A 60,948-nucleotide genomic window follows, 5' to 3' on the forward strand; every position below is an offset into this window, starting at 1 on the left:
TCTGAAATGCATACACAATCATACCTTACTTGGAAACGTTCTCTTCATTCAGGCACTGATGGAAATAACAGACAAACTGGGATGCATTATGTTATTTGGACCATCATTCTGAGCTAGACAAGGGTGACTATATGACTCATTCTGCTAGGATAATGAAAATTCTTCTCTTGGATAAAGGCCAATTTGCTTCTGTAAACCATGAGACAATAGATTTGTGATTGTCTATATTGTCTGTAAGCATTTTACAACAAAATGACCTCTGTGTAACTTTGTTGAAGTTTTCAAAGAATCACCACAATATGAGAGTGAAGGGACTTGTCCATGGGCACGTAGCTCAGAGTATCACAAGTGACTTGTTAACGCAGTCCTTCCTGACTCCTAGTCATTTACCACCTCCTTCTATCATAACCATTGCTATTGCTATTAATCTCATGCTTTAAAATACTTTATACAAATGCTATGTTTTTATGCAAACAAAGTAATGTGTGAGATAGTTTCAGGGGTATTATTCTCATTTCATAGATGAGGAAAGCAAATATAAAGGCACTTAAGAGAACTGTCCAGAGATACAGCAAAAAAGGAGGATTAGGGGCAGAAACACAGCTTAACTTGACCAACATCTCCCTCCACAGAACTTTACACAAAGCCTCATATAAAATTTTAGAGTAGCAGAGCCAATAAAATGTTGAGGTAAGACATTTTTCTAGTCTAAGAAAATTTAAGAGGTCAGTAGGAGAAGTTTGTAACACTAGGCCAGAGGTCTGTCTAGTGGCAACACACACAGCACAGAAAAGAGCAGCTTCAGGAGCTGTCATCCCAGAGACAATGAAGCATCTGGGCAACAGGTCAAAGAGGCATTACAGGGGACTAGGGTGGGCTGGTGCTGATTGGCAACTCTATTGGCCATACATAGTTCTGGGTCACAATTCCAAGGCAAAAAGGAGTTATTTTAGTCTGTCAAATGGAAACAAGGGACCTAGTGACAGTTCCAAAATGAAGAGGGACTCTTGTGGTTCTAAGGGCCATGGGAGGCATTCTAGGTAAAGATAACATAATAGAGCAGGAGGACAGAGATCATACCTCTTCCAGGTTTGCATTCCTTTAGAAACAACAAAAAGTTGTCAACTCCAAGAATTACCTCTGTAAACTGTAGCATGAAAAATCCTGAAACTTGAGACAATTCCTTCCAACCCCCAAGTGAGCAAAGCTGAACTTTAACATGAAGTTCATGGTCAAGAAATAGACTAAAAAAAGGAAATACCAAAACAATAAACAAACAAAAAACATCTGAACATAAAAGCTACTACAGTGTCATGGAAGACCTAGACAAACTCAGAAGAAGACAAAAAAGGTGAAAAAATCTACAAAAATGTCAAAGAAAATCCTAAGTGCATGCAAGTCCAACAAGAATTCCTAGAAGAATCAAAGAAAGATGTAATAGTGATAAAGGAAAAAAAATGCAAAAGAAAATAAGTGAAGAAGGAAGTTAAGAAAAGAGAATAACAGCTTAATAACAGAGGCATAAAAATGCTAAAGAAAGCAACATAGTAAAAAATAGAATAGACAAAATGGTAAAAGAGACACAAAAAGAAAAGAATTCCTTAAAAGGAGAATTATTCAAAAAGGCAAAAAAGTAATAAAAATTCACTGAAGAAGGCAGAACCAAGATGCCAAAATGAAGGCAAGGACTCCCCTGAGCTCTCACCTAAACCCCTTCAAACAAATAAAAAAAGTGACTCTAAACAGGTTTTCATTGGGTGATGGTGGTGGAACCAAGATGGCAGAGGAGCAGCAGAGATCTGCTAGAGTTCTCCCCCAAAACCCCTCAAAAAACCTGTAAAAATGACTCTAAATAAATTCTAGAGCAGCAGAAGGCACAAGACAGACAGAAACAAATTTCCAACCCAAGACAATCTGGAAGATTAACATGAAAGGTCTATTACACCAGGCTAGGAGCAGAGCACAGTTCAGTGTGGACCACACCAGCATGAATGGAGTTGGAACAGACCATAGGGAACTGAATCATTGACAAATGCTGCAGGTTCCATACTTCTCAACACATAAACACCAACAAAAGCTTCAAGGATTGGTGGGAAGGGTATCTCATCTGACTGAGAGGGTGCTCCAGCCACAGTCACAGTCTCAGTTCCAGGGTGGTGGGAACCACTGCTGAAACTGAGGCTTCTTCTGGAGCCCTCCACTTAAGAAAGAGTTCAGAATTCAAGTAATAGATTGGAAAAATGAACAAATGGGGGGAGGGGAAAGAAGAAAGATTCTTACTTTCTTGGTGAAGGGGTATTTACTTACAACTTTGATGATGAAGAAGAACAAAACACACATCCAGAGGAAGACAACAAAGCCCAGACTCCTGCATCTAAAGGCTCAGAAACAATATGGATTGGTCTCAGGCCATGGAAAAAGTCGAAAGGGATTTTGAAAATCAAGCAGGAGAGGCAGAGGAAAAATTGGAATGAGAAATGGAAGTAATGCAAGAAAATCATGAAAAACAAGCCAACAACTTGCTAAAGGAAACCCCACAAAATACTGAAGAAATTAACTGCTTTAAAATTAGACAAACCCAAGTGGCAAAAGAGGTCCAAAAAGACAATGAGGCAAAGAATGCCTTAGAAAGCATAATGGAACAAATGGAAAATGAGGTCCAAAAGCTCACTAAAGAACAAAATCCCTTAAAAATTAGAATTGAACAAATAGACGGTAATGACTTTATGAGAAATCAACAAATTATAAAATAAAAACACAAGAATAAAAAATAGAAGAAAATGTGAAGTATCTCATTTGGAAAACAATTGACCTGGAAAATGGAACCAGAAGAGATAATTTTAAAATTATTGGACTACCTGAAAGGTATGATTTTCAAAAAAGCCTACACATCATCTTTTTAAGAGATTGTCAAGGAAAACTGTCCTGATAATCTAGAACCAGAAGGAAAAATAGAAATGGAGAGACTCCATTGATCTCCTCCTGAAAGAGATCCTAAAATGAAAACTCCTAGGAATATTACAGCCCAAATCCAGAGTTCCCAGGTCAAGAAGATAATATTACAAGCAGGAAGAAAAAAAAGCAATTCAAATATTGAGGAAACATAATCAGGATAACATAAGATATACCAACTTCTACACTAAGGGCTTGTGATATGAAATTCCACAGGCCAAAGGAGATAAGATTAAAACCAAAAATCACCTACCCAGCAAAACTATAGATAATGCTTCAGATGAAAAGAAAATGGAACATCAATGAAATAGAGGACTTCCAAGCATTCTTGTTGAAAAGACCAGAGTTGAATAGAAAAGTTGACTTTCAAATGCATGAATCAAGAGAAGCATGCAAGGGTAAACGGAACAGAAATGATAAGGGACTTATTAAAGTTGAACACTTTACATTCCTACATGGAGAGCAGATATTTGTAACTCATCAGACTATGTGTATACATACATACATACATATGCACACATACATATACACACATATATACAGATATATAGAAACATACATATATACCCATAAATATATATACACACATATATAATACATACACACATATGTACATACACAATGCATGTATTTATATATATGTACATGTATATATATGTGAAGAGAGAGAGGGAGGAAGGGAGGGGGGAGAGAGAGAAAGAGAGAGAGAGACACACACACACAGAGAGAGAGAGACAGAGAGACAGAGAGGGAGAGAGAGAGAGAGAGAGAAGATGGTGAGCTGAACATGAGGGCGTAATATCTAAAAAAGAAAATTATATGTCAAGAGGAATGTACTAGGAGAAAGAAAAAGGGAGAGAGGTAGAATGTACTAAACCATTTCACATAAAAGAGGCAAAAATGAGCTTTTGCAATGGAGGAGAAGGGGAAGATGAGAAAGAAAAGTGACTCTTCCTCTCATCATATTTGGTTTCAGGATGGAATAACATACACACTTAATTGGGTATGGAACTTTATCTTACCCTGCAAGAAAGCAGGGGTTAAGGGGATGAAAGTGGAGATAATAGAAGGGATAGCATATGAGGGGAAGTGATAGTCAGAAGCAAACACTTTGGTAGAGGGACAGGTCAAAGGAGAGAATAGAATAGATGGAGGGCAGGATAGGATAGAGGGAAATATATTTTCATAACATGGCTGTTATGGAGGTGTTTTGCATAACTACACTTGTATAACCTATATTGAATTGCTTACCTTCTCAATGAGGGTGGATGGGGAGAGGGAAAGGGAAAAATTCTGGATTTCACAGCTTTAAAAATGAATGTTAAAGATTGTTTTTACATGCAACTAGGAAATAAGTTACATAGGCAATGAGGTATAAAACTTTATCTTGCTCTATAGGAAAATAGCAGGGAAGGGGATGGGGGGGTGATAGAAGGGAGGGCAGATTGGAGAAAAGGATAATCACAATACATTATGTTCTGGGGTTGGGGGAGATGAGGAGAAAAATTGAAATTCAAAATTTTGTAGATGTGAATGTTGAAAACCGAAAATAAATATTTTTTTTTTAAATCACAGCATAATTTAAACAAAGTACAGTTATGGTGTAATGAGAATACTACATTTATTTACTTATTGGATTTAATCATCAACAGAATTGAATACTGTTTATAATACTGCTGCCTGTGATAGTAAGTAAATTACCCCATTCCTATAGGCTTCATTTCCTTTATCTGTAAAATGTTGGTGCTATATTAGATCAGTGATGTTAAATTCAAATAGAAAGTAAGTCACTAATCCCTATGTAATCATCTCTGAGTGATGACTTATAAATATAATATGTTTTATTGTATTTTTATTTATTTTACTACTTTGTTTAATATTTCCCAAATACATTTTAATCTTGTTTCAGTAGCACTCATATGATCTCTAATATCTCTTTCAGAAATAAATTCTATATATTTGTAAAAAAAAAATGACTAAACAAATTCTGGAGCAGAAAAAACCCACAAAAAGATAGAATGAAATGCCTTTCCAGCCCAAGACAGCTTAAGACATCAGAAGAAAAAGTCTGTTGCACCAGGGTGAGGAAGCAGTACAATCCAGGACAGTCCAACCCAGAGCGGACCAGGTCCCAGCAAATGAGGAACAGGTGACAGGATGATTGAATCATTGGCAGCAGTGATGTTTTTCAGATCTATCATCTCACAAATGCCAAACTCAACTCAGAAAGTCATCATGAAAGGTCTGTCACATCTGGGTGAGAGCAGAATATAGTCCAGCTCAGGACATACCAGGAAACTAGTAGCAGGCCTTGGAAGTGATTGAATCAACAGAGGCAATAGCTGCTTCCAAAGATCTCAGCCCAAAGGCAATAAGGGTGTTGAATAACTACTCATAAGGAGATTACAGGGGTCTCTTTGCTAGAACTGAGGCAGCACTCTGTTGGTTGGCCCATATTTGGATCCAGGTTGCAGCCCTGGGTAAAAGTTCCAGAGTGAGAAGGATCACTAGTAGAACAGAGCTTGCAGCCACAGTGGAATGGGATCCAGGGCAGAAAAGATTGCTTGTGTGTGCTCCCATACTAGTGGACAGGTCAGGAAAGAAGTAAACACACATCTCCTTATATCATACCTTCTTGGGAGAACTGAAAATTTACATGTCCTTAGAAGTATCTCTGAAAATAACTGCTCAAAACCCCTTCAATATGGGACTGGGTGCCCTCCAATCAGGAAACAAAGCCCTACTTCAACAAAGAGTTAAAAGTAAAAAAAAAAATGGCTGGAAAAATGAGAAAACAACAGGAAAAACTCTGAATATAGAAAATTACTATGGAAACAGGTAAAATCAAAACAAATTCAGGAAAAGACCACAAAATCAAGCTCCTGTATCCAACACCTCCAAGGCCATGGAGTAGCTCAAAAAGAGCTTCGAAAATCAAGTGAGAGAGGTAGAAGAAAAAACTGGAAGAGAAATGAGAGGGATGCAAGTAAATCATAAAAAATGAGTCAACAGTGTAGTAAAGGAGATACACAGAAAAATACTGAAAAAATAACATCTTTAAAAAAGGAAGTGTCCCAAATGACAAACAGGTACAAAAAGTCAGTGAGGAGAAAGATCTTAAAAAACAGAACTGGCGAAATGGAAAAGGAGGTTTAAAAGCTCACTGAAGAAAATAATTCCTTAAAAATTAGGATGGAGCAAGGATGTTCATTATCACCACTATTATTCAATATGGTACCAGAAATGTTAGCTGTAGCAATTAGACAAGATAAAGAAATTGAAGGAATAAGAATAGCCAAAGAAGAAACTAAGTTATCACTCTTTGCAGATGACATGATGATATACTTAGAGAATCCCAGAGACTCAAGTAAAAAAAACTACTTGAAATAATAAACAACTTTGGCAAAGTTGCAGGTTACAAAATAAACCCACACAAATCTTCTGCATTCTTATATATTAGCAACAAAGTCCAACAGCAAGAGATAGAAAGAGAAATCCCAGTTAAAGCTAGGGTAGACACTATAAAATACTTGGGAGTTTACCTGCCAAAACAAACCTAGGGACTATATGAACACAATTACAAGACACTTTTTGCACAAATAAAGTCAGATTTAAGTAAGTGGAAAAATATTTGTTACTCATGGGTAGGCTGAGCTAATATAACAAAAATGACAATTCTACCTAAATTAATTTACTTATTTAGTGCCATACCAATTAAAATATCAGATAATTATTTTCTAGAGCTGGATAAAATAATATCAAAATTCATCTGGGAGAACAAAAGGTCCAGAATATCAAAGGCACTAATGAAAAGAAATGCTAGGGAAGGTGGCCTACCACTACCAGATCTCAAATTGTACTATAAAGGAGCAATTAACAAAACCACTCGGTATTGGCTAAGAAACAGAAGGATAGACAAGTGGAATAGACTTGGCACTCAAGACACAGTAGGCAAAGAATATAGCAACCTCCTGTTTGATAAACCCAAGGACCCCAGCTTCTGGGATAAGAACTCACTGTTTGACAAAAATTGCTGGGAAAACTGGATAACAGTGTGGCAGAAACTAGGCATAGACCCATACCTGACACCAGACACAAGAATAAAGTCCAAATGGGTACATGATTTAGTATAAAGATTGATACCATGAATAAACTGGAGGAGCAAGGAATAGTGTATTTATCAGATTTATGGAGAAGGTAAGAATTTTTTACTAAAGAAGAGATAGAAAGAATTATGAAATGCAAGATTGATAATTTTGATTACATTAAACTGAAAAGTTTTTGCACAACCAAACTCAATGCAACCAAAATTCGGAGGGATATAGTAAATTGGGAAATAAGCTTGGGGATAAAGGCCTCATTTCTAGAATATATAGAGAATTGACTCAAATGTATAACGATACAAGTCATTCCCCAATTGATAAATGGTCAAAGGATATGAACAGGCAATTTTCAGAGGAAGAAATTAAAGATATCTATAATCATATGAAAAAATGCTCTAAATCACTATTGATTAGAGAGATGCAAATCAAAACAACTCTGAGGTACCACATCACACCTATAAGATTGGCAAACATGACAGAACAAGAAAATGATAAATGTTGGAGAGGATGTGGGAGAGTTGGAACACTAATTCATTGTTGGTGGAGCTGTGAGCTCATCCAATCCTTTTGGAGAGCAGTTTGGAATTATGCCCAAAGGGCAAATATGTGCATACCCTTTGACCCAGCAATATCGCTACTAGGACTGTATCCCCAAGAGATCATAAAAATGGGAAAGGGTTCCATATGTACAAAAATATTTATAGCAACACTCTCTGTAGTTGCCAAAAACTGGAAGTCAAGGGGATGCCCATCAATTGGGGAATGTCTAAATAAATTATGGTATATGAATGTAATGGAGCACTATTGCGTCATAAGAAATGATGAACAAGAAGACTTCAGAGATGCCTGGAAGGACTTATATGATCTGATGCTGAGTGAAAGGAGCAGAACCAGGAGAACTTTGTGCACAGCAACGACCATAGTCTGCGAGAGTTTTTCTAGTAGACTTGGAACTTCGTAATAACGCAAGAATTTATTAAAAAAAAAAAATCCCAGTGCTGGTTTTCTAAGGCAAAATGCCTTCCACACTCAGAGAAAGAAATATGGAAGTCATTCGCAGAATGTAGCAGATCATGTTTGTGTATGTGTGTGTGTTTGTGTATTATGTTTTGATTTGTTATATGATTTCTTCCATTTATTTTAGCTCGACTACATAGCATGACTATAGTAAAAACGTACTCAATAGGAAAGTATATGTAGAACCTATAGAAATTGTATGTTGTCATAGGGAGGGAGGGGGGTAGTGGGGGATAGGTGTGGGGGAGATAAAATCTTAATTTTATGGTAATGATTGCAGAACATTAAAATAATAATAATAAAATTAAATTAAATAAAAAACTTCACAAAAAATTAGGATGGAGCAAGTGGAATCTAATTACTTTATGAAAAATCAAGAAACAATAAAACAAACCCAAAAGAATGAAAAAAAAGTAGAACACTATGTCAAATATCCCAGTGGAAAAATAACTGGAAAATAGATCTAGGAGAGATAGTTTAAAATTTACTGGGACTACTTGAAAGCCATAATAAATAAAAAGAAGCTAGATATCATCTTTCAAGAAATTATCGAGGAAAACTGCTCTTATATTCTAGCAGCAGTGGGCAAAATAGAAATTGAAAGAATCTACCAACAACTCCTGAAAGAGATCCCAAAATGAAAACTCCCAGGAATATTTTATTCAATTTCCAGTGCTGCCAGATCAAGAAGAATATATCACAAACAGTCAGAAAGAAACAATTCAAGTACGGTGGAGCCACAGTCAAGATAACACAAGATTTAGCACCTTCCATGTTAAAGGATGTGAGAGCTTAAAATATGATATTCCAGAGGGCAAAGGAGCTAGAATTACAATTAAGAATCATCTGCCCAGAAAAACTGAGTATCATTCTTTGGGGAAGGGAATGGGCATTTCAGTGAGATGGAAGATTTTCAGGCATTCTTGATGAAAGGACCAGAGTTGAACAGAAAATTTGAAAATACAAGGCTCAAGAGAAGCATAAAGAGCACACAACAAAAGAAAGTCATAAGGGACTTAATATAGTTTTTTTTTTTACATATCTACATGGGAAGATATTTGTAACTCACAAAATTTTCTCATTATTAGGAGAGTTATAAGGAACATATATAGAAGGAGGGTACAAGTGTAAGTTGAATATGAAGGGATGATACCTAAAAATAAACTTAAGGGTTGAAAGAGGAATGTTCTGGGAGAAAGGGAAAGAGATAGAATGGGGTAAATTATCTCACATAAAAGACAAAAGAAAAAGTTTTTACAGTGGAAGGAAAGAGGGAGAGTGTGAGGGAGAATGAGTGAACCTTACTCTCATCAGAACTGGCTCAAAGTAAGAATAACATACACACTCAGTTGGGTATGGAAATCTATGTTACCCTACAGGAAAGTAGAAAGAGAAAGGAATAAGGAGAATGATAGAAGTGAGGGCAGATTGGGGCAGGGGGAAATCAGAAGCAGAACACTTTTGAGGAAGGACAAGGTGAAAGGAAGGAGAGAATAGAATAAAGGGGGGGAAAAGGATGGAGGATTGGAGTTAGAAATAGTAACTGTGGGGAAGAAATTTAAGCAAGCTTTGATAAAGGTCTCATTTCTCAAACGTAGAAAGAATTGAGTCAAATTTACATATATATATATATATAAACCAACAACATAAGAGCCATTCTCCAACTGATAAATGATCAAAAGATATGATCACCTTTCAGAAGAAGTAATCAAAACTATCTCCAACCACATTAAAAAAAATACACTAACTCACTATTGATTGGAGAAATGCAAATTAAACTATTCTGAGTTATTGCCTTGTACTTATTAGATTGGCTAATAGGACAGAAAAGGCAAGTGACAAATGTTGGAGGAGATATGGGGAAAATGATACATTGTTTGGTAGAGTTGTGAATTGATTCAATCATTCTGTAGATTTGGAACTGTGCCCAAAAGTTACAAAACTATGCATATCCTTTCATCCATCAATACCACTATAGGAACTATATGGACAAAATGTTTACTGCAGCTCTTTTCTGGGGACAATTTGAGGGGATGCCCATCAATTAGGGAATGACTGAATAAATTGTGCTATGTGATAATGATGGAATACTATTGTTCTATAAGAAATGATGAGCAGGATGCTGTCAGAAGGACCTGGAAAGACTTACATGAGCTGATACAAAGTGAAATGTACTGTGTACAAAGTAACAGCAAATGTAAAATAATCAATTGTGAATGACTTCTCTATTCTCAGTAATGCAATGATCCAAGACAATTCTGAAGGACTTATGATGAAAAATGCTATCCATCCCCAAAGAAAGAACTGATGGATTCTGAATACAGACTGAAGTATACTTACAAAAATATATTTGAGGGTTTTTTTTTTTTTTTAATATTTTCTTTCACAACATGAACTAATACAGGAATGCTTTGCATGACTACACATGTATAACCTATACTGAATTGCTTGCCTTCTCAATAGGGGATTGAATTATTGGACTACCTCAAAGCCATGATGAAGGAAGGAAGGAAGGAAGGAAGGAAGGAAGGAAGGAAGGAAGGAAGGAAGGAAGGAAGGAAGGAAGGAAGGAAGGAAGGAAGGAAGGAAGGAAGGAAGGAAGGAAGAAGGGAGGGAGGGAGAGAAAAGAGGAAGGAGGGAAGAAAACTTTGTCCTTATTAGCATAATTAAAGAGAGTTTACATAGAAAAAAGGCATGGGTGCTAATTATTTATCTTTGAATGATCTCCACAAAAATGAAGAGGTGAGAAAGAGAACTGCACTGGGAAAAGGGGGAAGAGAGGGAAATTTTTTCTCATATAAAACAGAAGTACAGGGGAGAGCTTTTACAATGATGGGGAATGGGGAGTGGGGAGAGTGGCAGGTCATGCTTGAACCTTACGCTCATTAGAACTGGCTTGAAGAAAACAGAAAATACATGCACACAAACACTCATTCACTCAACTGGGTATAGAAATGCAACTTACCCAGTAGGGAAATGTGTGTGTATTCATCCCTCATTGCCAAAGAAGACCATGCCATCCGAGAAATAATGATATGACTTGCACTTGACTTAGTTTGGAGTGACGGAGGGCTGTGCAGGTCACCAGCCTCACTTCTCCTCCAGAGCCATCTGAATCCAGTGACCAGATATTCATCAGGATGAATGGACATGACCCAGGAGGAGGCAATTGGGGTTAAGTGACTTGCCCAAGGTCACATAGCTAGTGAGTGTCAAGTGTCTGAGGTAAGATTTGAACTCAGGTCCTCCTGATTCCTGTACTGGTGTTCTATCTACTGCATCACCTAGTTGTCCCTAGGAAAATATGAAGGGAAGAGGGGAATGGTCAAAGGTAGGGTAGATTGAGGTAAGCAGTGGTTAGAAACAAAATAGACTTTTGAGGAGGGAAAAGATACAAAGAGAGAGGAAGAAACAGAAGAAAATGGGATGGAGGGAAATACAAAATTATTATTATTATTGTTATTATTAATCATTACTGTGAATGTGAATGTGGATGGATATGGAAGAGGATAGCAGAATGGATTAGAAACTAGAATCCAACAATATGTTGTTTACAAGAGACATATTTGAAACAGAAGGATACACACGGAGTTAAAATAAAGGTCTAGAACAGAATCTATTATGTTTCAGCTGAAGTAAAAATGCAGGGGTGGAATCATGATCTAAGAGAAAGGAAAAGCAAAAATTGACTTAACTGATAGAGATAAGCAGGGAAACTACATTCTGCTAAAAAGTATCATAGACAATGAAACAACAATTTTTAATAGTAACTTTCTCTAAGAAATGCCTTATTTATCAAATACATACCAGGTATAGAACTGAGTAAAATTTACAGAAACAATAACTATTCCCCACTTGATAAATTGTGAAAAGATATAAACAAGTAGTTTTCAGAAGAAGAAATCAAAGCTATTTATATTTACAGCAAAATGCTGTAGATGACTATTGATTAAAAAATGCAAACCAAAATAACTTCAAAGAAGCTCATACCTATTAGAAATGACAAATGCTGTAGTTCATGAAGAAAAATAGCGACACACATGAACTGCTAGTAGAGTAGTTAACTGGTCCAATCATTTTAAGGAAAAATGAAATAAAAGACTATAAAACTATGACCCTTTGACCAAGTAATACCATTACTAGGTCTACAACTCAAAGAGGTTAAAGAAAAAATGATCTATTTGAACAAAAATATTTATAGCAGCATTTTTGTGGTGACAAAAATTTGGAAATTGAGAGATTGCTTATCAATTGAGGAACAGATGAACAAGTTACGGTATATGAATATGATGGAAAGTGCTATAAAAAATGATAAGGGGAGTTATTTCAAAAAGTAAAACATGGTAATACCACATGAACTGATGGAAAGTGAAGTGAGAAGAACCAAGAGATCATTATTCACAGTAACAGCAAAGTTGTAATGATGATCAACTGTGAATGATTTGGCTATTACCAATATAATAATCTAAAACAATTCCAAAGGACTCACAATGAAAAAAATGCTATCCATCTTCAGAAGGAGAACTAATGCACTTGAGAAGCTTATCTTGGCATGGGGATTGGGGAAGACTCTGAAATCACGAACATCTGCGTACTCACAGTTCTGAGCCTTATTTTTGTTTAGTAGGCTAGAGAAAAAAAGCCAGGGATGTATAATTCTCGAGAGTGTAGAAAGAAAGTTAATAACTGATCTGAGGGTCCCCACAGGAAGGAGCAGGACAGATTTTGCTCCATTCATGCACCACTAAAGATGGGTCTTGTCCATTATAACCAGTGCTGTTTAAGGATAAAGACAATCTCTACTTTCTACACATCTCTTTAATGATATTTATCCTCCCAAGCTCCTAAGATTGCAACTGATTTATAGCCAGAGGCAGGATTTTAATTGGCATTTGGAAAGTAAACTGAAAGTATGCAAATGTTAAATTGTTCAGATGATCTCTTGTAGAAAATAGATCAGAATCAGCCTTACTCCAGATGATATCCTCAAGGGCACCTGATAATGAGAGGGCAGATGCAAAGGAATTTGTCAACTAAAGTGTTCTATAAACACGAACTATGAGTGTTATTCTTAGAGAAAGATCATGATGTTGTGGAGAGCGGGCTTGCCTTAGAGTCAGGATCACTTCAGCTTCACTTCTTCCTCTTATGAGTACTGGCTATGTGACCTTGGACAAGTCTTTGACCTTCTCAATGTTTCCAAAAAATGCTCTAAAAGTCAGTTGCAGGTACAGCTGTACATCCATGGAAGGACTTTCCAAACCATGGAAATTCTGGGAAGAAATTTTGCAACCTGATAAAAATATAGGTAAAGTCTAAGGGGAAACATATATATATATACATATATATATACATATACATATATATATATATACATATGTATGTATATATATATGTACATAATATATATTGCATACATACACATATACATGTGTTGAGTTTCTCACATATTGTTTCAGATATGGAGTTTCTCACATATTTTTTGTGGTTAATAAATTCTTGTTGGTTCATTCCTTTTTCAAGGAAAGGATAGATCATCCTAACCATCAGATAGACATTAAGGTAAATTTAAAATGTGTGTCAGCACTCCCAGAGGATTTCATTGTAAGCCTGATGTCTGTCTTCTAGGCCCCCAATAGAGGCCTAGAAGCAAAGGTTGTTATCCAAAGTTCCTCATTGTGTGACAGAATTGAGATTTGAACCCAAGGACTTTGACTCTTCTTGTTTTTAATAGCATACAATTATGATTTCACAGTTCTAAGTAATTCTGGACAAGAAACTACCTTTACTAATGAAGATTGGCATCTATTATATAGCTCAGAGACTTTGAGAATTGCTTCAGTCACTTGGAGGTCAAGTGGATGGACCAGTGTCAAACAGACAGTTCGGGTGAGAGGCAGGACTTAAAACCAGTTCTTCCTGAATTCTGGACTGTCTATCCCAGAAGATCAAAATTAATTGGCATAATAGGATTAACCTAAAGGAATATGGTGTACTGTCTGCTGTTCCCCAACTCCACAGACTTGGGATCTCTGAAATGACAAATGAAACATTTTTATTTGCTTAATTCATGAGATAGTCATTAAGCCCTGGGGGTACCACATGCTTGGAACAAGTTGTTTTTCTCACCAATAAACGTGGTTTTGGCAGCTGTGCACATATCATACTTAGACTATTGCTTTTGTGAATTTCTATACTTTATATCAAATGAACTTCATGCTCCTACCACCCAGATTAGATTGCAGACATAGTAAAAAATTCTTAAATGCTTATCTAGTTCAGAAGATTGTCCATTCATTTTGTGATAGAATTTATCAAGGGTTCTTCACATTCCTATGTCAAAGTGTAAGTTAAATGGATTTTAACATGTGTAAGACAGGTTTTTGTTATACTTTCTTATAATTGAGTTCCAAGGACCCATAGCTATAACACTCTCTTGTTGCCAGGTGTTAGTTATGATCTCTCACAATCATCATTAAAAACATCTCCACCAGGCTTGTGAATCATTATGTAATAATAAATAATATATACATTTGTACTTAAAATGTCAATATCCACTGGAACTGCACAGTGAGATATGGGAATGAGGCAACGTAAAATTGTGAGGCTGTTGCTGGCAATACACCTTCTTTATCTGTTGCCTTATAAAGCAAGTGGGCATTGCTCAGTAAGTAGGGAACCCTTAAGTTTGAATGAACAAGTTGGAATACTGGATCAGTACCCCATCAAAATTTGGGGCATCTGTACTTGCCTTAACCAGCCCCCATTAAGACTTGAGGGGATTTAGGTGAATGCACAAGCTGTGCCTGTCTTGATTGACCACACTGAGATATAGATGTAGCTAAGAAAGGTCATAGTCAGTGTGTTTACCTGTCTAAGACAAAGGAACATTATGTTCTTTTTTTTTCTTTTAGGAAATACTCTCCCACTGATAAGACATGAATTTTCCAAATGTTCTCGTGGGATTTTTCTCAGTTATTCAGTCTCATCTTTTTTCTTTCCTTCAAACCAAATATTCAGTCACTTAAGGTCTTCTCATTCTACCTTCATAACACCTCTCATATACATTTCCTTCTTTTCACAAATGTATCTACTCTCCCATCAGAGTTCTCACCCTTAGCCCCTCATCATATCTCCCCTGGAGTATTGCAATGATCTCTAGATTGGTCTTATATTTCCAATCCCCTTGCTCTTTAATTCCTCAAGGACACAGCTGCCAGAAAAAAATTTTCCTAAAACAAATATCTATCATTTCTTTGCTCAAGTATATTTTATTGACTGTAGGGAAAATATAAAATATTTAGCTAAATACTACTAGAAGAACCAGATTATCAAGTAAGAAAAATTTAAATGATTTTGCTTGAGTTACTATAATTTCTTCTACACTTATGTATATATATATAGTTTAAATATGAAAAAAGTTAGTAGATATTATAATTTTGCTTTGAAATTTTTTCATCACAGTATCTCTATTTTCTGTCCTGCAGTTTAAGACAGGCATCTAGGTGGCATAGATGTGGAGTCAGGAAAACTTGAGTTCAAATGCAGCCTAAGACACTTACTAGCTGTGTGACTCAAGTCAATTGACTCTGCTTGTCTCAGTTTCCTCATCTGTAAAATAAGCTGGAAAAGGAAATGGCAAACCACATTAGTATCTTTGCTAAGAAAACCTCAAATGGTATCTCAAAACTACTGGAAAATAATAAGTGGATGAAATAAATCCATTATGTTAATTAATGCACATGTATCCTTTAAAGTATTCTTAAATTCTAGTCCTTCCAAAAACCTTTCCCAATTAGACTCTAGCCTCCCTTTTCATAGGAAAATAAATGAAAATATGGAAATGATCTTACATGCCATAGAATCTGAAGTTCTTATTTTAGAGATAAAGAAACTGAGGCACAGAGAAGGCAACTGACTTACCCAGGATGATACAGCAAATAAATCCTTAATGCAGAATTTGAACTCAGTTTTTCTTGATTTCAGGTCCTGTGTTATATTCACGGATCATTTAACAACCTTTGTATTTCTAGTATAGATTTGTATTCTGTAAGGTAACTTTCTTACTCACTGTTTCTTCAATCTGACATTTTATTCCCAAGCTTGTTGCTTTTGTGCTCACTGTAACACCTATTCAGAATATACTCCTGCTTCAGCTCCAACGCCGAATTATTAATTCAAGCTTTCCTTCTCCGTGCATTCTTTCTCATCTTCCTAATGATCTCACATTTACTGATCTATGGACCTATTTTCCTCTTCATCTCTGGTAGTATCCCTACTATCTCCCAAGCAGTTGCTAATTAATACATACTCACTGAAGTGAATAGGTTCATTGGAGAGAAGTCTCCTCAGGTCAGCTGATGAGAAACAACTGAGATGGGGCAAACATCCTGAAGTGCTCAAAGCCCTGGGCAGCAAGGGAGAATGGAATGCTCCAGTCCTTACTCTTTGTGTAATTGTGGGCAACATTTCACCTGTTTGAGACTCATTTTTCACTATGTAGAGAATGGGTACAAGAACACCACAAGGTTCTGCCTCACAGAGTTGTGGTGAGCATAGGTCTCTGTAAACCAGAACACATGGCACAACTGAGATCTATCATTATTGCAGCTCCATGTTTCCTTCCAACACTCTTTAAGCCAAGGTAACCTACTCATCTTCCTTTCCTTAAGAGGTTTGTTAGGTCTATGCATCTGATTCTTGAGGAGAACAAGCTTTTGACCTTTCTCTTAGCCAAGGGGCCTTATCTTAGACATTACCCAGACAAGTTTAAGGGTGAGAGGAAGTCTAATTTAATGATGTGATACATTTCTGTCTGTCTCCTGGGGGCAGCATCCTTTTATTAATCCAGCTCAGGGAGTTTTAATTGCAGCTGCCAAATCCAATAGTGCATTATCTCTCAGACCAATGTCAGTGATTAAATGCATGGGAACAGCAAGTTCTTGGTGGATATAAACAACAATGAGAGAAAGAGAGAGCAACTTGTCCATTTTGCTCAGGAGTCTTACCGAGTAGGGGAAATGAATCATAGATCTCCACTAGCTGTAGTTAGAATCACAGACTATAAGAATTGGAGACATTCTCAGAAGTTCTCCAGAACAATACCTGGAGAACATGATGAATGCATAATTTCTATGACTTCTCAGGTACATAATCATTCAGGTTTGGCTTGTAGACCTTCAGGGGTAAAGAACTCATGATTTCCTGAAATAGTCAGACTATTAAGTTGTTCTGTTTTTCAGAATTTCAGAATTGCTTTATGTTGAAAAAATACATTGGCATCACAATATCAAAGTCTCTGTGCACAAACCACTAGACCTCTCAACATACTGACACACACCTCACTCTTGTTTGTCTGCATTGCTTTTCAACTGTAACTATTGTTCACAATATAGTTTGACACTTGAAACTCGTGTATAATTTTCATTCTAATTTTCATTTTACTTTCAATTTTGAATTATATTTATCCCCAGCCTTAATGCCTGCCATCCACTAAGACAACAAGAAGCAAAAAAATCATTACAAATATGTAGAATCAAATGAAACAGATTCCCACATTGGTTATGTTTGAAAAAAAAAGAAAATATAATTCAGCCTGTATGAATCTCTCACCTCTCTATCTATATGTGAACAGCATATTTAATTATTAAACTTTGGAACTGTTTTTTGTAATTATATTGATCAGAGTTAATAAGTCTTCCAAAGTTGTTTAGCTTTATAATATTATGATTTTTTTATCAATCTCTAGCACTATACCTGGGGCAAGTTTTAGACACCAGCCTCTCAAACCCCAAAGGGAATGTCTCCAAGAGCTATCTTCAAGGGCTGAAAATTTAATTGGCAATTATGGGTATCCTCCTGTCTACACAACCTTGAAGGCATAGTTTTTCCCCTTTTCCAATATTCTGAACATGTATCAGCAGTCATTTTAAGTCAGTATAGTGACTGCCTTCTCCCCAGTCTGCTTCACATTCAACCCTAGAAAATCACAATTTTCAATTGTATCTCTTTGATTTTATTTAAGGCAATTTGACCATTTATGTTAGGAATTGCTTCCAAAAGATTTATGTCAATGTACTTAAATGTTGAGTGAAAGAGAATGAGGATAGTTTAGCAAAATGTATTTCCACTATCAATACAGATAAGAATGTATCTTACCCAATGGTTCTACAGATTATGTATAGGAAGGGACATTCAAAGGTGATCCTAAAACTGAGCATAGCCATAGCTGGAAATATTTTATGAGAACTCAAAATCTTAATGGTAAATTGGATGTATTGGGAATGTATTGATCACATATTATGAAAAGAATGTGTAGAGGGGAACTTGTACTTAAATAGTATAATCTGTTACACAAAGATGCTATCACTTCCTTAACACTGCTGCTATCCCTGGAGCTGAAGGGGTTGTCTTAGTACCTCTACTGCCCATGTCAGTGTCTAACACATTTAAAGGGCATCTAGTCCTGTGATTCATCAATATAAGGACGCTTCATGTGATATCCCCTTCTACAATGACCAATAGTAAATGTGTTTTACTTATAATCTCAACTGCCTTATTCATTGAGGAAGTGTGACTTACTCAATGCTCCAAAGCTCATCTACTTCAAAGACATATCTTGAGTTTAGATATTCCTAACTCACTGTCTCAATCTATTCTTATCTATTAAATCATCCTATCTCTTGATTTGTGCATTGTGAGCACTTAATCCATGCCTAATGAACTGGGCTCCATTGGATTGGAAATCAGTTTCCTACAGGAGAATTGGGGAGACTGTAGCATGGTTTAGATTTTCTCCCCCAGAAACTAAAGATGTTTCTTGGTAGCTGATATATCTACACCTCACATCTTGTCTCTTGGGATCTTGGGCAAATCTGTCTGGTTTTGTTTATAGGTTCAATTTCCAGAATTCATCTCAGGTCTTCAATAGCCAGGATCTATTGAATCATATCTGTGGTCAAGACTCAGTCAAATAATGGGGGCATTAGAGAAACCAGGGAGATAAAAATAAAGTCCCCAAGAAGGGTGTCATTCTTTAACTTTGAGTTCCCTAGGCTTCCCCATGATTATGTCCTATCCCCCACTGCTATAACATGCTGATTGTAAGGGATAGCCCAAATTGAAGTGAATGTAGAAACTCAGGCACATGTGCCCATCCTACCTTATTAGTGGTTTTAAGGAGAAAGCCTCAAGTTTATGTGATGGTACACAATGGACTAACCCAATCTCATTCTTGGCATGAAAACTACTGCTTTTTTCCAAAAGTTATTGCAAAACAGGGCCTCTTATGAGAGCAGCATAATTTCAGGCATATGTGACTCTTCTCTCTTCCCTGTTGCCAGAATTTCATATTCCTTAACAATGTCCTCCTGGGAAGCACCCGGGGTTTTAAAATATTTTAAAGTTGCCTATGGGAAATTGATCAAGTCTGTGGCATAATGAGATCTAGAATAGGAAGAATTGAGCTCCCTTCATTTATCTCTTGTTTTTATTCCTGCCCAAGTTTTTTCCGTCTCTTTCCCCGCCTCAGTTGGGTATTGGTGACACACTGTATAACAATCATGCAGACAAGTAAAAGACAAAATTTGCCTGTCTCTAGCTTTTTGCTACTTTTGTTGATTGAAGGAGAAGTTCAGCTTGGGAGCAATAAATGAAATCCTCACATTGGAAGTGACTTTCCTTCCTTTTCTCCACCCAATTCTAAGGCCTAGAAAAAAAGCAGCAAATGGACTAATTCAAATGTCATCTGCTTGCTCTCCTCCCACCTGCTCTTATGATGGAGATGCTAATAAGCTGTGAAATGCCCATGGGAAACCTGGAGGAAAGAATATGCAAAGAAGTACATTAATTTGGTTAGTTTTCAATCTGATGTACCTCCCTTGGGTGGATCAGGGTGTGCTACAATCCTCAGTTGAAATCAGTGTTTAATTCCATTCCATAAACTTATGCCAAAAGCCTAGGATTTACATAATGTTCCCCCTACTCCAGGAGGACACAAGCAATTTAAGGGCACAGCTTGTTCCTTTGTTTATTTGTTTGTTTCTCTATTATCACCACCTGGGACAGTACCTGATATAGGCAGTAATTAATAGTTTTTGGTTGTTCTCAGGTCACTTGTCCAGGGGCTTATAGTTACTCAGTGAAAATGCCAGGTCCAAATTTCAAAGTCATGAATTTAAGGTTTCTGGTGTTTCTTTTATACTGCTACTTTCCCCCTTGAAAGATATAAAACATTATTCAGAAAGCTAGAGCCAGATTATATTTCTTTTGGAAACAATGGATGACATTGGTTGCATAATCTTGAAAAAAAATTATTGTCATTCCTTATAAAAGATGCTCATGTCCCATCAGAGAGATATATCACATAGGCTGATCTATGAATCAATATGTACTTGTGCTGATTTACACAACAGCACTAATGAAACTTTGAGAGGAAGACCTCAAGATATGAAATGGAATTTCACAATCTTGGCTGAAACCTTGTGCACATTACTTACAAGTTAGAGGGAATTGAATGGAACTAGCACTTCATTCTGAAAATCATTTGAAAGTGTGTTGCTTGAAAACTTAGGTAGTAAGAGTAGATAGAGTAATTAATACACACAAATGATCTTGCATTGGGATGATACAACAATATGGCACTTAGTATTTCTGAATAAATCTAATTGATCAAAAGATTTTCTGAAGCATTGGTGAATTAACAAGTCTAATATGCTCTGACATTTTGGTAAGTCTGACTCCATATTCAAAGATGGGGTAATGGATTTATGAGGTCTGACATGATGACAAAATTGCCACATGATTCAGTCTATTAAAAAGATTTGTATTGGTATCCAAAGCTCTGTTTTTAATTTCCAGCTCTACTTGTCTCTGCTTTGTGGATCTTAATTTTATCATTTGCTTGGATTACTTTTAAGTTCTCTTCCAAATTTTGACCAAGTTATCCTAAAGAAAAGTAATCCCTCAATCTTTAACACAGCAAACAGAAATTAAATCAATCCTTTCTCCTTTTAGAGATGTGAAACTATAGGTGAAGAATGATCTGTCTACTCCCCCAACAGGTGACCATATTGGTTTAACTTTGCTGTTTTCTTTCGTTAAAAGGGACAATGGGAAGGGAATTTGAAAACAACAGTAATGCAAAAACATAAAGGTCTCAGTGTAGTTTACTTTAGAAAGTAAATGTGGAAGTACCAGGCATCAAAACCTGGTACATGCCATATGCATATTCCACTGTTTGTAACAAAGAATTCTTTTGCTAGAAAAGTCTGTCCCAACAACTTCCTCCCCAAAATGTGCATTTGTGTAACATTTTCTCCTGAAACTGCAGAGTGAGAGAGTGTTAAAACCATTTTTTGTAATAATGTGGACACTTTCATCTTCCATGGACAAATATGCATAGGATTTATTTTAAATTTGAGTCAAAACCCATCTCCAGATGCTGGACAAAGAGCCCTCAATTGGCTCCACAGACAAAATTGAATACCTTGAACCTCACATTCCTTGTATCTACACTCTGTTGTTCACATAAAGATATTACAACTGAGCAAGGATGTTATGGTTTTGAACAGAGGGGGAAGAGAAGCCACCCAGCAACTGCATTTCACATTAGATTTCCCCACTCCCCTAGTTCACATATGCCCCCACCCAAAACTATATCAAAAAAAGAAAAAAAAATACGTATTGCTCTGTCAGTCCAGGATGCTGTAAGCTTTGGGCCAAGGTTTCTACCTGACCCTCTCTCATACCAAAGCCACTTATCTCATTAGTCGCTATGGTGTCTCCTCGGTAACACCCTTTTTCCTATAATCTAGACCAAAAAAGCCAGCCTGAATGCCTTCCAAGAGCTTTTTTGGACTTGATGTTACTGTGATTTTAACATTTCTTACTTCTGCACATAATGATACCTCTGGCCTGTGGTAATACACCAACCACTGAGTTCCTTATCCCTAAAGCCATTTAGGGGATACCCAGCTGAGAGCAATTCAGGGAGGATGTAGATAACAGATCCATCCTTTCAAAGTCTATTATATTTCCTTATCTATTCTTTTGACTCTAAGAAACAACATAGTTTATTCTTTTCTCTATTGAGCCTTCAACCTTCTAGTACCTTAATTTAGATGGGAACGTCCTCATACCACTAAGTAGGAGACTTGACATCAGTCCTAAATATAATATTAATTACTCAACATCCCCTTGCTAACTTTGAGATCTATGATCAAATAGAACATAGAAGATAAACACAAAAATCACTATGATTTTTATTTAAAGGTAATATTTAAGTTATATTTTATTTAGAGGTTATATTTAAATGTATTTAAGGAAAAGATAACATGAGCAGAATAAATACAAACAATATTTTCCTCAATAATTCAGAAAATAACCTTACCCCCAAATATAATATACCTTGGAGACCAGAGCATGAATGGTTGGTAGAGATAAGACCAGAATCTTGCCATGAGATTATGATGTAGTCAACAAGTTCTAGGAATTGATTTGAGACATAATGTAACTTACCAAGTGTCACAGAGTAGGTATCAGAAGTGGTCCTTGAACTCAAGTCTTCTATCATCAAGCCAATAATTTTATCAGCATCACTCTAGAACTAAATTGGTTGAGTAAGTCATACTATTAGTATATGAGAGTAGTTAGAACAAGTTAATTTAATAGAAAAAATCACTGAATCTCTAAAGAAGGTATAGAGATTATATCTCTGAGAAGAGCAGTGATGCCTAGGGTAGAACTGGTTAAATCATCTACTTGACTTAGGATTTTTACTGCTCTATATCATGCAAATATAATAAAATAATGTTGTATAAAACCAAAATCACATCTTTGGCTTACAAGAAAGAATAAAAAAAAAATGACTACTTTGCCAGTACAAGATGAGGAAGGCATGAGTTTGGCAAGGAAAGGGTATCTGAGAAATATTTGGGTACTTCAATGGAAAGCCTGTTCCATATGATCCAGTAGTGTGTTATTACAGCTGAAAGAGAGAATTTGAACTTGTGTACCTTAAGAGGTCCATGCCATCCGTAATCCTAGTGTCCTTTACCCTCTTTAGGCCATATTTAGAGCTCTGTGTAAAGTTTCAGACACCTCGGTTTAAGAAGGACGTTGATAAATTGGAGACACTCCAGGAGAGGTCAACCATGGAGGGTGAAAGGTGGGGAGATAACACTGTATGATGATCCCAGGAAGAAGCTAGGAATATTTAGCGTAGAGAAGACTCAAAGGGAGAAGCCTTGGTGACTGTCATCAAATGTTTCAAGAACTGTCAGTGAAAGAGAGATCTGATTTGTTGTGCTTGACCTCAGTGGACAAAATAAGCAATAATGGCTGATGGTTGAAAATAAAAATGTTGGTTGTGAAGTAAGGAAATACCCCCTAACACTCAGAGATTCCCCAAAGTGACATGGGTCAGTGAATATTTCAATGGCAGGAGGTACCCCTTCCCTACGGATCTTTAAAACAGGTTTCATGGTCTATATGGGTAGGTTAGAGGAGATATCTCATTCAAATAAGTGTTGTATTATCTTCACAATGAATTCCCTTCACAATCTTAGTCTTTGACCCTCTAAACTTGAATTCTATGACTCAGTTGTTCTGTTACAGTACAGTTCACAACATCCTAACATTGCAGACTAAGAAGAGATCCACTGAAAGTGCAGTTCCTCAGTTCTCAGGTAAAGGAACAGTGATACATAAACATAAAGAGACTTGTCCTGTAGTTACTGCTGCCAACAAGAGAGACTCACTTCAAAATCCAATTGTGGGAGACCTTCCTAGAAGGTTAAGGTGTCTCTCTTCCTTTCGATTACCTTTACAAAAGTTCAAAATGAATAATTTCCTCTGGGTGTGTCTGCTTTAGACTGGAGCCTCTGGTCCCAGGGATGGAGTTAGACCAGAATCCTCCCAGAGTCAAAGGTGTTCATCAGCGACCTTTTCAGTTTTAAAATGATGATGATGATGATGATGATGATGATGATGATGATGATGATGATGATGAAGAAGAAGAAGAAGAAGAAAGGTAGAAGTTCTATAGTGTTTTTTTATTTTTTTATTTAACTTTTAACATTCATTTTCACAAAATTTTGGGTTACAAATTTTCTCCCCTTTTATCCCCTCACCCCCCCAAACCCAAGCATTCTAATTGCCCCTGTGACCAATCTGCTCTCTCTTCTATCATCCCTCTCTGCCCTTGTCTCCATCTTCTCTTTTCTCCTGTAGGGCCAGATAGCTTTCTATACCCCTTTACCTGTATTTCTTATTTCCTAGAGGCAAGAACATTACTTGAGAGTTGATCCTAACACTTTGAGTTCCCACTTCTTTACCTCCCTCCCTCTCCACCCCTTCCCTTTGGAAGGCAAGCAATTCAATAGAGGCCAAATCTGTGTAGTTTTGCAAATGACTTCCATAATAGTTGTGTTGTATAGGACTAACTATATTTCCCTCCATCCTATCCTGTCCCCCATTACTTCTATTCTCTTTTGATCCTATCCCTCCCCATGAGTGTCGACCTCGAATTGCATTCTCCTCCCCATGCCCTCCCTTCTATCATCCCCCCCACCCTGCTTGTCCCCTTGTCCCCCACTTTCCTGTATTGTGAGATAGGTTTTCCTACCAAAATGAGTGTGCATTTTATTCTTTCCTTTAGTGGAATGTGATGAGAGTAGACTTCATGTTTTTCTCTCACCTCCCCTCTTTATCCCTCCACTAATGAGTCTTTTGCTTGCCTCTTTCATGAGAGATAATTTGCCCCATTCAATTTCTCCCTTTCTCCTCCCAATATATCTCTCTCACTGCTTGATTTCATTTTTTTAAGATATGATCCCATCCTCTTCAATTCACTCTGTGCACTGTCTCTATGTATGTGTGCATGTGTGCATGTGTGTGTGTGAACTCCCACCCAGTACCCAGATACTGAAATGTTTCAAGAGTTACAAATATTGTCTTTCCATGTAAGAATGTAAACAGTTCAACTTTAGTAAGTCCCTTATGATTTCTCTTTGCTGTTCACCTTTTCATGGTTCTCTTCATTCTTGTGTTTGAAAGTCAAATTTTCTTTTCAGCTCTGGTCTTTTCATCAAGAATGCTTGAAAATCCTCTATTTCATTGAAAAACCAATTTTTCCCCTGAAGTATTATACTCAGTTTTGCTGGGTAGGTGATTCTTGGTTTTAGTCCTAGTTCCTTTGACTTCTGGAATATCCTATTCCATGCCCTTCGATCCCTTAATGTAGAGGCTGCTAGATCTTGTGTTATCCTGATTGTACTTCCACAATACTTGAATTGTTTCTTTCTAGCTGCTTGCAGTATTTTCTCCTTGACCTGGGAACTCTGGAATTTGGCCACAATGTTCCTAGGATTTTCTTTTTTTGGATCTCTTTCATGCGGTGTTCTGTGGATTCCTTGAATATTTATTTTGTCCTCTGGTTCTATAATCTCAGGGCAGTTTTCCTTGATAATTTCATGGAAGATGACGTCTAGGCTCTTCTTTTGATCATGGCTTTCAGGTAGTCCCAAAATTTTTAAATTGTCTCTCCTGAATCTATTTTCCAGGTCAGTTGTTTTTCCAATGAGATATTTCACATTATCTTCCATTTTTCCACTCTTCTCTCTTTGTTCTGTGATATCATGCTTTCTCGCAAAGTCCTTAGCCTCCATCTGTGCCATTCTAGTTTTGAAAGAACTATTTTCTTCAATGAGCTTTTGAATCTCCTTTTCCATTTGGCTAATTCTGCTTTTGAAAGCATTCTTCTCCTCATTGGCTTTTTGAACCTCTTTTGCCAATTGAGTTAGGCTAGTTTTCAAGGTGTTAATTTCTTCAACATTTTTTTGGTTCTCCTTTAGCAGGGAGCTGATCTGCTTTTCATGCTTTTCTTTCATCTCTCTCATTTCTCTTCCCAGTTTTTCCTCCACCTCTCTAACTTGATTTTCAAAATTCTTTTTGAGCTCTTCCATGGCCTGAGCCCATTGGGTGGGCTGGGACACAGAAGCCTTGATTTCTGTGTCTTTGCCTGATGGTAAGCATTGTTCTTCCTCATCAGAAAGGAAGGGAGGAAATGTCTGTTCTCCAACAAAGTAGCCTTCAATAGTCTTCTTTCTTTTCCCTTTTCTGGGCATTTTCCCAGTCAGTGACTTGACCTCTGAATATTCTCCTCACACCCACCTCGCCTCCTGGTCCTCCCAGCCAGCTTTTGGGTACTGAGATTCAAATGCTGCTTCTAGCCTTAGGGCTTTTGGCAGGGGCAGGGCTGCTATTCAGTGTGAGAATTAAGTTCAAGTGGTCAGGTCGGGGCAGGGCCACCTCTCAGGCTCAGTTCCCTCAGGGGGTTTATGCACAGACCTTCCACAATGGATCCAGGCTCCCGCCCGCTTGGGGAGCCCCTGTCTGCAGCCGCCTCTCAGCTTCTACCTCCCGGGGGGGGCCAGAATCATGGGGGCACCCCACTCCCCTCTCTACCCGCCAAAGAGACTCTCTCACCGACCCCCGTCACCTGTGGGCGGAGGGACTTGTGCGGCCGCTGGAGATCCCATCCTTGAAGTCTGCTCGGGTCTGTTTCTCTTGGTGCAGTGGCCGCAGCAGGTCTGGGCTGGGCTGGGCTCCGCGTCTGCAGTGCGATGGACCTTTTGCGAGAGGTTTGCAGGTCCCTCTGGAACAGAAATCTCCCTGGCTCCAATATTCCATGGCCTCTGGGTGCAGAATTCACCGTGATTTACTCCCCTGTAGCCGTTCTGTGGGTTGTGGGTTCGGAGCTATGTGTATGTGCGTCTTTCTGCTCCACCCCCTATAGTGTTTTAAGGTTTGTTAAACACTTTACAAAATATCTCATTTGATCCTCAGAACAACTCTGAGACATATGTGCTATTATTTTCTCCATTGTTCAGCTGAGGAAACTGAGGGAAATGGAGGTTAAATGAATTGCCTAGGGTTATGCAGCTAGTGAGTGCCTGAGGATGGATTTGAACTGAGGTATTCCTGACTCTAGGCCCAGTCTTCTATCCCTGTGCTACCTGATCATGATGATGATGACAATGGCTATAATAATAACTGCTCCATATTTCTATGTTACTCTCAAGTTTACAATATCTGTGAAGCAATTACAATTAGCCTATGAAGTGGCCACTGAAATGATAAGTCATTTGGAAAATGAGGCACAGAGAAAAATCTCCAAGGCCACCCAGGTGATGTCATAGGTTTCCTGATTCCAATTAGTTATTTTTCCACTAGCCTGTGGATTATTCAGACATGACTTTGTGATTATTAAGTGAATGAGATACGCTGCTTGAGATGGCATACTACTGAGATTTGTTAGGTTTCACATCTTCTTAAGTGCTTGGCTAATTATTTTTGTTTCTTTCACCCTCAGAATCACAGTATCTAAACTGGACTGAACCTCAAAGGACGTCTTGTTCAATCCCTAACTGAAAGGGAATCCCCTAGGCAACTATCCACCCACTCAGTTTTCTCTTAATTTGGTATCCTAGTTCATTATTAATTAATGTTATTTTTCTTCTTTGTGTCTCAGGAGGAATTTTTAGCCTCATCTGCTACCAAATTGACTCAGCAGGAAGCTTGGCCGATGAGGTTTGTTTTTTTTTTTTTTTAATAGATTTTTTTTTTTTATAAATACACTGCACACAAGCCTCAATGATTATTTTAACAATAGTAACCACAAGAATTATTTTAAAACAGATATTGACAACTATGATTTTTTTGTTTTTATAAAAGTTATTTCATATCTGTGTAGCCAGGACAACTTCTCCACCTTCTTCCTTCTATTTTAGTGAATACAACACCTTCCCCCAAGAAAGACAGTGGGGGGGGGGGGGAGGTTTATTTAGAGCTGAAGACCTAAATAAAGACAGGCTAAATGATTTGGCCAATTAATGCAGGAAGTAAGTGCCTAAGAAAGAATTTGGACTCACTCCTTATGACGAAGGAAAAATAAAAGAAAATGACAATTTAGATTGACTAACTTTTAATGTTTCATTTTCAGTGCAATCATTCAATATCTGATAAACATTTATTAAAAGTGTCTGTGTCCAGCACTGTGCTAAGTGCTGGAATACAGAAGCATGTCTACATCTCCTGACACCAAGGTCATCTTAAATTCTAAGACTGACCTCTCTAAAAAACAGCCTCAAGTTTGCTGCACATCTTCTCAGTTCTATTTACAATTTAGGAGCTAAGTGAGAAGAGTCATCTAGAAATCAGTGGCAGAAGTCACAGAGAGGGGACAAGACTACGAGATGACAGATGCATTCTGCCAATGCTCGACATTGTCATTTTCTGAAGCCTATAGTAGTGTGCCCCTCTTGGATTGCTGCCTTGTTCTGATGGAGGGCCTGTGTAGTTCAATGAAACTATGAGCAAGGTTGTACAGGGTCACCCAAGGAAAACAGATTATAGTAGAGGGTTCTGATAAAAGGTGATCCACTGGAGAAGGAAATGTGAAACCACTCCAGTATCTTTGCCAAGAAAAACTCATGAACCAGAAGAGACTGGCGTGTTATGGTCCCTCATGTCACAAAGAGTCTGACATGACTGAATGACTGAACAACAAAATAGTAAGTGTGAAATTTCTGGCTCCCCCATTTAGAACCTGCCTTAGCTCAAGGATGCCATATGGGATCATGGCTGGTTCATACCAACATACATCGTTCAGCATAAAAATTGGCTAAATATACTGAACATTCAGAGATTATCCGTTTTCTTTTGTATTTCCCAGAAAACATGACCTACTAATTAAGTCCGTCATTCTATATTTGGGACCAGAAAACAGATCATTATAATTCATAAACCCCACTCACTGGAGATAGATTTAATAGCAGTGATAACCTGGAATCAAGGATCCTATGACACTCAGGGATTTGGCTGTGTATGTATATGTACAGTCGAAAATGTATGTTTAGAATGAGAGGAGTTGAGTGACCTTGGAATAATAGCTTCTCCTTTTCCTCTCAGGACTCATTTTATTGCCTGGAAAATGACAGGGAGTTGGGAGAGGAGATGGACTAGATTCCCAGGAGATCCCTTCCTTCTTTAGATCTATGATGGTAAGCTTCGAAAATTGAGGGGGTTTGAACTAGATGCCCTCTGAGACCTCTCCCTACATCATATTCCTTATGATCTATAATTTGGAATCCATTATATGTTCTTTTATTCAAACATTCATTTATTTATTTTAACATTTTCCACAATTACATGTTAATACAATTTTTAGCACTCATTTTTACAAGATTGAGTTCCAAATTTATCTTTTTCCCTCCTCTCCCCTTTTTCTAAAATGGTAGACAATTTTACATAGGTTATGCATGTGCTGCCACATAAAACATATTTCCATATTCATCACAGTTGTGAAAGAAGAATCAGATTAAAAGGAAAAATACAAAAAAAAAATTAAGTGAAAGCAGTATGCTTCAATTTGCATTCGGAGTTCATCAGTTCTTTACCTGGATGTGAATAACATTTTCCCTCATGAGTCCTTTGTATTTGCCTTGCATTATTGTGTTTCTGAGAAGGGTTTAGTTACTCTTAGTTGATCACCACACAGTGTTCCTGTTATGTTTTCCTGGTTCTGCTCATTTCGTTTTGCATCAGTTCATACAAGTTTTTTCTAGACTTTTCTCAAATTTGCTTATTCATTATTTCTTATTTCATAATAGTATTCTATTACATTCATACACCACAACTTGTTCAACCATTCCCCAATTGTTGAGCATCTCCTCAATTTCCAATATTTTGCCAACACAAAAAGGGCTGCTATGAACATTTTTGCAGGTATAGGTCTTACTCCCTTTTTTTTAATGATCTCTTTGGAATAGAGACCTGGTAGTGGATATTGCTGTATCAAAGGGTAATACACTGTTTGGCTGCTATTTGGGCATAGTTCGAAATTGTTCTCTAGAATGGCTGGATCAGTTCAGAACTCCACCAACAGTGCATTAATGTCCTCATTTTCCCCGGCACTTTTAATTTTCCTTTTCTATCATATTGAAGCCAATCTGATAGGCATGAGGTGGTACCTCAGAATTGTTTTAATTTACATTTCTCTAATCAAAAGTGATTTAGAGCATTTCTTCATATGTCTATAAATAGCTTTAATTTCTTCATCTGAAAACTATCTGTTCATATCCTTTGGACATTATCAATTGGGGAATAACTTGCATTCTTGTAAATTTAACTCAGTTCTCTGAGTACATATTCTCTATATATTTGAGAAATGAGCCCTTTATCAGAGATGTTACCATAAGATTGTCTCCTAACTTTCTACGTTCTTCTAATCTTAGCTGCATTGCTTTTGTTTATGCAAAAGTTTTTATTAATTTAATACAATAAAAATTATCTAGTATATATTTTGTAATGCTCTCTCATTTGGTAATGAATTTTCCCCTCCCTATAAATCTGATAGCTAGACTACTTCTTGTTCTTCTAATTTGCTTACAGTGTTACCTTTATGTCTAAATCATGCCAAAGATTTGTTATATCTACCTTTTCTAATACTCTGTTTACCTTTTTAGTCTCTTTCTTGGTTGGATTTACTGAGTATTGAGAGAGTATAGTTGAGGTCCCCCACTAGTATAATTTTGTTTTCCATATATTACTGTATTTCACTTCATTTCTCCTTTAAGAATTTGGATGCTATGTCACTTGGTGCATATATATCCAATACTGATATGGCTTCATTGATCATGGTTCCCCTTAGCATGGTGCCTCCCTCATCTCCTTTAATTAGGTCTATTTTTGCCTTATTTTTGTCTGAAATCTTTGTTTGAATCATTTTTGTTTTCCCTTTCTACCTGTTTAGACTTCTCTTGGGTTGGGATATTACAGGTCCAATTGTTGGTTTAGTTCTGGTCTTCTCTACATGAGAGCTTGAAATCCTTCTATTTCATTGAATGACCATTTTCCCCCTTGAGATATTATGCTTGAATTTGCCAGATAAGTGATTCTTGGCTGTAGTCCTAGTTCTTTTGCCCTCTGGAATATCATGTTCCATGACCTTTGTTTGATCCTCTGAAATATCACATCCGATCTTTTGGAATATCGTGTTCCATGATCTCCAGTCCTTTAATATTGCAGCTTCCAAGCCCTGTGTAATCCTAGTTGTGCCTCTGCAATATTGAAATTGTCTCTTTCTGGCCATTTGTAGTATTTTTTTTTCTTTGACCTGATAGTTCTGAGATTTGATTGTAATGTTTCTTGGAGTTTTTAAATGAATTAATTGGTTTTTAAATTTTCAACATTCACTTTTATAACATTTTGAGTTCTGAACTTACCTCCTCCTTCCCCATTCCCCTCCTCAAGATGTCAAGTAATCTGATGTTGGTTATGCATGTATAATCACATTAATCATATTTTCACATTAGTCATATTGTGAAAGAAGGATCAGAAAAAAGGGGAAAACCCCAAGAAAGAAAAAAGAGAGAGAAAAATAATATACTTCAATTTGAATTCAGATTCCCTAGATTTTTCTCTGCATGTGGATAGTATTTTCCATCTTGAGTCTTTTAGAATTTTCTTAGGTCATTGTATTGCTGAGAAGGGCTAAGTCTATCAAAGTTACTCATCACATAATGCTGCTGTTACTGTATATAATGTCCTGGTTCCCTTCACTTCACTCAGCATCAGTTTATATATGTCTTTCCAGATATTTTTTTCTGAAATCCAGCAACTCATCATGTCTTATAGAACAATAGTATTCCATAATATTCATATACCAGAACTTGTTCAGTCATTCCTCAAATGATGAGCATACCCTCAATTTCCAAATCTTTACTACCATAAAAAGAGTTGCTATAAATATTTTTGTGCAACTTTTCACTATTTTGTGATCACTTTGGGATACAGATCAAGTAGAAGCATCACTGGTATGCACATTTTCACAATATTATTAGTTACAAAATTATAATAGATGTTATGCACATTGTTATAGCCAAATTGTTCTCCAGAATGATTGGATGAGTTCACAAATCCACTAACAATGCATTAGTGTTCCAATTTCCACACATTTTCAACATTTGTCATTTTCCTTTTTTTGTCATATTCATCAATCTGATCAATGTGAAGTGATACTTCAGAGTTGTTTTAATTTGCATTTCTCTAATCAATGCTGAGCATCATTTTATATGACAGTAGCTTTGAATTCTTTGAATGAAAATTACATATTCAAATTCAAACTTTTAATTTAATGTAATCAAAATTATCCATTTTACATTCCATATTTTTCTCTATCTCTTCTTTGGTAATAAATTCTTCCCTTCTCCACAGATCTGACATGTAAACTATTTCTTGCTTTCCAAATTTGCTTACAGTATCACTCTTTATGTCTAAATCATGTGCACATTTTGACTTATTCTGGTATACAGTGTAAGATTTTGGTCTGTGCCTTGTTTTCCTTGTGTTATTATTTTAGGATCTTTTTGCTGAGGTGATCAGTCAATTTTTTCAATTCCTATATTGCCTTATGGTTCCAGGACATTAGGACACTTTTCCCTGACATTGAGATACTGTCCAGGTCCTTTTTTTGATTTTGGCTTTCAGGTAGTCCAATGATTTTAATATTTTCTCTCCTGTATCTACTTTCCAAGTGAGTTTTTTCCCAATGATTTATTTTGCATTCACTTCTATTTTTTTTATTCTTTTCAATTTATTTGATTGATTCTTGATGTCTCATAGAGTCATTAGCTTAGTCATTTGCTCTCAGGTGATTTTTAAGCTCTTTTTTGAATTCTTCTATGAGTTCTTTTGGGGCTCAAGAACATTTCCTATTTTTCCTTGGGTTTTTGCCCATGGGTATTTTGACATAGTTGTCCTCTAAGTTTCTGTCTTTGTCTTCTCTTTCATCACAGTAACTTTCTATGGTTGGATTATTTTTCTGTTGTTTTGTTCTCATCTTCTTCTTTTTCTTTTTCCTTTCTTTTAAATTTGAGCTCTGCTCCTGGGGCAAAAGAGGCACTGTCTCAGGCTTTTTGTGCCAGTGATTGCAGGCCCTGCCTGTTTACCTTGTGCCATACTGATGTTGCCCTGAAGCCTATGGCTCCGTTGTGATCCTGGGGGTTTGGGATAAGGGCTGATTGGAGATGCTGGATTTTATAGGGGTCTGGCAAATTACATTGTACTGATCTGGGGTTCTAGCAGTGTCCTGAGACCCAGGGGTGTGTTTCTACATTTTCACAGAGCCAGACTGGAGCATGTGGAGATCTGACCACTGGAGGATGCCTATTTGCCTGGGGCAAAACTGAAGCAGGTGGTAGTTCTAGGGGCTAGAGTCTGGCCACTCCTTTGTCTATGCTAAGTTATGTGGGCAGTTCTGGCCTTGGTATCTGTCTGCTCCACCACATTGGGGCTCAGGATCTCCAGTGGTTTGTTGAGGTGGGACTGACTGCTGATTTGTTGGGATGTTTTCTGTCCTGGAATGCACTCCCTTTTTATCTGAGTGAGATGAACCTTTCATAGTGATCTTCCAAGTTTCTTGGGTTAAAAGATTATTTTATTCTATGTTTTGGCTGGTTCTGCTATTCCAGAATTTGTTTGGGGGCAGTTTTTTATGGTTCTTTGGAGGTGAATATGGGAAAATTAGAGGTATTTGCTGTATCTGGCTCCCAGAAGTGGATCCCCATTATTTATTCTGAGAACACAATAGTCATAGAATTCCAGAAATGGAAAGGACCACAGAGATTCTCTAGGATTCTACCCTCATCTTGAAGATAATGAACCTGAGGTCCAGAGAAGATAATCTGCTATCCTATGATGACAGCCCATCTTCCATTATCAGACTAAGATGGTTCCTATATTAAGACAGAAAGAACTACTCTCCTAAAGGCTGGTGGAGGGGGAATCTCCTCTAAGGAGTCTGGGTCACTTTGAGCATTAGATGAGTCATACCTCCCGGAATAGCACTGACAAAACATCCTTGAGCCCAGAAAGGCAGCAATTCAATATAGTTCATTTCAATTCAACATTTTTTTAAAATTAAAAGTGGCTGCTTTGTGGATGGGCCCTCTGCTTGGTACTAACAACACAAAATCAGAGAAACCAAAACCAAACCCCAATTCCAGCCCTCAAAAAGCTTACTTTCTATTGGTCTCTGGTCTTTTTATTCACACAAGTGGCTGTTCTGAGAAAGATCTTGGAGGTGGCTGAGAAATTGATTCCGGTTCTGTCTGGGCTTACATCTTAAATCTTAATTCAGCCAGTTGGTTCCTTACTTATTTCCTCTTCTTTCTGCCTGATATGTGTTCTTGGTCACAATCCACCCACCTACTCCTTTTCTGTTGTACTTCTTGACTAATTCCATAAAGTGTCCCCTTTTTTCTTCCTACTCACCTGCCATCATCTCATTCTCAGTTTCCTTTCTCTTAGTTTCTATACCATGGACCTGAGCTTAATCTGGTCAAAAATTACAGAGCTGAAGGATTGGAAGAGACCTTGCAAGTCAGGTAATCCCAAACCCTAGGAGTCCTCACTACAACAAAGCAACAATATGTGGTCATCTAGCCTTAGTGTGCAGACCTCCAATGAGGGGTAGTCTCCCACCTCTTGGAGTGATCTATTTCTCCTCCTTTTGATGAGTTGCAAAAGTTAGGGAGGTATTTCTTTCTTGAAGTCTCAATTGTTGTCTTGTAATTTCTCTGCAATTTCTTGTCTTACGCTCCTACCCTCTCTAGAGCTAATTTACTCCCTTTCACATTCCAAGCCTTGATGAGACTAATTATGACTAATGTTCCATGAGTTCAGTGGTGAGTGCCCTTTTTTGTGTCCTCAGAATCTAGCTCACAGTAGGCATTTGTTGAAATAAACCTTTATTAAGGACATACTTTGTGCCAGGCACCATATTGGACAGTGATTGATATAAAGATAAAAATTAATCAGACTATATCCTCAATAAGAATACATTTCTTCCAAAATGACTTAATAAATCCTTGAAGTTTTGAATTGATTTTCCCTTCAAAGAGCAGAAATTACCCTATGACTCTTTGGTCAGCTCGCTTGACCATTCTGTTTGCAAATGCAGTGACCATGGCCCACATAGCCCTCCTAGAAGTATGGTAAGGCAACCAAGTTTTAAACTTAGATGTTTTGATAACACAAAATAACAGTTTAATGCTAACAATAAGATAAAAGACATATAATAGACAAGTAAACACATCACATGCATGTTTGTATGTAAGGAGGCCCAAAATTCCAAGATGATATGTGTTCAGCGTATACAGTCTATAAGGTTCCAATCTGTATTTTCCTGTTTATCATACAAGAAAATAGCTGTTTACCCCAAGGAAGTGCCTTTAATGGTGCAATTTTAGACAGTTTGGTGAGTTGTTGAGGAGGTGGTTTGGGGGAATAGTAAAAGAATATTAGGGAGTGCCCCTCAAGACATACAAAATTGATGGCATAGTTAATTTCAACCAAAAAACATTAGGATTATTTTTATATCATCTAGCATAATAAGTATCACAATATCTGTGTGAGATCTTTTGTGCCTTAGGCTCATTTGTCTTTCTTGTTTTGCCATTCCTTCACTCCTTTGAAAAAAAGCATGTGTAAATCATGTCCTTTCTGCTGTGGGCCTGCTCCAATAGATGTCTCCTCTCAGGCTATAGTGGAGGCTCTGGGCTCCTCTGGACTTAGGGCATCTCACCTCCTCCAGCAGCATGCACCAAGCTGGAAAAGCTTCAAATACAGATCTGGTAATGAGCTACACATTTCTTATCTGAACTTCTCAGGTCTGAGAGAGTTGTCCTTGGGATGACCACAGCAAGGGTTGGATATTTCAGCAACAGAAATCCTTGAAGGTGGCCAACCCAGGCCTAGAAAAACTATGATGTATTTTAGTGGAGACCAGCAAAATCACAGGTCCTTAACATATTCGAGATTAATTAAGAAGCCAAGATGCTTTGAAGTTTGGGAAAGGGAGTTTTTAGTGTCTTCCTGTTGGGACCATCCCCATTTGGGAGCATAGCTAAATATCTTATTATTATTCATAGACATCCTGAAATAAGTGAATTAGTCAAATAAAAATATCACTGATCTAATCTTTCTTTGCCTTGCCTTTCCTAGCGATTACTATAGGGCTGTGAAAAAGAGTATGGCAACTCTGAAGGACTGATGAAAAAAAAAGCACCATCATTGAAATATAACAGTAAAAGAAACCCAAAGGAGACTAAGATACTTTCTACCCAAGATACACCTTGCAGAATATAGCTCTATCTTCACCACTTGGACAAACTCTTCAAAATCTATGTCCTTCCAGTTATAAATCTCGAATGTTATCATGGAAATATTATGAAAGCCCCCCTCAATTGAGATTTTCCCTCCAGAGTATACTAAGGCACTTTGGTGAATTTCTTCAGGGAAAGGAGTCAGAAAAGTTTCATGAAAGTGGCTCCAGTGGAAATTATTGGAGAAAATGCATTTGAAATTAATGAAAGAAAAGTCAATTTGTTTTCCAGCTCTGCATGATGAATTTATCTACCTTATTATGATATCATGAAAGGGAAAGAAAACTAATTCTATTCTCCAGGGTGGGGAGAAGTGAAGAGAAGAAGCTCACATTCTAATGTGGGAGATAGCATTCAAGTAATTATTTGTCCACAGAAGCTGTCCATCTTGTAAATGGAAGGTAGTCTCAAAGGTAAGGCACTGCTAGGGAGAAGATGGGGCCCAGGAAATGTTTCTTGTAGAGAGATGAGATTTGCACCATCTTGAAGGGAGCCAGGGCTCAGAGGGGAGGAAAGACAGCAGTCCAGACCTGGAGGATAGCCAGTCCAAAAGCCCAGAGTGGAGAGATTGAATATGAACAGACTCATTATTGGTGCCAAAGTGCTCAGTATATGACGGGGAGTAAATGATAAGAAGACTGGAAAGGTAGGAATGGACCAGGTTGGGAAGAGCTGTAAAAGCCAAGCAGGGATTTTCTGTCTGATTCTGGATATAGTAGGGAACCACAAACATTGATTGTCAAGGCTGACATTGACAGATCCCCCACAGAAACCCTTTCACCCTGGAATTTCACCATTATCCCACCGCCACCCCTGCCACACAGTATCACAGTTGGTAGAGTGAGCTGCACAAAGAATGTACACAGTGGAGAACCAAACAAAACCTGGAAAAAAAGCACAGAAAAGCTGATTTGATTTGAAAACTATGTGTAGGATTGATCACATAAGCTGTCATGAAATGGAAATTTATTGTTTAATATTAAATCTTCTCCTATGTTCTGCTGTGTATATAGATTTTTTCTTTTCTCATTTTGTATTTAAGTTTAAAATAAATTTAAAAAAAGAATGTGCTAATGTACAATATTAAACAAAAAGGAAAATGGTCCAATGGTCTTGTGTTTAATGACACTAAATGAAGTTTGAACTCAGTCTTTTTAATCATGATATTCATTTGCACATAAGAGAAAAGCCAATAGCCCTATTTCTTGTGCCTTGAAAGAAGTAAAATTGCCCCTTTCTCCATGGTTTAGTATAATAGTACTGAACCTGAAATCTGGAACAGACTAGGTTCAGATTTTCCCTCGAATCCTTACTTCTATGTGACCAAGAACAAACCATTATGATTTTCTCTCGAGTAAATTATGGATAATATTGCTTATAACACTTTTGTCACAAAGCAGTAAGGTAGCTGAATTAAGTGAAGCAGGTGGATGCTTCATGGTGGATGAAGCAAGATTACTAAAGTCACGTAGATGGGCAAACATCTAATCATTCTTAGACCAGACCTGATCTCTCCTAGGATTGTTTTGTTATTAATTCAGTAGGGGTGAGGATGGGATATATTCTATTTAAAAAAAACCAGTTCCCCAAATTCCTGAGTGAGAAACCAAAGGATTAACCACCCTGGACTTCCATAGATGTGGCTTTGTCTTTCCCTTCTCAGATACAAATGAACATCTTGGTGTGTTGTGGGAGGATTTCTCCCATCTCTGACAGAATCTTCTTTAGACTGTGTTTCCTGAGACAGGACATTGTGCCCTGGGTGTGCTCTGTAAGAGGCCCTGGACCCAGCCCTTTTCTGCTGCTGTTACGTTTATTCAACGGGGCCTTGTTAGAGGAAGCAGAGCCACATAGTAGCTGTGGAGTATCTCAGTATCAGTCTTGGTGTCTTAGTCATGCACTCCTAGTCTAAAAGGTCCTGTTCTAACCAGAAGGCTGTCCTAGGTGCTCTGACCCTCTCACTGAGCTGGGCAGACCCATCTGCAGGACTTCAAATAGCAACACATCCTCCTTTCTCTCTAATCCTACTTTCGCAATGTAATTGATTCAGACTAATCTATAGGTCTTACGTATTAAATATTTTTCAGGGCACTGGAGTATGGCTATTACCTTCGTAGGGCAATGGATCCTGGCTTTATTATCTCAGAAATCATATTTAATGAGCTCTTCCTTAGATACTTACAAAAGGATTCTGTCTTTTTTCTTGTCACAGTTGAGAGCTTGTGTTCCACCCCTACTCTTTCTCTTTAGTGTCATTCAATGCTCAACATTGAAAGAGGGCTGGGTTATAGGCCAAATTAACAGATCCTGGCTGAGCAGCCTTAGACTATTTCTCATCTGCAAAATGGGATATTATTTGAACTACCTGTCTGACAGGATGTTATTGAGGTCAATGATATATGAGGTCAGTGGTTAGTCATGTAAACAAGGACTATGAATTATAGTTTAACCTAGGTCCCAAAGAATTGGAAATGTTGAATCTTCTGAGAACAGTGGAGTAGTACTAGGTGGAGAGTAGGCTGAAATCAATAAGGAAGAACCATGGGAAAGAACCAGAACAAAGGAGATCAAATATATGTGATTGAAAACAAGATGGCTCTATCACATACTGAGAGACGACAGGAAGACAGGCAGAGTCCTCTACCTAGACCTGTGCGTTGTCAGGAAAAAGTGAGGAAGGATCTCAAAACTTTGGGTAGACACCACTGTCCCCTTCATTAGATTGTACATTCCTTAAGGGATATAACCTCTTTTTGTATCTTGACAGTTTAACACAGTACCTGGCATATAAAAGCTGCTTTAAAAATGTTTAATTGATTGGCTGACATGGTCAAGAGTGACCCAGGATGGTCAACTGTGGAGGTGATACAGCCTTCATCTTTTAGGGGAGCAACCACTTCCATGAGATCACAAATGAAGTGAAATATGGACATATTCTCCACATGCCTATGTTCTTCAGAAGGCTAGGCTGCATGAGTTATAAGAAAAAAAAAACTTGCTACATATCCCTTTTTTATGGTAATTGGAGAAGGCCTAGGTATTCAGGGATATTTGCTGTTATATTTTTTCAAGGCAATCTGTAAGTCAAATGGCACCAAATGCTTGACAAAATACAAACTTTCTTATTTGTACAGCATGTTATAGAACTCTTTGGTTTGTGTTAAAGTGGCAGACTGGGCATATGAGAAAGAAGACAAAGTTAGGTTGGAGTTAGGTAAAGGGAGTGGGATTCTCTTAAATGCTAGGCTCCTTGATTTTTATTTTATCCTAGTGACAATAGGAGTCACTGGGTTTTGTAGAGAGGGACAGGGGCACACTCAAATCTTTTCCTTAGGAATGATATTGCAACAGCTATGTGAAGGGCAGACTGGAAAATGAAGAAATTGGAGTCAAGGCGACCAATGAGGAGATTGTTCCTCTAGTCCAGGCAAGAGATCTTGCATAATGGGCCAGAACTTGGACAATGGCAGGGTAAATAGATTTAAAAGAGATCATGGGGACTTCTGAGAGACAAGATGGTGGAGTAACCACTTAATCACTGTAACTTTCCTATATTCACCTCCAAATAATCATAAAACAGCATTCAAAAACAAACCCTGGAGCAGCAGAGCCAGCAAAAAGACAGGGTGAAACAATCTTTTATCCCAAGAAACTTGGAAGATTGACAAGGAAGTTAAAGGGGGAATGCAGTCCAGGACAGGAAGAGTCCCAGCAAGCCAGGAGAAAACCTCACCAAACCAGTGAGAGAGCTTCAGCACCAGTATATTGGAGCAGGCAAACACCAACAGTAGCCACACACCCCTCCAGCATGTCCCAGCATAGCCAAGGGAATGGGCAGTCTCCAGTTCCTAAAATCACCATGTGCCCCAGGAAAACAGGCAGCCATCAAGGGCTAGACTACAATATGCTTTAGTGTGGTCCCTGGGGAACAGCAAAAACCACCCCACAGTCTCAGGCATGATAGATACCAGCACTAGGACCCTGATGTATCACTAACTAAGCTGCTAGACTCCTACAGATATATCTAGCATATCTAGTAATTCTCCACTTCCTCACAGCACAGCACCAAAAATGAGGGTTCCCAATGGTCCTTAGAGCAGCATCTGTGCAGCACCAGGCAAATAGTCATAGCCTGTAGCACCTAGTACAAGTATCCTGAGACAGTGCCCCTTTTACCCTGGAGAGCAAAGCTCAAACTTAAAAGGAAAAAAGACCAAAAACCAGATGAGTAAAAAACAAACCAGTCAAAAAAAAAATAATCTGACCATAGAAAGTTACTGACAGGGAAGATTAAGAACAAACTCAGAAGAAGACAAAGATGTCAAAACAACTATGGACAAAACCCCAAAGAAAAAGAGCAGTGGTTGCAAGCCCAGGAAGAACCTATGGAAGAGCTCAAAAAGAAAATAATAACTTAAAATCAGGTAAGAAAAGCAGATGGAAATTTGGAAAAGAAATGAAAGCTAGGCAAGAGAATTATGAAGAAAGAGCCAACTGCTTGGAAAAAGAAACCAATTGCTCACAAAATAGAAATGGTCAAATGGAAAAGGAGATACAAAATATACATTGAACAAATAAACTCCTTAAAAAGTACAGTTATAAACAAATTAGAGGTACAAGGAATAGAGTATTTGTCAGATTTATGGAGAAGGGAGAAATTTATGACCAAAGAAAAAATAGAGACCACCATGAAATGCAAAATGGATAATTTTGGTTACATTAAATTGAAAAGTTTGTGAAAAAACAAAGCCAATGCAACCAAGATTAGAAGGAGAGCAGAATACTAAGAATGAATTTTTATAGCTAGTGTCTGTGATAAAGACCTCATTTCTAAAACATAGTTCTGAGTCAGTTCTGAGTCAAATTTATAAGTCATTCCCCAATTGATAAAGAGTCAAAGGATATGAACAGGAAGGTTTCAGAAGAGAAATTAAAGCTATCTATAGTTATTTGAAAAAATACTTTAAATCACTATTGATTAAAGAGATGCAAATCAAAACAGTTCTGAGGTACTACATCACTCCTGTCAGATTGGCTAACATGACAAAACAGGAAGGTGATAAATGTCGGAGAAGATATTCTATTGTGTTCGTCCTTCAATATGGGAGAGAGTTGGAACACTAATTCATTGTTGGTGGAGCAGTAAGCTGATCCCACCATTTGGGAGAACAATGTGGAACCATGCCAAAAAGGGTATAAAAATGTGCATACCCTTTGACCCAGCAATAACACTCATAGGGCTGAATCCCAAAGAGATCATAAAAAGATTCCATGCCATCTCAGGTAGTGAGAAGGGAGGGAGGCAGAGAAAACTTGGAACTTACAGAAGTGATAGTTGAAAGTTAAAAACAAATAAATTAATAAATTTGAAACAAAAGGAGATAAGGAAGGAAACTACATCTTTGCTGAAAGGAACTATAGGCAAGGAAGTAACACCAATACTAAACATATATGCACCAAGTGGTATAGCACCCAAATTCTTAAAGAAGTTAAGTGAATTACAGGTTCATGGTCAAACAAGAAAAAGAGAGCATTAAAAAAGATAAAATAAATAATTTTGATTATATTAAATTAAAAAAAACTTTTGCACAAACAAAACCAATACAACCAAGATTAGAAGTAAGACAAAAATCTGGGAAACAATCTGTACAGCAAATGTCTCTGATAAAGACCTCATTTCTCAAATAAGTAGAAAATTAAGTGAAATGTACAAGAATGCAAGCCATTCTCCAAGTGATAAATGGTCAGAAAATATGAACAGGCAATTTTCAGATGAAGAAATCAAAGATATCTATAGGCATATGAGGAAGTGTTCTAAATTACATTTGATAAAAGAAATATAAATTGAAACAATTCTAAAATAACAACCTACACACTTGGATTGGCTAATATGACCAAAAAGAAAAGGAAAATGATAAATGTCAGAGAGGATTTGGGAAAATTAGGACACTAATACACTGTAGATGGAGTTATGAACTGATACAACCACTCTGGAGAACAAATTAGAACTAAGCCCAAAAGGCTATAAAACTGTTCAAACCTCTTGATGCTGCCATACCACTACTAGGTATATATCCTAAAGTAATCATAAGAAAGGGAACAAGACCTACATGTGCAAACATATTTATAGCAGTCCTTTGTGTGGTGACAAAATATTGGAGACTGAGGGGATGTCCATAAATTGGGGAATGGCTAAACAAGCTGTATCATATGAATGTAATAGAATACTATTGGGCAATAAGAAATGATGAGCAGGCAGATTTCAGAAAAACCTGGAAAGATATGTGTGAATTGATGCAAAGTGAAATGAGCTGTCAGGAAAGCATCGTACACAGTATCAGCAACATCAGATGATGATCAACTCCAAACGAGTCAGCTCTTAACAACACAATGATCCAAGATAAGTACAAAGGACAAAAATGCTATCCATATCTAGACAAAGAACTCATGAATTCTAAATACAAATTGAAGCATATTTTTTTCACTTAAATTCTTTTTTTCTGTTTTCTTTCCTTTTGATCTGACTTTTCTTTCACAACTATGACTAATATGGGAATGTGTTGTACATGGCAGCACACATATAACCAATACCAAATTGCCTAATATTTTAGGATGAGGGGAGGGAGGAAAATAAATTTGGAAATGAAAATCTTGAAAAAATGAATACTAAAAATTGCCTTGATATGTAATTGGGAAAAATAAAATACTATTAAAACAAGAAGTATTGTGGTATTATAACTGACTGACATGTAAATGGTTTGAAGAACGAATAATGAGGTCTAAGATGGGATGGGAAACCTGCAGCCTTGAGGCCAGACGTGACCTTTCGGTCCTCAAGTGTAGTCCTTTGACTGAATCCAAACTTCCCAGAAAAATCCGCTTAATAAAATGATTTGTTTTTATAAAACTTGGACTCAGTGAAAAGGCCACACTCAAGACCTAGAAGGCCACATGTGGCCTTGAAGCCACAGGTTCTCCACTCCTGTTCTAAGATAGCATGAAGATTTTGAGCCTGGTGGACTGAAAAGTTTAGGGCAAATACAAACAAGTGGGAAAGCTGAAGTGAGAAATTGGTTCAGTGAGAAAGAAGGAAGGAAATGATCATTTATTCAGCACTTACTATATGCCAGGCCTGTGCTAAATGTTTTACAGGTATTTCATTTGATCTTCACAATAGCCTTGAGAGATAATTGCTCTTATGATCTTCATTTTCCAGGTGAATAAACTGACATACATAAGATTACATGACTTGCACAAGGTCACATAGTTAGTATGTATTAGAAAGTAGCTTTGGACTCTGACTTTCCTGAGTTCAGGCCCAGTCTCTATCAACTAACTGTACCATCTCATAGATAAGGTCATGAGCTGAGATTGGGGTGTTTTGAGCATAAAGCATTTTCATTTTAAGGAAAGTGAATCTAATGTAGGTTAGAGGGATTGAGAAATACCCATGCACATTTCTAAATTGCTAGAATAATGCAGTCATGTGAGCATCTCCCTTGTGGAAGGCCTCGAATTAGCCTATCTTACTTGGGACATAAGACTGACTTTCAGAACCAAGATTATCATCCATCTAAGTAAACGCTACAAAAATTGATAAAAAAAAAAATTCCACAGGGCAAAAATCTAAGCAACATCACAAGCTTAGCTTTGATTAACATCCACATTTACAGTATAAACATTAATTACCATAAGTTTGGAAAATGGCTATGTCATTCTATTTTAGTGGCCTTAAACATTTTCATGGAAGATAGGGAAATGGAATCAGGTCATGTTTAAGCTCTTCATTCTTATTCATAATGAATGCATGGAATTGTCAATCTGAATGTGGTCAACTAATGCCATGAGACTTGGAGTTAAAAGTGCAGGAGAGTAGAAGCATGGCGAGATGGCACTTCATACGAAAAAAAGATCTGCAAGCTTTGGTGGGCCACGAGCTTAATAAGTGTTAGAATTATGATGCAGAAATCATGGAAGTTCAAACAACTTTGGGCTTAATCTACAGAGGAATGGAATTTGGGATTAGGGAGGTAACATCTCTCTGCACATTGTCCTGACCAATGTTGGGCATCATGTTTTTGGAAGGACTCTATTAATAGCAATGCTTGGGAGGACAACTTAGTTGGTATAGATGTTGAAGCCATGGAATCTGAGGCTAGATTAGGGGAACTGGGCCTGCACAGAAGAGACGACTTAGGTCATATATGACTATATTATTCTATCAATGAAGTGTATTAATGTGTAAGAAGGGTCAGTATTAATGTAATGACCCATAAAGTCAACCCAAGCTAACATTCATATGGATAATTTTTAATTTTTTAATTTTTAATTAGAATTTTAAGTTTTTTCAAAATGTTTTATGTTATCTGAGTATAATGTAGGTACTGTACTATCTTCATCCCCAACTGAAGCAAACAGAGATTAAGTGACTTGCCCACAGTCACAAGTCTAGTGAGTATGAGATCAGATTTGAGCTCAAAGTCATAGCCGCACTACCTAGCTATCTCACAGGATCAGTGACTGGAAGTTGCAGAGGCATATTTTAGCTCAATGAAAGGAAAAAAAATCTCAACAATTAGAGCTATCCAACGGAGACATGACATTTCTTAGTAGATGGTGGGTTTCTCATTTTTCTTCAAGTCCTGTGAAAAGTGTATTGTATGTATATCTGTGTGTATATGGCAGGAGGTGAAGAGGTCTGCTTAGTCATGCGTTTGAAAAGATAACTTCTAACATTCCTTCCAACATGGGGATTCTATGTCTTTATTTATTTATTTATTTATTTTTTTAATTTAAGAATGAAAAGGGAGGGGCAGAGCCAAGAAGGCAGAGTAGAAAGACACACATACACTAGCTCTGAACCCACAGCCCTTAAAATATCTGTAAAAAAGAACTCCCAACAAATTCTGGAGCAGCAGAAGCCACAGAACAACTGAGCAGAGGAGATTTCTGTTTCAGAGAGCCGTGAAAACCTCTCACAAAAGGTCCTTTGCCCTGCGGACCCAGAGCCAAGCCCAGCCCTGCCTTGGCCATGCTGCACCAAGAGGAGCAGATCCGAGCAGGCTTCAGGGACAGAATCTCCAGCAGCCACGCGGGTCCCTCCACCCACGGGCCCCAAAGGTTGGTGAGAGGGTCTTCTTGGCTTGCCGAGAGGGGAGTGGGGTGCCCCCATAACTCAGGCCCACTCAGGAGGCAGCAGCGGAGGTGGGAGCAGACCGGCGGTCCCCAAGCAGGCAGGAGCCCAGATCCATTGTTGAAGGTCTCTGCATAAACCCCCTGAGGGAACTGAGCCCCTGAGGCGGCCCTGCCTCAACCTGAGCACCTGAACTTGATCTCACACTGAATAGCAGCCCTGCCCCCACCCAAAGCCCTGAGGCTGGGAAGCAGCATTTGAATCTCAGACCCCAAGCACTGGCTGGGAGGATCTGGAGGTGAGGTGGGGGTGAAGAGAATACTCAGAAGTCAAGTCACTGGCTGGGAAAATGCCCAGAAAAGGGGAAAAAAAAATAAGACCATAGAAGGTTACTTTCTTAGTGAACAAGTATTTCCTCCCTCCCTTTCTGATGAGGAAGAACAATGCTTACCATCAGGGAAAGATACAGAAGTCAAGGCTTCTGTATCCCAGCCCAACCAATGGGCTCAGGCCATGGAAGAGCTCAAAAAGGATTTTGAAAATCAAGTTAGAGAAGTGGAGGAAAACTGGGAAGAGAAATGAGAGATATGCAGTCAAAGCATGAAAAACAGGCCAACACCCTGCTAAAGGAGACCAAAAAATCCTGAAGAAAATAACACCTTGAAAAATAGGCTAACTCAACTGGCAAAAGAGGTTCAAAAAGACAATGAGGAGAAGAATTCTTTCAAAAGCAGAATTAGCCAAATGGAAAAGGAGATTCAAAAGCTCACTGAAGAAAATAGTTCTTTCAAAGTTAGAATGGAACAGATGGAGGCCAATGGCTTTATGAGAAACCAAGAAATCACAAAACAAAACCAAAAGAATGAAAAAATGGAAGATAATGTGAAATATCTCATTGGAAAAACAACTGACCTGGAGAATAGATTCAGGAGAGACAATTTAAAAATTATGGGCCTACCTGAAAGCCATGATCAAAAAAAGAGCCTAGACATCATCTTTCATGAAATTCTCAAGGAAAACTGCCCTGAGATTCTAGAACCAGAGGGCAAAACAAGTATTCAAGGAATCCACAGATCACTGCCTGAAAGAGATCCAAAAAGAGAAACTCCTAGGAACATTGTGGCCAAATTCCAGAGTTCCCAGGTCAAGGAGAAAGTATTTCAAGCAGCTAGAAAGAAACAATTCAAGTATTGCGGAAGTACAATCAGGATAACACAAGATCTAGCAGCTTCTACATTAACGGACTGAAGGGCATGGAATAGGATATTCCAGAAGTCAAAGGAACTAGGACTAAAACCAAGAATCACCTACCAAGAAAACTGAGTATAATACTTCAGGGGAAAAATTGGTTTTTCAATGAAATAGAGGACTTTCAAGCATTCTTGATGAAAAGACCAGAGCTGAAAAGAAAATTTGACTTTCAAACACAAGAATGAAGAGAAGCATGAAAAGGTAAACAGCAAAGAGAAGTCATAAGGGACTTACTAAAGTTGAAGTGTTTACATTCTTATATGGAAAGACAATATTTGTAACTCTTGAAACTTTTCAGTATCTGGGTACTGGGTGGGATTACACACACACGCATATGCTCATGCACACACACATAGAGATAGAGTGCACAGAGTGAATCGAAGAGGATGGGATCATATCTTAAAAAGATGAAATCAAGCAGTGAGAAAGAAATATATTGGGAGGAGAAAGGGAGAAATGGAATGGGGCAAATTATCTCTCATAAAAGAGGCAAGCAAAAGATTTTTTAGTGGAGGGAAAAAGAGGGGAGATGAGAGAGAAACATGAAGTTTACTCTCATCACATTCCACTAAAGGAAGGAATAAAATGCACACTCATTTTGGTATGAAAACCTATCTTACAATACAGGAAAGTGGGGGATAAGGGGATAAGCAGGGTTGGGGGGGATGATGGAAGGGAGGACATGGGGAGGAGGGAACAATTTGACGTCAATACTCATTGGGAGGGACAGGATCAAAAGAGAGAATTGAAGTAATGGGGGACAGGATAGGATGGAAGGAAATATAGTTAGTCTTATACAACATGACTATTATGGAAGTCATATGCAAAACTACACAGATATGGCCTATATTGAATTGCTTGTTATCCAAAGGAAAGGGGTGTGGAGGGAAGGAGGAAGAGAAGTTGGAACTCAAAGTTTTAGGAACAACTGTCGAGTACTGTTCTTGCTACTAGGAAACAAGAAGTACAGGTAAAGGGGTATAGACAGTTATTTGGCCCTACAGGGCAAAAGAGAAAATGGAGACAAGGGCAGAGAGGGATGATAGAAGAGAGGGCAGATTGGTGATAGGGGCAATTAGAATGCTCTGTGTTTTGGGGTGGGGGGAGGGGACAAAAGGGGAGAAAATTTGGAACCCAAATTTTGTGAAAATGAATGTTAAAAGTTAAATAAAAAACAAACAAACAAAAAAGAATGAGAAGGGCGGTACACATTTATTAACTGGTGTAAACACAGGACTTAGCAAATGATTGGACATGAAAAAGTAGAAATTGTCGAAAATGGTCTTATTTAATTTTGCCAGGTTGATGGAAGGATACTGATACTACTAAAATAAATTAGAAAATTTGGAAGTGGAGCAGGAAAAAGATGAATTTAATAAGAAGCATTTTATGTTGGAAGATGGTATGAAATCTTACTAAAATTAAAATGAAATCATGTTTGACTCACAGTTTCCAGATGGCAACGATATGGGGTACAGAACGTCAGAGGCTAATATTGAGTGGGTTAAATCCATCCTAAATGGACTAAGCAGATTCTAAGAGACCAGGAATATAATTAGCTTCTACTCGTCTCCCCAGGCATACTAAATCATAGGCCTGAGTGCCCTAGGATGAAAGAAAATGAGAGGCTTGTGAAGCAGTGCATTCATCAAATCTCCCACTTTCCATGGTCCAAAATATAATTTCACACATCTGTAAGACAGATACATTACACAGAAAAAGAGTGATACAAACTCACTGGAAAATTGGATAAACACTGAGTAGTATCTAAGGAAAAGATTAAGCCAAATAAAACCAAATCCAGAGCTGATAAGAGGGAGGAGTATTGGGCCATTCAGGAAAGTAACACAAAACTCTGAACAACCATTTGGTCAAAGGACATTCACAGCTTAAGTCTGAAAAGACTAATTGTAACAAGATTAATCAAGAGAAAAATAAAATCATTTTCAATAAAGAATAATGAGGCCATTTCCTTCATTCCCCAGCCTAAAACCTTATGAAAAACTACAATTGGACGAGGGCCTGGTCATGTATTTGGAAAATAAAATTCAAATGGCTCCAAACGAAATTTGACATAATGAAACAGAAATGAACTGTGGCATGAAGTAACATTAAGTCTTCAGAATCATAATTAGTTTAAAAATGCAATCTTTATCTACCAAACAACACCAATAATATTTAAAATATTCACAATGGCCACATGAAAATAGATTCAAATTGAAGTCTTTACTAATCATATAAAAACATACCTGATGAAGGATCACATCTCATGGGGACATATGGGTAGCATTCATGTATCTGAAGTGGTATCACAGGAAAGATTGCTTATTTTTGTTCTCCTTGATACAGAAAAGAAGAATTCTGAATAGGGGAGAGAAATTACAAAGAGGCATTTGAGGCTTGATGCAAGGGAAAACTTTATAATTAACAGGGTCTGAAAGTATGTTGGGCCATCATGGGAAGTAGGGGCCTCCACCACCATTGGAACGTTTTCAAGGAGAGACTGGAGGGACAGGAGAGCCATTTTGTGAACATAGTGTACAAAGGATTCATGTTCCAAGTCTGAAATGTTATGTGGACCAACTAATCTTCATACACACACACATACATATACATACATACATAATATACATATATGTTTGTGTGTATATATACAGAGGGAGAAAGAGAGTGAGATTATGTGCATGACAATCTTATTATTTGCATGTGGTCTCTCCCACTAGAACATTAACTTCTTGAGCAAAGGGACTGTTTTGGCTTCTCTTTATAGCCTTAATGCTTAGCAAACAGTAAACACTTAATAATTCTTGTTGATTGACATCATTTGTCAGAGCAAACACAGGATATTAAACAAAGAGAGACTTAAAAATCAAAAAAGCCAGTCAGGTCAATGGCTTGATATTATCTGCAGAGGCCTGCTTCATCAAAAAGCAAACAAACCCCCCAAAACCACATATACCCAAAACAAGGGCCATGTCTATCTATCTTACCTCTACACCAACTCTTCTCTCCTCTGCACTGCCATTCCCTTGGTGCAGGCCTTCATCACCTTATGATTGGACTATTAGAGTAGCTGCTGGAAGTAGCCTGTCTCAAGTCTTTCCCCACTGCAATCCATCCCCCTTCAGATGCCAAAGTGATTTCCTGCAGCACAGTTCCAACCATATCAGCCCCTGACACTCTAGTGGCACCTCATTGCTTCTAGTATCAAATCTAAAATCATCTCTTTGAAATTCCCTTCAAGCCCATCCCCCAGCCATGATACACACATTTCTAGTCTTCTTTCTTCCCTGCCCACTAATCTTTAATCTAGTGACACTGTCAACCCTGCTGCTCCACAAACAAGACACTCCATCTCTCAGTTCTAGATATCTTTTTCTGACTGTCCCCCATGCTTGCAATATTCTCCATCCTCATCCCTTTCTACTAGCTTCCCTGGATTCCTTCAAGTCCCAACTAAAAACCCACCCCCCACAGGAAGCCTTCCCAATTCTTCTGAACTCCCATGCTGGCCTTCTGTTGATTAAAGCCAATCAATCTTGTTTATACATATTTGTTTTTGTGTTGTCTCTCCCTATTAAACTTTGAGATCCTCAAGGGCAGGGTCTGTCTTTTGCCTTTGTATTTCTAGGACTTAGCAAAGTATGGGGCACATGGGAAGAATTTATTCAGTGTTTCTTGACTGACTTCTATTTTGTCCTAGAAGCTTCTGTGAAGGGTGTGGCATTGAAGGCAAAGCTTATCTATTCTCTGATCTTCTCTAGGGGGATGAGAAACCAACTGAGAAATGACTTGTGGAAAGAAAGAAAGTCTTGCCTATTGAGGCTGAATTTACTAAAAAAGTAAAAAAAAAAAAAAATCCCCTGCAAACTAGTTTCAAGCTGTTGTTTTTCTTCTCCAAAGAGCAAACAAACTCCAGAAGTACATGGGATCCTTTGCTTCCCCACTTTTGTCTGGGAATCCTTCAAGCCTGGCCTAGGCACCTAATGGGGCCTTAACACAGGTTCTGCTAATTAACTGTGTCTTCAGTGCATTCTTCCAATAGCTGTTCATTATCTTCAATAACATCATGGTCCCTTTCCTCCCTTTACTCTCATAGAAATACCCAGTCTTGACAACTGTTGATGAGAGGGGGGGGAGGGAGAAGGGGGGAGGGGGAGGGAGAGGGGGAGAGAGAGATCAGATATGTGAAGCCTGAAAAGTGTTGCTTAAACCTTGATATTATGGGACAATGGCATTTTTCATTACTTGACAGCATGAATTTAAGACCCTAGCACAGGTCTTCAATATTAATGATGATCACTTTTGCCAAACCACTGAGTTTTGAAAAAGAGGATCTGATAACAGTGTTGCATGACCAGCATCCAATGTTTCCCATTCCTTCAGGAATGTACATGAAGACATTAGAATGGATGTTGAGATATGAAGGAAGCAATGAAAAGTCAGAGGGATGTTGTACATGCTCCCTCTAAATGCCCACTTTCATAACAAACCAAATTCAAAGCTCAGAGGTGGAGACTGGGGAGATTGTGATGTTGAACCAAGATGGAGCAGTCAGTTAGCGTTTAAAAACACCAACAAAAAACAAAACCCCCAAAACCATTGCCTTCATTCTAGACTCTCTCTTCTCCTTATATTATATTTAGAAAAAAAAACACTGGTTTCCCCCAGAAACCACTGCATCCTCAACCATCTTCTCCAATACTTCACTCTTTCTCATTTGCCACCCACACCCTCCCAGACACACAAGTGTTTATGTGGTCAAGAGGATTCATGGACATTCATCCTTCCCTTCATTGCCTCTTCCAGATACTCTTTCCTTTGTCACCATCATTTCAAAGTCTTCCTATGGCTGAGATTCTCTCCATTCATTAATAGCAGCTTTTTTGGATTTAATTCAATTGAATCAACCACCCAGATCTGCTCCATGCTGTAGTCACTTACATACAAGTCACTCTCCCCTTTTCTTGATAGTTTTTTTTTTTTTCTACATGACCACCTGGCCTGGCTGAAAGAAGAGTGGATTTTGAGGATTTTGAGTCAAAGGAGTTCAAGTTCAACCTTGGCTCTTCCACTAGTATCCATGGAATTCTTGGACAAGACATATCATTTCTCTGTGCCATACTTTGCTCATCTCTGAAATGAAAGGTTTCAACTCAATGCTGCTGGCTTGCCTGGATGCATCTTGCCCTGTACTGGTTCCTTTCAGTCACAGCAAGAGAGACGTTTCCCATTATTCCCATTAGCCTCAGGCGCTAAAGCTGCTGAGCCCCATCTTTCTTAGAGCTCCACTATTCCAGGATTTTCCTGGGGCAATGTTGTCCAGGTTTTTCAAGGTCAATAAAGGAGAGAGAGAGGTACACCTTCCTCCACCATCTTATCTCCTGGAAATTTTTTTTTTGCCTTGAATTCTGAGAGGACTCTGCTACCTTTCTGTGTCTTCTGCAGTCCATTTTGTCCACAGCTCCCAGAATAATCTCTTTGAAATATAGATTATATCACTGACCTATCCCCAATGATCACATTAACCCCTAGGGCTTCAAAAGTGAAAACATGTCCTTCTTAGTCCTGCTCAATCAGGCATTGAATGTTCATCACAATCTGTCCCAAACCCATACCTTTCATTCCTTTTGCATTACTGTCCACGTGACCTGCCTGTTGTTGTCTGAACCTGGTTTTTCATTTCCAATCTATTTTCCTTACCTAGGCTGTAGATCTTGCCAGTGCTCCCTTTCCTCTTCATCTCCCAATCCTTTCAGTCTTAGCTTATTTGGAGGCTCATTTCATGGGCTTCGAGCTGAAACCTTTCTTTCAGCCCTAATTGCTTGCTGCCCTCTTCAGATCATCTTGAATATACTTAGGATAGTTTTTATATCCTCCAGTAAAACATAGGTTCTCAAGACAACAGATGATTTTCATGTTTGAGTTTGTCTGCCCAATATAAGGTGAATTGAGTGAAAATGAAAAAAAAAAGGTCAATAGTCATATAAAAAAATGCTCTAAATCATTATTGAATAGAGAAACACAAATTAAAACAACCTTAAGGTATTATTTTACACCTACCAGAGTGGCTAAAATGATAGAAGAGGAAAGCGACAAATATTGGAGTGATGTGGAAGAACTGGGACCTTAATCCACTGTTGTTGGAATTGTGAACTGATCAAATCATTTTGGAGAACAATCTGGATTTATTCCCAAAGAGTTATCAAACTACCTATACCTATTGACCCAGCAATACCACTACTAGGTCTGTTTCCAAAGATGATTAGGGAAAAAGGAAAATAACCTATGGGTTCTAAAATGTTAATAGCAGTGGCAAGGAACTGGAAATTGCAGGGATGCCCATCAATTGGGAAATGGATGAACAAGTTAGGGTATATGGTCTTTATAGAATACTACTGTGCTATAATAAATGATGAGCTCGGTGATCTTAGAAAAACACCAAAAGACTTTTATGAAATAACGACGAGCAATATGAGCAGAGCCTAGAAAACATTGTATGCAGTAACAATATTGTTTCAAGAACGATTTTGAGAGAATGAATTACTTTGACTATTTGTAAATGCTCAAATTAACTATAGACATATGAAAAAATGTCCTATTTGCATGCAGAGAAAGAACTGATAAATAGAAGTGTACGTAGAACAATTTAACATATATATATACATATATACACATGTATGTGTGTGCATATGCATTCACACAACTATTTGTGTCTAATGGTAGTCATTCTAAGGCAGGGGTAAGGGAAGGAAATAAGAAATTTACGTGATAATTTTGTTGTATATTTGAAAGGAATATCAAATTGTGTATAGTAAATATACAGTTTCACATGCAATCATCTTTTTTATTGTTCTATGTAATGGAAATGCTTGTTTTTTTTCCATAAATTAAAAATTAAATGAAAATAGGTCAATGTAGGTTATTTATTGATATAATAGGAGGTGTTAGTTACACACAAGTTATCACGTGACAAACTCTTGACTGCTTTGGCTACTTAATTTGGTTCATATACTGTTCCCTAAAGCCTTCGGAGTCAATTATATTTCAAACATTCAAATCACATTTGAGCTAGTCAATATTCATCCCCATAATATGACAAATAACTTCTGTGAAATGAAAGTCTGTGAGGGCCTGGAAAATCACTCTCACAGATTGGCTGTGACTCATCAAGTGGCTTAACAGGAATTTGTCTCATTATGACCCACAGAGGAAAAAATATCCAAATTAAAAAGTGACAGTTAAGTTTTGTTTTAAAGTTGACAAGTCGTTTTATAAATCTCTTTGTACTTTTATCGCTTAGAATTTCTTTTTTACCCACCTAAAAATACCATGTTGCAGGTGATTTATGGAATGTTCAACAAGCTGTAGCTCATGCTCATAGTGCTTATTTCTACTAGTTATCTAGATGAAATGTTTAATGCAAAATCAATGCACCTGATTCAATTCCCTTGTGTTAAAAAGTAACAACAAAATATTGCTCCTAAACTATTAAGAGATATATACCACTTGCAGAGTTGTCACTAGGTTCTAGTGATAGAATAATGCTATGGTATTTCAGGTCCACTATCTCACCTCTCCCCCTGCCCCCCACACACTGTACCTTCCCCCTCTACAGGTTTTACTCTAATTCTTTCCACTGATTGTTGCATTTTTTGATCCAGCTGGTGTTCAGGTCACTGCCATGTACTGGGGAATGCTATGTTTAATAACCCTATCCCTTACAGGAGATGGAGATAATTCTGTCCAACAGCTCTTTTAGATATGTCTACCATCACTTGAGAGAAAGAGGACCTATCTGATACGGCCAAATCTTCTCTTTTCAAATAGCATATCATTTGTTTATCTCTGCTTGTATAGAATTTTTATCTCTCCCCTAATCTCTACTTACATAGCTGTCACCCTAGTTCAGGACTTTGTTTCATCTTGCTTGATGTATAGCAATAACTTCCTAATTGGTCTCCCCAACTCAAGTCCCTCCAGACACTAATCCACCCTTCATACAGCCTGAAAAGTTATTTAATTAAAACAAAGGTCATATGCCACCAGAATTACTCAATAACTTCTAGTGGGTTCCTATTAACACTAAGTTAAAAAAAATAGTTCTGTCTTTAACACTTAAGCTCTTCATAACATGGTCCTAACCTCCATTCTTATTGCACGTTACTTTCCTCTGCACACTCCGCAGTCCAAGAAGTCTTTGCTGTTCCCCATGTAAACATTAGCTCCCACGATTGAATCTTTACACAATGTGTTACACAATGGCCTCTACCACATGCTGCTTCTCACTTGATAAAACCTGTTGTTTGTCATCTCAAATAAGATGGCAAAAATCACCCTGTGATTTGGTGGGGGGTTTTTAAGTCTGAGGAGACCCAAGAGTTAACTCTGTTGTTCTTTCTGCTTTCTAAAACTCAATAAATCCCAAGTCATTTTCTCTTCTTGATCTCACATGCTTCTTGAAAGTCATGGTTTCTTTTCAGACTCAGATTCAGTGTGTCCTTTTTCAGAGTCGTTTTGTTTTGTTCTTTGTTTGAGCCAAGTTGTCATCAAATTCTCCCCCTTCATATGCATTTTATGTATGCCTTTATATTTTCACTGTCTCTCCAGTAGAATAGCTCCTTAAGGCTAGACAGGGCTCATCTCTGTGTTTCTAAGTCCAGTCCTGGTGTCTGCAGGCACTTAATACATGCTAGTACATTGGTGGGATGAAGCTTGCCTTAGCCAGCTCTCTCATTCAGTCATTTTGAAGCTCTTTCTTCAATTAGACTGCTTTTAGAAGATAACAGATTCCCAGGAGAAGGCCATATCTACTGTTTTGAACCGTTCTTTTTTTCCTCCTGTGTCCCTTAGCTCAAGTTTTATCTGGCTTAATGAAGCCCAATATTAGTGTCTTTCTTACATCCCCATAGTTTGGCTTCTAAGGAGCTCCTTTCTCAAATGGAACAGGGGCTGAATATAATTGTTATAAAGAATTTTCAGTATTCTCTGTCTTGCTTGTCAGGTCCATGCAGATTTTGAGTGATGAATTAATTGGAAAAGATTGATAAGTTCTATGAAGCTTGGCCCACTTCCCTCTCTCTATACATTTGTAATATCCACTTGACTGTGACAAAGTGACCTCTCCAGGCTACAACACTAAGGAGGAGCCTCTTGGGTAGAGTGTCAACTTCAGGCTTCTAGATCTCTAGAATATGCTGCTTCTCACTTGATAAAACCTATTGTATGCCATCCCAAATGGGATGGTGAAAATCACTCCATGATTTGGTGCCTTTATTTAGATCAAGGAGACCCAAGATTTCAGTATGGTCCTACTCATGAACTCCCAAGTCCTTAGCAAAGCTGGGATAAAAGATCTATCTAGGCGTCAAGAAAGCACACACATATTTTCCTGGTTTTATATACTTATTCTGTTTTTCAATCCTTCAGTCATGACCAACTCTTTATGATCCCATGGACCCCATTGTCCATGGAATTTTCTTGGCAAAGATATTGGAGTGGTTTGCATTGCATTCTCCAGTGGATTAAGGCAAACAGAGGTAAAGTTGATTTTTTCAGAGTCACACGGCTGGTAACTACCTGAGACCAGATTTGAACTCAGATCTTCCTGACTCCAGGCCCAATGCTTTATCCATTGAACCACCTAACTATTCTTATGTACTTGTTCTACTAATTGCTAAAAAAGAATTTTGTTAATAACTTTTCTTTTTCTTGTTTCATTCCATTCTCAATTCCATTGAATATAGATCTTTTTTTTAAAAAAAAAGGGAAGCATTGTGGCATGGTAACAGCACCAGCACCAGACCCCACCTCTGACTCTTACTACCTGTATGATCTTGGGCTAGTCCCTTAACTTCACTGGGCCTCAGTTTCCTTATTTGTAAAATGGATGCTTTGGATTGGATGACCTCTGTGGGCCCCTTTACTTCTGTATCTACGGTGTATAGTTAACCAAAATGGATCTAACCTGGCAATACATACAGCAGACTGCTCTAGGAATCCTGTATCATTCTTTCAAATAGTTGGGCAAAGCCATATAGATCCTCAGGATCAAATTGGTCATTTGCATTAACCTGAGTTGAGCTGTATTTACTTCCTTGTATTCATTAAGTATACTCCTGTTCTGAGACTGCATACTTCACTCTGTATCAGTTCATATATTTACTTCCCATATTTCTCAGCAGCTCATTGATTATATCTCTGAGCACAACAGCATGTTCGTCAGTTCATATACAACCATCCCCCAAACAATACACAGACATTTTCTCTTTATTTATTTATTTTTTGGCTTCCACAAAAAGTGCTTCTATGATTCCCCTTGTCTATTCATCTCTTCTCTTCCCTCTCTGGAACACTGAAACCTTCAGTGAAGCCATCCTAGGCTCAGATGGAAGAAATTTTCCTTTAATTTGCCTGGAATTCAGCCTAAATATTACTTCCCAGTCACTATTTCATGCTGGACATGTGACCTGTATTACCTTATCACTGTTTTTTGGCTTTTCTTCTGCCTGTTTGTTAGAACATAAGCTTCTTCAAGTCAGACCCTCTTGCTTACATTTGCATCACCAGAACTTAGCACCATGACTGGCACATAGTAAGGGCATAAAAAATTCACAACTTTTTGAGTCTATATGGAACATTTCATTTTGTGCTTGACTTTGCTGATGGGATACAATGTGATCGCTGGAAAATGGATTTGACAACCTAGGACTTTTCTTGAATGTTTCCATTTGTTTTTTGCATAGCAAGGAACAATGAATGAACAGTGCATTACTCTGTAGATTTTCTCTTAGTTTTTCCAATTTTGCCTATTTCCATTTTTCCCACTTTCCTTTATTCAGATTCCTGAGTGGCAGGTTCACATTACATGTCCTTCACCCTCCTTCAGCCTCTGACAGCCAGCTAGCCTAGGTTTTAAAATCTGTTTCCTAGAGTTTGGCTGTTATTAACTTGTTGATGAATATTGATCACCAGGAAATTCTTTAATAGTCTTTGAACCAAAGTCCATGAAGATTTTTCAATATGACCTGTTTGCCACCTTCTCTTGGGATACAAAAATCTCACACACACACACACACGTACACGTATGTACACACACACGTACACGTATGTACACACACACACACACACTCACACACAAATCCTAATACCCCTCACAGAGATTTCTAACCTGGCTCTTTTATTCCCTCTTTCCAAAAACAAACAAACAAACAAAAACTAGTCTTCCATCAGCAGAATCCATGCCCACACTTAATCACCATCAGGCAAAATCCTTGCTCCCACCTACTCTTCATTAAAAGGAGACACAGCAGAGAAGAGAGGATCTAGATTCCCTCAGTATCTTGCCTCTCTCTTCCTGCCTGCCCTCATTAGCACCTCTGTAGTCAATCTGCACTAATTTCCTTATTACCTGAATACCCTATCCTTGAAGTCAGGTATCTATTTACGCTCTGGATTTCAGAGGAAAAGCATCCTTTAAGTAGCAAACAACTCCACCTCTTCCATCCCACACAGACAAATAAGACAAGAGTGCTCAGCTGACTCTTTCATATAATTAAATTCAATAGGCATTAATTAAGCAGCTGATGTATACAAAATTATAAGGCCCTCATTCTTATATATTCTATATTCTTATAGAGGAAGGGGAGAGGGCAGGCTAAACATGCATTCCAATAATTATAACAACATAATGGGATAAACAGAAAAGCAGGATGGAAGCTAAATGTTCCGAGAATTTAAAGTGAGAAATCCCTTTTACTTGGAGGGAAAGGGCTGGGGAGTGTGAAAGGTAGAGTGTGAACATGGCCTTGAAGCAAAAAAGGTATTTCAACAAAGAATGAAAGAAAAATCAGATTTTGGCACATGAAAGAATAGGAGAGAAGACAATATAGGCTTGGTCATACAAGAGGGGAATAAATAGGCAATAGACTGGGGAGATGAGGCTAGGATGGTGTGCTTGTTGAAGCCATATTGTGGCTGTCCTTGATGGCCAAATGTATTACTTCATGCAAATCAGTTGGATAACACAGAGGATAGAGTACTGGCCCTGGAGTCAAGAATACCCTGAGTTCAAATCTCTTCTTATACACTTATTAGCTCTGTGACTCTGGGAAAGTCACAATCCTTGTTTGCTTCAGTTTCTTCATCTGTGAAATGGGACTGATAATAATAGCACCCATTTTGTATGGTTGTTGTTTGCATCAAATGAGATAATTATTTGAAAATCATGCTGAAAATCTTGAAGCACTAATGTATCACTACTTCTTTATTTGGTTGTTAATAAGTCATCCTTAAATGATTCTCAGCAAAGTGGTGAGTTGATAAGACTTGAGTGTTATGGTTATTTGGGGAGGTTTCCAAAGACCAAATTCTATAGTAGAGCCTGGAGGCAGGGAAGTAGAAGAAGAACTTATGCACAGAGTCCAGTCCAGAGCTAGGGAAGGCCCAAACTGAACAAATGGCTGTACGGATGTCTAAAGGGGCATGGATGGTGGAGGTAGAATCAGCAGCCTTGGCAACTCAAGATTGAACTGCCGCTGGGCTCTCTGTGGAGAGACTCAGAAGACAGCTGGGGACAAAGGAAGAGGGTTTGTGAGGGAAGTCAGAATTGGAGATGGGGATGTCTTGTGTGAAAAGGAGAGTCATGAGGCAAAAATGTGGAGAAAGAGAAAGACCACGTGCAAAGAGAACAGAAGATGACCAAGGGGCCAGTGTTGGGATACGCCAACTTCAAGGAATCAAGAGGAGTAGGCAAAGAGGAAGGAGCAGATCACTGTGGGGCCATGACAGGAGGGTAAAAGAAGAAGGAATAGCCAGAAAAGAAATTGAGGAGGAGGTGGATGGATACAGTCTAGTAGGTTTGGTAGTAAAATGGTCAGAGCTCACTAGCTATGATGGAGAGGAGACAGACAGCAGAACAGTGGGGAAGAAAGTCAGACTACCAGGGGTTTAAAAAATTGCAAGAGAAAAGAGAGGGAGTCTGGAGGGAGAGAGACAGACACGAGACTGGGAGACAGAGGGAGAATGACAATGGAAGTTTTTTGTTTTCAGTTTTGTGTTTCTAATAGTGGGGATACTTACAGGTTGTGAAAGCTTTGAGAAGGTCCAGTGGAGAGAGGCCATGACACAAGGCACCACAGATTGAATAAGGGAATAGGAAGGTTGTTTCAGATACAGGAGGGCCTGGGGTCAAGGCTCCCATTACTTGTCTGCATTCTGCCGCAGTTAGCTCTTGCTTTTATTCCATCTTCATTTCCCAGTGTTCCCTTCCTTCCTTTCTCCACCCAAAGAGCCACTCTTGAATAAAGTAAATACACACATAAGAGGGAGGGGGGTGTGTAGTTCAGCTAAAGTAACCCAACAGAGCAGTGAAACCAACACAGCACATGCTCTCACCATCCTCCAGAGTCCCCTACCTCTGCCAAGGAAGAAGCAAGCTGCACTCACCTGTCTTAGCTCTTATTAGAAGCAAGGGCAGTGTTAGGATAATGAATATTAAGATGAGTGGCACCAGCTGTGGGGAGTTCTGGGAAACTAAGAACTCAGGAGAAATGAACCTAGCCCTATTATCCTCTAAGGCCTCCTGAGTTCTTTCAATGGCTCACAAAGGTCCACTCCCCCTCTCCCCAATTCCCAGAAGACTTTCCATCCAATCTTTGAGAGGAAGCCTTGGAGCCTGAGTCCACCATCATTATCCTTCTAAATAGTGGGAAACTCTGGGTTTCAGGTAAAATGATTTACTCAAGGTCATGATATAAGGCAGGGGCAGAGAAAGAGTGATTGTCTAGGTCTCCCACCTCCTGTTCTGTCTATTACTTTATCAAAGCAAGCCAACTGGGAGCAATTTATAATTATTTTTTTCTCTTTGGCGTTATGGGTTGGTTACCTCTTGACAGGAGAAATTCCAAGATAAATCTTGCCCTTTTACCCTGAAGGTTTCAAACACTTTTATAGTTGTTGACATTTCTGAACACTGAGATGGACAAAATAATTATGTGAAGACTTGTGGGTAATCCAGAGATGAAAAGAAAGTAAGCTGGCATTTCTTAAGCACCTACTAGGTGGCAGACAGTTACGTGGCACAGAGGATAGAACTCTGGGCCAGAAGTCAGAAGAACTCAGTTCAAATCTAGCCTCAGACACTTCCTAGTTTCCTCCCATTTAAAGTGTGGACAATAATAACACCTGCCTCCCAACGTTGTTATATAGTTATCAGGAAGTAATCACTAAGTGAGAGACCTTCTGCTGAGGGCTGAAAGTACAAATC

The 60,948-nt window shown here is 38.1% G+C and overlaps 1 long non-coding RNA gene across 2 annotated transcripts; it reads right to left on the minus strand.

The window, feature by feature from the left end:
- Positions 1-13,779: 13,779 nt before the first annotated feature.
- LOC140531057 (uncharacterized) lies at positions 13,780-60,196 on the minus strand. Of its 2 annotated transcripts, none has more exons than XR_011976253.1 (5): positions 60,129-60,196; positions 48,932-49,043; positions 22,590-22,677; positions 15,635-15,695; positions 13,780-14,104 (listed from the first exon to the last, which is right to left on the minus strand). It is a non-coding gene; the product is annotated as an uncharacterized lncRNA (long non-coding RNA). The 2 variants fall into 2 exon arrangements; XR_011976252.1 differs by lacking the exon at positions 60,129-60,196 and adding an exon at positions 59,763-60,115.
- Between the last annotated feature and the right edge of the window lie 752 nt (positions 60,197-60,948).

The sequence above is a fragment of the Notamacropus eugenii genome, chromosome 3 (genome assembly GCF_028372415.1).
Source record: "Notamacropus eugenii isolate mMacEug1 chromosome 3, mMacEug1.pri_v2, whole genome shotgun sequence".
NCBI lineage: Eukaryota > Metazoa > Chordata > Mammalia > Diprotodontia > Macropodidae > Notamacropus > Notamacropus eugenii.